At 46.5% G+C, this 71,822-nt stretch overlaps 4 protein-coding genes and 1 long non-coding RNA gene across 5 annotated transcripts in view; 3 read left to right on the top strand and 2 right to left on the bottom strand.

Annotated features, from left to right (window-relative positions):
- LOC140422096 (uncharacterized) overlaps positions 1 to 910 on the top strand; it is a gene marked incomplete at its 5' end in the record, with an annotated part of 8,436 nt that extends 7,526 nt beyond the window's left edge. The window contains one exon of the mRNA XM_072507112.1: positions 1 to 910. This exon is cut by the window's left edge and continues 7,526 nt beyond it.
- LOC140422076 (uncharacterized) overlaps positions 1 to 5,960 on the bottom strand; it is a 329,884-nt gene extending 323,924 nt beyond the window's left edge. The window contains exon 1 of the transcript XR_011947246.1: positions 5,923 to 5,960. The gene's annotated coding sequence lies outside the window, so the exon portion shown is untranslated. The remainder of the gene's footprint in view (positions 1 to 5,922) is intronic.
- A 36,211-nt stretch (positions 5,961 to 42,171) lies between these two features.
- On the top strand, positions 42,172 to 47,936 carry LOC140417974 (uncharacterized). The gene is made up of 3 exons (XM_072501405.1): positions 42,172 to 42,256; positions 44,985 to 46,086; positions 47,760 to 47,936. The coding sequence occupies exons 2-3, from the start codon at positions 45,340 to 45,342 to the stop codon at positions 47,934 to 47,936; spliced, it is 924 nt and encodes a 307-aa protein (XP_072357506.1). The 5' UTR covers positions 42,172 to 42,256; positions 44,985 to 45,339.
- A 2,619-nt stretch (positions 47,937 to 50,555) lies between these two features.
- On the bottom strand, positions 50,556 to 54,238 carry LOC140420095 (uncharacterized). Its single transcript, XR_011946184.1, has 2 exons — positions 53,986 to 54,238; positions 50,556 to 52,369 (listed from the first exon to the last, which is right to left on the bottom strand). It is a non-coding gene; the product is annotated as an uncharacterized lncRNA (long non-coding RNA).
- A 21-nt stretch (positions 54,239 to 54,259) lies between these two features.
- Positions 54,260 to 71,421, top strand: LOC140420094 (uncharacterized). The gene is made up of 2 exons (XM_072504114.1): positions 54,260 to 54,659; positions 69,069 to 71,421. The coding sequence occupies exon 2, from the start codon at positions 69,434 to 69,436 to the stop codon at positions 70,190 to 70,192; it is 759 nt and encodes a 252-aa protein (XP_072360215.1). The 5' UTR covers positions 54,260 to 54,659; positions 69,069 to 69,433; the 3' UTR covers positions 70,193 to 71,421.
- Positions 71,422 to 71,822: the final 401 nt, after the last annotated feature.

Raw genomic sequence — 71,822 nt, 5'->3', positions numbered from 1 at the left:
GTTCTTTTATAAATTAAGATTGTACAAACCTAAATGTTTCTAAACTGCAGAGCTAGCAGAAATTGTTTTATCATATTTTGATAAATAGCGGGCTATCATATTCTGCCCAAGTCTGGCTCAAGAATAAGCTTATTATTCAAACTGATCAAGATTAGTAAAAAAGAAAGCGACTGTCTTCCACAAACTGTCTTTTTAAACCAGTGTATCTTGTATTAATCAAATGTATGAATTAGATTACTGTATTAGTTAGCTATCAGCCAGTAGCAGTAATATCTCGGGAGCCTTAATCGAATTGCAACTAATGAATCCATCATGAATCAGTAGTTATAGTGAAAGACTAAGTTTTATTTGCTGTAATAATGTAAAAGCTTAATAGCTGTGTATGTAAAGAATGTGAAATGAAGATAAATGTTCTGGTGAGAGAGGCCTTTTAAATCAGATTAGCCTCAACATTTGAAACTGTATGAATAAGGGATTGTATAGAATCCGGCAAAGGGATAGTATGAAACAGTTCTATTATATTCCTGTCTAAGATAAGGAGAGAAGGTGGTGTCAATAATTGGGGATCCAATTAAGTTAATCTAGTAACCAAATTGACAAATGATCATGTTACAACAGTCCCAATTCTGACGTGAGTTAATGGTCACTTTGGGGATAAAAGTAGAGGTTCTGAAGGTCTTCCTTGCTGGCCAAATACTGAAGACTCCTGAGGCCGAGTTCCAAGGAAATTACTGTCAAAGAAGGAGCCAGACTCCCGAGGCTGAATTCCACAAGAATTACTGTCAAAGAAGGAGCCAGAGAGGGTTACGCTTCTACAGAATGATCACCCACATGAAGTTGTAAAAGTCAATGTCTTAAAGTTGTTCAGTAAATATTTTTCACTTAATAAACTTTTAAAATTTACTCTCCAGAGGATTGTGAATTTGCCTTAATTGGTTAAAGACTTGTCTGAACCAAAATGAATTTATTAAATGGTAAGTTGGGGGTGGCTGAAATCAATTAAATTCCAGATAACAAGATCAGATAACAGAAATCTTCTATTTGCATTTCTATTGCGCCTTTTCCACTGGTGATCCCAAAGTACTTTACAGCCAAAGAAGCACTTTTGAAGTGTAGTCACTGTTGTAATGTAGGAAACACAGCAGCCAATTTACACACAGCAAGATCTCACACACAGCAATGTGATAATGAGCAGATGATCTGTTTTTAGTGATGTTGATTGAGGGATAAATATTGACCGGGACACTGGGGTAACTCCCCTGCTCTTCTTCAAAATAGTGGCTGTGGGAACTTTTACACCCACCTGAGAGGTGCAGACAGGGCCTCAGTTTAACATCTTGTTTGAAAGGCAGTGCACCACTCCCTCAGTGCTGGGACGATGAATGTTGGAACTGGCTTTTGTCCACAGGACCCTAACTGGGTCTTGACCTTCTGATTCAGAGGTGATAGTGCTGCCCACTGAGCCAAGGCAGACACAAGTTAGAAAGAAAAAGTTATACTTTAAAACCCTCCACCCTTACTCACTCTTCCAACTTCTTCCATCGGGCAGGGGATACAAAAGTCTGAGAGCACACAAGAACAGATTCAAAAACAGCTGCTTCCCCGCTGTTACCAGACTCCTAAACTACCCACTTGTGGACTGATCTGATTAACACTGCACCCCTGTATGCTTCACCTGATGCCGGTGTTTATGTAGTTACATTGTGTACCTTGTTGCCCTATTATGTATTTTCTTTTATTTTATTTTCATGTACTTAATGATCTGTTGAGCTGCTCGCAGAAAAATGCTTTTCACTGTACCTCGGTACACGTGATAATAAACAAAATCCAATCCAATCCTTTACCTCCAGTGCCTAAATCTAATAATTAAAAACCCAGTATAAATAGCATGAATTTGACTGACGAATGTTGAGGTGTTGATTTAGAGTCACAAGTTTTGACTTTCCACTGGCTCCTCGGGCACATTTCTGTCCATAACTCGTGTCAATGACAGCCAGGCGATGGAGCTGAGGCTCAATTTAGCTGAGAATAATGGGGTCTGTGTCCCCAGTTGGGAAACTGTCATGGGTGTCGCAGTAATAGGGAGACAGGAAGGCGCTGGAGGGCTGACTGGGAAATGGGCTTCCAACCAATTGTTACATCGGTCACTATTCTGATCCCAGACCAGACCCCAACAGTGGCTAGGATACTGGACCAAAATCCCAATATTTCAGTTTATTTGTGTGACTGTGCAGAATGAATGATTCGCTCCAGGAGTGATTGCATGAATAAATAGGGCTTGGTTATTTTTAAAATAAAACTTTATAATGGCTACAATATTAAACTTTTTAACTTCACACCCAAAAACAACAGCTTACAATTACCCATTTAAACATTACTACTCAATCTCCCATTAAACAACAGGGAAAGAAAGATACAGCTCTCAATCCATCTTCCTGTGGGAGAATTGTGGGCCCAAAATTCAATTCTTAGCTCCAAAATCTTTCTCCAAAGACTGCTCTCTAAAGATTTTTAAAATGCATTTCTGCCTTCCTCGGTTCCACCCATCAATGACCTCATCTCCCCAAGCTGGAAAACAAATGATCTCTGCCAGCTGCAAAGTACATTCATTCCACAAGTACTTTCCCAGCTAAACCACAGTCCATTAGCCCAGACTGAAAAACACATTCCTTTGTCAATTTCACATTCTGGCTACTAAAAACACCCAGGCCCTGCAAAACAGGATCCTTCTTTAAAATAAATACAGGACCACTGCAGTGAATCACACTCTAACCCCACGCTTTTAACCCTTAAATTGCCCAATACATTTATATTCAAATTTTCCTAAAATCTCCCAATTGTCACACCTCCCCTTAAAAGAAATGAACCTGCAATATACGTAGGTGACTTTATACTTTTTAACTTTAAACATTTCTTATGATTACATGCAACTTATACTCTGATATAATTTTACATTTTTCAACAGGCAAACATACACGACTACATTCCATTTTAGTCTTCTCACATGTCACAGTCATGAGCATAAATGTATCCACTCCTTAGAGCGAGAGAGATTTCCAAAGACCCAAGCGGCCTCCAAGATTACACAAGAAAAGCTTCATCAACAATTCAGTTATATGTAGTTGCCTGGCAGAATTCTTCTCTTGATGGTCAGACAGGTTGCTATCGATGCTGCAGCGTTCATCATCAGTTCTTCACATTTATCAGCTGCTTTGTATTCTGTGTCTGTTGAGGATAGCCAAAAATAATTGGTAACAGCTGGTGTATTTGGACAGTGTAAGACAACAGTCATTGTATGCAAAGGTTTGCTGAATATTCTGGCTACATTTGTACAAGCTCTTCAGTCTCCAGATCCAGTATTCCACCACAGACGATACTCTCTGTAAACTGTGAGACAGCCCCATTCTTGCATCTGTCCCTCCTGACCAGATACTAGTATAATCACCTCTTGTGTCACTACCAGGCCGGCACAGTAGCACTGTTGCATCACAGTGCTATGGACCTGAGTTTGATTCCCGGTTTGGGTCACTGTGTGGATTCTGCACATTCTCCCCGTGTCTACGTGGGTTTCCTCCGGGTGCTCCGATTTCCTCCCGAAAGTTCCGAAAGATGTGCTTGTTAGGTGAATTGTGCATTCTGAATTCTCCCTCAGTGTACCCGAACAGGTGCCGGGATATGGCGACTAGAGGCTTTTCACAGTAACTTCACTGCAGTGTTAATCTAAGCCTACTTGTGACAATAATGAAGAGTATTATTACCATGTTATGAATTTTAATTCCCTCTCTTGTTGAAGTTGTTGTCACTCCTCGTCTAGACCATGCTGGTGTGCTGGGGTTCCTGTTCGATTTGAAGCTGGATCTCAGTTTTCTTCCAAATCTGCCTATCCAAGCTCGTTTTCTCTTCTGTGTAGCCATTACTGGTACCTTCTGCTTGATGAGGCTCCAAGGCTAGCTGCTCCCTAGCCTTCAGCTCTTCGTTAACTCTGTAAAATGAGTGCTGTTTGGTATTTACATAAAGCAGCAATCTCCCTTTGTACCTCAGCTAACTTCAGTGGATTAAGCCTGAGTGGATGATATTTAATGGGAATAGCATTTCCTATATCTACATCTTGCATAATTACTTTCGTACTTCCCGATTTCTTCCCACATGCAGCTCCACGTGACTGTTTTCACTCTTTTAGGTCATTTTGATTTCCCTCTGTAAGGAACTCAATAATCTATTCCTATCTTTTAATACTTCCACATTATTCAATATTAATTTGAGGAATGTCAAATTCAGAATCATCTGGATTTATCTTTTTGTCTGCGTTACAACAACTCACACTTCCTCCTTTTTTCCTTTCTATCAAAATACCTTTTGAGCATATTAATATGACACTGTTCCTTCTGTCTGGCATTCTTATCAAATAATTCACCTCACTCAATTACCTTTCAATTTGATAAGGCCCACTAAATCTTGCTTTTAATGGTTCACCTGCCAATGGTAACAATACAAGTAATTCTCGCCACTAACAAAACTAACATTTTTGATTTCTTATCTGCCTCTATTTTCATCACATGTTGTGATAATTTCCAAATATTTCCGAGCCAACTCACCAGTCCTAGTTAATTGCTTCCTAATGTTTGACACATAGTCCAACAATGTAGTCTCCAAACGCTGACTCACCAATTTCTCTTTGATCAATTTAAGTGGTCCTCTCACCTCCTAACCAAAAATCAATTCGAATGGTCTGAATTTAGTTGATTAATTTGGTGCATCCTGAATTGAAGATAGTACAAATGGAATTCCTTTATCCCAATCCTCTGGATAACCCTGACTACATGCCTAAATATCATCTTTAGAATTTGATGCCATCTTTCCAAGTAAAGGTAAAGTTGCAGTTGTCCCAGATGACAATAGGCTGCTTTCCCCTTTGAGGGGATGAGCTGATTGGTGGTGATTTAACCTGAGGATGACCACACTTCAGGCGAGGGGCAAGGTTGAGTAGGTGAGGCCTTCTTGAATAACCTCAGCCAGTATGAGAATTGAACTCGCGCTGCTGGCTTTGCTTTGCAGCATGAACCAGCCATCTAGCCAAGTGAGCTAAATCGGCTATGTTTCTAATGCCCCTTGTGATTCAATATGCTACGCTGTTGTGTTAAATTGCTTTATTCCTAAGCTACCCAGAACTTCCTTGAATAACTTAGACATAAATTTGGATATCTGATCTGATTACATTTCTTTTGGTAGTCCATATCGAGTAAAAAATGGTTAACTCCTCTACAACCCTCTTAGATGTAATGTTTCCTAATGGAATTGCCTCTGGAAATCTAGTAGGCACATCCATGATAGTCAACAAGTACAGATTCACACTTTTGGTTTTAGGCAAGTGTTCCACACAACCAATTAGCACATAGTAAAATAGTCCTCAAATTCTGGAATAGTTATTAAAGATTCTAGTTTGATTACCTCCTGAGGTAAATCAAATGACATGTACGGCAAAATTCAACTGCATCCTTCTGCAGTCCAGGCCAATAAAAATATTTATGTATTTTTACTTGAGTTTTCCTTGCTCCTAAATGGCCCCCTACTGGAACTCATATGCTATCTGCAAAGCCTCCTTTCTGTAACCCATTGGTAATACTACTTGATGAACTTCTGCCCAGTTCTCATCTGCTTGCATATGTAACAGTTTCAATTTTCTCATTAATGCATTATTTCTAATGTAATAACACTCTGGTATACATTCAGATTCTGTTTCCATGTATGCTTTCTGATCTGTAAAGATTTAATCACCTGGTAATGCTCGTATTCCAAGCATTGTCTGGCATCTTTGAAGCTGTCTATATATAAATGTTTCTGGAACAGACCTCTTCATTCACCTGAGGAAGGAGCTGCGCTCCGAAAGCTAGTGACATCGAAACAAACCTGTTGGACTTTAACCTGGTGTTGTAAGACTTCTTACTGTGCTCACCCCAGTCCAACGCCGGCATCTCCACATCATGCTTTCTGATACAACTGCATTATCTCTGAATCTTTCTGCTGTAATTCAACCTACTGCTTGAACTAAAAATACCTGCTAATCCACCACTTGCTCTTGTTTTTACCAACCATCTGATCAAACATGGTTTCTGACAACTGAACCTCAGCCTTCCTATTGGCACTCCTCAAGTTCTCTTCCTCCTGTCTTAACCCGTGGCTTTGTGATTTGGTTACCACACAATCAGGAAACAATCCCGGATATATTTCTTGCAACATCTCAGTTGTTTTACTTTCCACTGGCTTTTCAACCGTAATAGGCAGCACTCCCACCTGTGATCCAGCTATATTGTCTAGGATAAATCTTACCCCTAAAAAGGTAATTTTTCTTTTGCTCCTACTACCAGTTCACCACATTTCACCAGACTCTCTAACCTTACCTTACATAGTGACACACTACTATTCTCACTACGAATTCCACATATTACCACCTTTTCTGGCAAAACTCCTTCCAAACTATTTCTCACCATTAAAGTTTGACTTGTGGTGAGTGGGATGCTGGAGGGGGTGCAGGTGGTACTCGTGAACGCATATGCTCTGAATTGGGACGATATGGAATTTATGAAGAGGGTGTTAGGTAAGATCCCAGACTTAGAGTCACATAACTTGATCATGTGGGGAGATTTTAACACAAGTCATTGATCCGGAATTGGACTGGTCAAAATCCAGGCCAGGGAGGGTGCCAGCCGTGGCAAAGGAATTGAAGGAGTTTATGGAACAGATGAGGGGAGTAGACCCATGGAGGTTTGCACAACCAAGGGCGAAGGAGTTTTATTTTTTCTCACCTGTCCATAAGGTGTACACTTGGATCGACTTTTTTGTTCTGAGCAGGGCTCTAATACTGGGGGTGGTGGATACGGAGTACTCTGCAATCACGGTGTCGGATCATGCCCCACATTGGGTGGATTTACGGGTTAGCTTGGAGAGAGGACAATGCCCGCTATGGAGGCTGGACATAGGGTTGATAGCAGACGAAACGGTCTGTGGGCAGGTGAACAAGTCTATCCAGAAATACCTGGAAACAAATGATACGGGGTAGGTCTCTGCAGCAAGGTCTGGGAAGCTTTGAAGGCAGTGGTCAGAGGGGAATTAATCTCGATACGAGCCCACAGAGAAAAGGTGGAATGGGCTGAGAGGGATAGGTTAGTTGAGATATTCCAAGTGGACAGGAGATACTCGGAGGCCCTGGACGCGGGGCTACTGAGGGAGCGGCGGAGGCTACAGGCGGAGTTCGGGCTGTTGACTACAGGGAAGGGCTGTGGAACAGCTGAGGAAGGCAAGAGGGGCGATCTATGAGTATGGGGAAAAGGCTAGTAGAATGCTAGCACACCAGCTCAGAAAAAGGGAGGTGGCCAGGGAGATAGGGAGGGTAAAGAGTAGAGATGGGGTCGCGGTCCTGGATCCAGTGGGAGTGAATGAGGTGTTTAAGGACTTTTACAGCAAATTATGAGTCGGAACCACGGGCTAGAGTGGAGGGGATGAGGCAGTTTTTGGGTCAGTTGAGGTTCCCGAGGGCGGATGAGGATCTGGTGGAAGGGCTGGGAGCCCCAATTGAAATTGAGAAAATAATGGAGGGGCTGGATGGCATGCAGTCGGCAAGGCCCTGGGGCCAGATGGCTACCCGGTGGAATTCTACAAGAAGTTTTCAGAGATCCACAGTGCTTCTTAAAGGGAGCAAATGGCAAAGGAGACGAAATAATCAGTCATCAGTACCTTTCAAAACTAAGAGGAAGATGGATGGAGACCTATGTCGTGATTCTGCAACCACATCTGTTAACAAAAAACAGAAAGTACATGGGTCCAACAATGGGTTATCCTCTGATTCTGAAAGTCTGTATTGCTAAATGGAGATGAGTTGTGATTATGAAAACTCCAAAGAGGAGGTAGAAGCTGTAAAGCAAAGAATGGTTCTTATTGCTGAAAGTAACCATTTGCAAGAAAAGAGGGGATGTAAGGCTGGAGGGGTTGAAGAGTGTACATTGATTTAAAATGAACTAAATATTTCCCTCAGCATTGACAATAGTGCTTGTTGTTTGACTGTGGGAAATCTTTGAAATTTGGATAAACATTAATTGGACAATCAGAAAAGACTGACTACAAAACGCGAGCTTTCAGAGCACAGCTCCTTCATCAGGTGATGAAGGAGCTGTGCTCCAAAAGCTAGTGATTCAAAAGAAACCTGTTGGACTTTAACCTGGTGTTGTAAGACTTCTTACTGTGCCCACTTCAGTCCAATGTCGGCATCTCCACATCATTACATTACACAAGACACAGAAAGGGGCATATGTCATAAAGATGTTGAAAGGGTACGAATAGAGTTATAGGGAAACACCGGGGGGCACTCGGTTAACAAATCATGAAGTAAACATCAGAAACTCTGAACTAATAAAGCCACATCCTCCTCAGTTAGAAACTGAAATAAAATACGTGTTGGATCTGTAGCGGAAACAACCAAAAATGCAGTGATCCACAGAACGGCAAGTAGAGTTTGACAGATTGATGACCACGTTGGTGGGCGAACCAATACTGACCACCCCAGACATTTTCAGACCATTTAAAATGGCCACAAATGCCAGTGACCTGGAAGTAGGGGCAGTGCTACTACAGGACAACAATGCAAAGATAAACAGGCTTGGGAGGTATTTTTAGAAAAAAATTCAGTCTGTGCCAAAGAAATTATTCCAACATTGAAGATGAAGCCTTAGCCTTGCTACTAGCCCTTCAGCACTTTGTCGTATATGTCCAACATGACAATCAGCCAAGCATAGTTTACATAGGCCATAATCTACTTGCATTTATAGAGAAATGTAAAACTTGGAACACAAGATTATTCCATTGGAGTTTATTATTACAACAGTTAAATGTTACAATTGTACATATTCCTGGAAAGGATAATGTGACTGCAAATGCTTTGTCGTGGGTTTCAGGGCTGACTGGTTACCAATGTAAAGACTGGGAAGAGAACTTGTATAATGGGAATGGATTGGATGTTTGTGATTTATGACTTACATATCTCATAATGAAACATCCGTTTCATTGATTTGGCTGGTTGCCAATGAATTCGCCCCAAAGGCTGTGATCTGCCCAGTAACAGGTGGAGATTGGAGATTATTCCACTGGAATGCTTTTCCGAGTCCCAAATATCAGTTTGGTTTCAGTTTTGATTCTGGCAGCACGCTGATCCAGCTAACTCGCTCCAAAACGGTCCAGCTAACTCTCCCCAGGCCAGCTGGGTGCTGTATTCCTGATACCGCAGAGGCCTGAAGACAAACCACAAACTGAAAGCAAAGTCTGATGTGAACTAAGGCGCCTCTCCAGGAAAGTTTTGACTACTGTATGTTTAAAGTAGAGAGTACCTGAATGAATGAATCTCCAAAGAAGCTCATTACTGGCTATAAACCAAAGACTTTAATCTGTAAGCTTGCTGTGAAGAAAAGTGTGGTAAAACCATAATTTGGAATAAAGACTCTTTCTTCCCTCCACTTTTGATTTTTTACCCCTTTCCACCCCTCTGTATTTGTCTGTCTTGTGCGTGTGTGCGTGTGATGTGTGTATAGCGGGTGGGGAAGGTTGAAGTGGGTATTAGGTATTAACTTGTCATTAAACAGTTGTATTTACTGCATATTTTTTGATAGTTCTTGTTATAAATAAACAGTAATCATGTTTACATTTTCTAAGTATCCTACTGTACCCTCCTTATTAATGGATTCTCTCACTTTCCCTGTCACACATTAGGCTAACTAGCCTATTATTTCCTGCTTTCTGCCTCACTCCTTTCTGGAATAGAGGTGTTACATTCTCTATTTTCCAATGCACTGGGACCTTTCCGGAATCTAAGGAATTTTGTGGGATTATAACCAATGCATCTACTCTCTTTGCCACCACTTCTTTTACTACCCAAGGCTGCAGGTCACCCGGTCCTGGGGACCTGTCAGCCTTTAGGTCCAATAGTTTTCCTGGCATCTTTTCTCTGGTGATTGTTCTGTGTTCCTCCGTCCCTATTACTCTCGATTTTCAATTATCTTTGTGAATTTTTCCAAGTCTGCAACCATGACGATAGACACAAAATATCTGTTTAAAGCCTCTATCATTTCTTTGTTTCCCATGGTCAATTCCCCAGGCTCACTCTCCAGAGGACCAAGGATTTAGTCATTCTTTCCCTCTTCAAATACTTGCAGAAATCTTTACTATCTACTTTTATAGTCTGAGATTTCTGCCTCTTTATTATATTTTTGGTCATTCTTTGCTGATTCTTAAAATCTGGCCAACCTTTAAACAAACACTAACCTTTGCAGATTTGGACAGTGTTTCTTTCAATTTAATACAATCCTGGACTTCTTTATTTAACCATGGATGATGCATTCTTCTCAAAGAGCCTTTCTTTCTCTCTGAGATAAATCTTTGCTGAGGGTTATTCAAAGTCATCCACTTCCATACTGATGTCCCAACTTTCAACCTAGTCTCCCAAGTTCACTTGAGCTATCTCTCCCTTCCTACCCTTCAGAGTTATCTTTATTTAGTTTTTAAAACACTGGTCTCAGGCCAGTGTTTAGGGTACGCCATTCTTTTTTTCCAATTAAAGGGCAAATTAGCATGGACAATCTACGTAGACTGGAAAACCTTTGGGTTGTGGGTGTGAGACACACAGACATGGGGAGAATGTGTAAACTCCACACAGACAGTGACCCGGGGCCAGGATCGAACCCAGGACCTCAGGGCCATGAGGCAGCAGTGCTAACCACTGCTCCACTGTGCCACCCTTAGACTAGCACGTCTCACCTTCAAACTGAACGTGGAATTCTATTATATTATGATCACTGTGACTTAGAGGCTCCATCACTATGAGGTTATTGAATAATCCTGTCTTGTTGCACATTACCAGGGCGAGGATAGTCTGCTCCCTGGTTGGCTCTAGAATGTACGGCTCTAAGAAATTGTTCCAAAAAGTCTCTGAACCCATTTTTTAGGCTATTTTTGTGAATCTGATTCTCCCAATCGACATTAAAATTGAAGATTGTTCCTCCGTTGGTGTGTGTCCTTGTCTCTTCAGGTTCAATGCTCAGTTGCTAGATTCAATGGTTAATGATATTCAGGTCCTGATAAATTAAGTGAATCTGTCAGATTGCAAAGTGGTGCTTGCCTTGCAATTTCTGTCTTCAAATCCACCCATCTGATAAATGAGTTTACAAACATCATCACTGTCAGTACAGGATAGAAATTTAGAACAGACAATTCTGTCTTCTATCCTCCACCAGGATTTCTCGTCCTGCTTATCTCCAATTCTCCTCCCCTGAAGGTGACTCTCGGGTTCAGTTTCACACTCAACTATTTCCCTCCCCAATATGTTAATCATGTGTCTTAATCTTTACACCTGAAGTTAACAAACTGTTTGCTAAGGGGAGGGGGGCCCCACAATCAAATCTAGTGACTACCCAAATGTACTTTGTATCAGGGTGGGGTCACTGCCCTCCCATCCCTATTTTTCATCCTTGTCTCAGGAGTTGGGAGACAAGGCTCCGGAGTACTAATGGCGGCCGTATCGCCCACAATCCCCAGCGCTGGGAAACAGCTCTATTCAACGTGCGGGCAAGGGCTGGAATTGCTCTTGTCCACGGGAGAGAGGAAGCTGCTCATGTGCAAAATAGAGCCCATCCCTGAACTTCCTGCTACGATATTGACCAATATGAAAAGTTGGAGGACGGAAGGACTCTGGTCCTCCAGTTAATCAGAGCGCGGCTTTATGTGAATGAAGATTGAGCTTCACACAGACTGAAACGTGGGGCAGCACGGTAGCATTGTGGATAGCACAATTGCTTCACAGCTCCAGGGTCCCAGGTTCGATTCCGGCTTGGGTCACTGTCTGTGCGGAGTCTGCACGTCCTCCCCGTGTCTGCGTGGGTTTCCTCCGGGTGCTCCGGTTTCCTCCCACAGTCCAAAGATGTGCAGGGTAGGTGGATTGGCCATGATAAATTGCCCTTAGTGTCCAAAATTGCCCTTGGTGTTGGGTGGCGGGGTTGGGTTTGGGTGGGGTGCTCTTTCCAAGAGCCGGTGCAGACTCAGGGGGCCGAATGGCCTCCTTCTGCACTGTAAATTCAATGATAATCTATGATTAATCTAGGACAAAGGTTCGGCACAACATCGTGGGCCGAAGGGCCTGTTCTGTGCTGTATTTTCTATGTTCTATGTTCTATGTTCTATGAAACGTCTTCCTGTCTCCAACATCTGTGAGTAAAACAATTATTTTTCGCCCCCTTTCCATTTCTATTCTCATTCTTTTTAAACTTGTTTTTATTCAAAATTTTTACAACATTTTTACAAAACCACTACTAAAAGAAGGCAACAAAAAAAAAGAATGAACAATTTAACAAAACAAGGTGGGATAACTACCATTTACAAGAGAAATCGATCCACAACTCATACAGTTCCCCGCCTCCCCCCCCCCCCCCCCCCCCCCACCCCACCCCCATCCCAGTTTGCTGCTGCTGCTGACCTCCTCACTCAACGTTCCGCGAGAAAGTCAAGGAACAGTTTCCACCACCTGGAGAACCCCAGCAAGGACCCTCTCAAGGCGAGCTTTATCCTCTCCAAACCTAGAAACCCAGCCATGTCACTGACCCAAGTCTCCACACTTGGGGGTTTCGCGTCCCTCCACATTAACAAGAGCCGTCTCCGGGCTACCAAGGAGGCAAAGGCCAGAACTCCGGCCTCTTTCGGCTCCTGCACTCCCGGATCTTCTGACACCCCAAATATCACTATCCCCCAACTCGGCTTTACCCGAGTGTCCAAGATCTTGGACATAGCCTTTGCAAAGCCTCTCCAGAATTCTTTAAGTGTCGGGCGTGCTCAAAACATATGGACATGGTTTGCTGGGCTCCCTGAACACCTCACACACCTGTCCTTCACCCAAAGAACTTGTTCATTCTTGCCGCTGTCATGTGCGCCCGGTGTACCATCTTAAACTGAATCAGGCTAAACCTGGCACAAGTTGAGGAGGAATTGACCCTGCCCAGGGCGTCCGCCCACAGGCCCTCATCCAGCTCCTCATCCCACTTGCCTTTCAGCTCCTCCGCCGAGGCCTCCTCTGCCTCCTTCAGCTCCTGGTATATGCCTGATACCTTTCCGTCTCCTACCCACATGCCCGAGACCACCCTGTCCTGTATCCTGCGGGCAGGTAGCAGCAGAAATTCCACCACCTGCTTCTTCGAGAAAGCGCAGACTTGCAGGTATCTAAAGGTATTCCCTGGGAGCAACCTGAATTTCTCCCCCAGTGCCCTCAGGCTAGCAAAAGTCCCATCTATAAACAAGTCCCCCACATCCTTTTGATACCCGCTCTGTGCCAGCTTAGAAACCCTCCGTCTATTCTACCTGGGACGAACCTGTGGTTGTTTCGTACCGGGGTCCAGACTGAGGTCCCTACCTCCCCCCTGTGCATTCTCCACTGACCCCAGATCCTCAGTACCACCTTCACCACCGGGCTCGTAGTGTACTGTGCCGGCGGGAGTGGCAGTCGTGCCGTTATCAGTGCCCCCAAGCTCGTATCCCTGCAAGACGGCGCCTCCAGCCGTTTCCACGCCGACCCCCCCCCCCCCACTTCCGAATCATGGATATGTTCGCTGCCCAATAATAGCTGCAGACGTTTAGCAGTGCCAGCATCCCCCCCCCCTCCCCCGACTGCGCTCTAAGAACAGCCTTTAAACTCGCGGGGTCTTTTTTGCCCACACAAATCCCGTGATAATCCTGTTCACTCGCTTGAAGAGGGATTTGGGGATGAGGATGGGAAGGCACTGGAAGACGAACAAGAATCTGGGGAGGACCGTCATCTTCACGGGCTGCACCCTGCCCGCCAGGGAAAGCGGTAACATGACTCACCTCTTAAAGTCCTCCTCCATCTGATCCACAAGCCCCGTTAGGTTGAGCTTGTGCAGGGCATCCCAACTCTTAGCCACCCGTATGCCCAAGTAGCGAAAGCTCCTCTCCACCATCTTGAGCGGAAGCTCTCCCAGTCTCTTTTCCTGGCCCCTCGCATTGAACACAAAAAGCTTGCTTTTCCCGACATTCAACTTATACCCCGAGAAATCCCCGAAATCTTTTAGGATCTACATGACTTCCCCCATCCCCTCCACCGGATCTGAAATATACAGGAGCAGGTCATCCGCATACAATGAAACCCGATGCTCCTCCTCCCCCCGAACCAGCCCCCTCCAGTTTCTGGACCTCCTCAGCGCCATGGCCAACGGCTCGATTGCCAGGGCAAACAGCAGGGGGGACAGGGGTTCCTCGATGCAGCCTAAAGTACTCCGACCGCAGCCGGTTCGTGGACACACTCGCTACGGGGGCCTGATACAGTAATTAGACCCACGCTATGAATTCCTCGCCAAATCCAAATCTGCCTAACACTTCCCACAGTTACTCCCATTCCACCCGATCAAAGGCTTTTTCCGCATCCATTGCAGCCACGACTTCTGCATCCCCTCCTTCCTAGGGCATCATGATCACGTTCAGGAGCCTCCGCACATTAGTGTTCAGCTGCCTGCCCTTAACAAACCCCGTCTGGTCCTCATTAATCACCCCTGGGACACAGTCCTCAATTCTAGTGGCCAGGATCTTGTCCAACAGTTTGGCGTCTACATTAAGGAGCAATATCGGCCTGTAGGAGCCACATTGCAATGGGTCCCTATCTCGCTGAAGGATGAGCGAGATCAAGGCCCGCGACATCGTCGGGGGAAGGGTTCCCCTTTCCTTAGCTTCGCTGAAGGTTCTCAGCAATAGCGGGCTCAACAGCTCTGAGAATTTCCTATAGAATTCTACAGGATATCCGTCTGGTCCCGGGGCCTTGTCTGACTGCATACCCTCCAAACCTTTAACCAATTCCTCCAACTCAATCGGGGGCCCTAATCCCTCTTCTAGATCCTCCTCCACCTTCGGAAACTTCAGTTGGTCCAAGAATTGCTTCATCCCTTCCCTCCCCTCCGGGGGTTCTGACTCATCCAATTTACCATAAAAATCCTTGAAGACCTCACTGATCCTTTCCGAACTCAGGACCGTGTTACCCCCCCCTGTCCCTAACACCCCAATTTCCCTGGCCGCCTCTCTCTTCCATAGTTGGTGCGCCAGCATCCTACTTGCCTTCTCCCCATGCTCGTACACCGCTCCTTGTAACTTCCTCAACTGAGCCTCTGCTTTCCCTGTGGTAAGCAAGTCAAACTCCGCCTGCTGTCTCCGGCACTCCTTTAGCAGCCCCTCCTCGGGGGACTCCACATACCTCCTGTCCACCCTGAGTATCTCCCCCACCAACCTCTCCCTCTCCATCCTATCCTTCTTCTCTCTGTGGGCCCTGATTGAAATTAGCTCCCCCCCGATAACTGCCTTCAGCGCCTCCCAGACCACACTCACTGAAACCTCCCCAGTATCGTTGGTCGCCACATAGTTTTGGATGCTCCTCCTAATCCGCCCACAGACCTCCTCATCCGCCAATAGTCCTATGCCCAGTCTCCATAGAGGGCGTTGGCCTCTCTCTGCCCCCAGCCTCAACTCCACCCAGTGCGGAGCATGGTCCGAGATCGCAATGGCTGAGTACTCTACCCCCTCCACTCTCGGATTAGCGCCTTGCTCACCATGAAAAAGTTGATCCGCGAGTACACTTTGTGAACATGGGAGAAGAAACCTCCTTTGCCCTTGACCGAGCGAATCTCCACGGGTCCACTCCCCCCATCTGGTCCATGAACCCCCTCAGGACCTTGGCCGCTGCTGGCCTCTTCCCCGATCTAGACCTAGACTGGTCCAGTGCCGGGTCCAGGACCGTATTAAAGGCCCCCCCCCATTACCAGACTGCATGACTCCAGATCCAGAATTTTACTCAACATGCGCTTCATAAAACTCGCATCATCCCAGTTCGGGGCATTCGCGTTCATAGCACCACCCGGGCCCTCTGCAGCCTGCCACTCACTATAATATATCTACTCCGTTTATCCGCCACAATACCCCCCGCCTCAAATGCCACCCGTTTGCTCACTAAGATTGCGACCCCCCTGGTCTTCGCATCCAGCTCCGAGTGAAAGACCTGCCCCACCCATCCCTTCCTCAGCCTGGTTTGATCCGTGACCTTCAGATGCGTTTCTTGTCGCATGGCTACGTCTGCCTTTAACCCCTTTAAGTGCGAGAACACACAGACCCTCTTGACCGGCCCATTCAGGACCCTCACGTGCCACGTGATCAGCCTGGTCGGAGGGTTAATTACCCCCCCCCCCACCCCTGCTGACTAGCCATCTCCTTTTTTAGGCCAGCCACGTGTCTGCGCCTTCCGCACACTCCAGCCCCCCAGCCTGAGGCTCCCCGTCCCGACTCCCCCTTTGACTCCGAAAGTTGCTTCCCCTACAGCCAGCAAAGCAGCAACCCAGCCCCCCCCCCCCGATCCCCCTCTCCCAAGTCAAGCATCCGCTTAACCCCAATTCTCCCCCCCCATTGCTCTTCCGTAAGTCAGCTGACTCATGCTGACCCTGGCCGCTCCCGCCTCTACCTTCAATCCCACTGTTGGCTCCCTCTACGGGTCTCCAACATCCACCCCCCCCCCCACACCCACCAAGTGAGGGAGAGAGGGCGCCCCCTCCCTTATTCCCGTGTGTCAAGAGAAAAAAAGCTCAAACAAACAAACTTCGGGTGCTATCCCCAACGTTGAGCGACTCCCCCCCCCCCCCCCCCCCCCCCCCAGCAAACTGCTCTCGCTGTCCGGCCCGTCCCCACTGCCTGTGACGCAGCTCTACACAATCAGCAAACAGACCCAGAATCTCGAGGGCCCAGAACAAAGGGGCTAATAAAGAAAACACGGGAAAAAACCAACATAACACCGCCCCCCCCGGGTGCCCCAACAACATACAGCAGTCCATTAATTCAAGTCCAGCTTCTCGTTCTCAATAAAAGTCCACGCCTCATCCGGCGTATCGAAATATGGTGCCGGTCTTCGTACGTGACCCACAGCCTCACCGGTTGCAGCAACCCAAACTTCACCCCTTTGCTGTGAAAGATCGCCTTGGCCCAGTTGAATCCCGCACAGCTCTTGGCCAGCTCTGCACCCCAGTCCTGGTAGATGCGGATCTCGCAGTTCTCCCACTCACTGCTTCGCTCCTTCTTTGCCCATCGCAGGACACAGTCCTTGTCGGTGAAGCAGTGGAACCTTACCACCATAGCTCTAGGCAGCTCGTTCGCCTTAGGCTTCCTTACCAGGACTTCTTGCGCCCCGTCGAGCTCCAGGGGCCGCGGGAAGGCCCCCGTGCCCATCAGTGTTCCCAGCATATGTGGTCACATATGCACCCGCATCCGACCCCTCCGCGCCTTCAGGGAGACCCAGAATTTGCAGGTTCTGCTTCCTTGACCTATTCTCCAGGTCTTCCAGCTTCTCCTGCCTTCTTTTGTGCAGCACCTCGTGCGCCTCCACTCTAACCGCCAGGCCCAAAATCTCATCCTCGTTTTCAGAGGCCTTTTTCTGCAGCTCCTTAATCGCCACCCGCTGCGCCTTCTGGGTCTCCACCAACCTTTCAATGGAAGCTTTCATAGAGGCCAGCATCTCCATTTTTAACTCAGTGAGGCAGCTTCTAAGAAACTCCTGCTGCTCCCGTGACCACTGGGCCCATGCTGCCTGATCCGCGCCGGCCGCCATCTTGCCTTTTCGCGCCCGTTCTCCTCTCTTCTCCAAAGCCGCTTTTTTGATCGCCCCACTCCTGGTCCACTCCATACAGCGCTGGGGGATCCTCACTGTTTCCTTCCCACACCGGGAATCATCGTTCAAGTGCCGCTGGAGCTCTGTACAAGGGCCCAAAGTCCATTGTTGGCGGGAGCTGCCGACCATGCGACCTACCCGGGCATAGCGCAACCGGAAGTCCCTTAATGTGATTATGCAAACCATCCAGTATTCAGTGAAACGAATCAATGTTAATATTAAGTTTTACATTTATCCAAAGATCTGTAGTCTGTAAAAACAATTAACATATCAATACGACATCGGACAGTATAACTGGTCATTGCAATGTACAATGGGGCAGAGACACAGACTCATAGGGATCTGCAGCATTCAGGCCCGAGCCTCTGTATGTCCCACATGCATGTGAAACAAAGACTTTTCCTGAAAGTTCAACACAGTCTCCAGGACTCAACTTTAATTCCCTCCAACACCAACTGTCAGAATGAACAAAATGCCGTCCTGGATGTAACTGAAGCAGAAACAGTAACAGCAGAATCCAATCCCTGGAATCACTCGTGAAGTTGTTCGTGTCTGAGTAAGCGCGAGGAAACACAGAATTCCTTCCCACACACAGAGCAGGTGAATGGCCTCTTCCAAGAGTGAACTTGCTGGTGTCTCTGCAGGTTGGATGAGTAACTGAAACCTTTCCCACACTGAGAGCAGGTGAATGGCCTCTCCCCAGTGTGAGCCCGCTGGTGTTTCTTCAGGTTGGATAATTGAATGAATCCCTTCCCACACTGAGAGCAGCTGAACGGACTCGTCCCAGTGTGAACTCGCTGGTGTCTCCGCTGTGTGATTGATTCAGTGAATCCCTTCCCACACTGAGAGCAGGTGAACGGATTCTTCCCAGTGTGAACTCGCTGGTGTGTCCGCAGGCCGGATGAATCACTGAATCCCTTCCCACAATAAGAGCAGGTGAACGGCCTCTCCCCAGTATGAATTCGCTGGTGTGTCTGCAGGGCGGATAACTGAGTGAATCTCTTCTCACAGTGAGAGCAGGTGAACGGCCTCTCCCCAGTGTGAACTTGCTGGTGTGTCTGCAGGTGGGCTAACTGAGTGAATCTCTTTTCACACTGAGAGCAGGTGAATGGCCTCTCCCCAGTGTGAACTCGCTGGTGTGTCTGCAGGGTGGATGAATTACTGAATCTCTTTCCACACTGAGAGCAGCTGAATTGCCACCTCCCAGTGTGAACTCGCTGGTGTTTGTTCAGGCTGGATAACCAAGTGTATCTCTTCTCACACTGAGAGCAGGTGAACGGCCTCTCCCCAGTGTGACTGCGCCGATGAGCTTCCAGTGCAGATGGGGCTTTGAATCCCTTCCCACAATCTTCACATTTCCACGGTTTCTTCATGTTTTGCGTCTCCTTGTGACTCTCCAAGTTGGACAATTGAAACCTTACCCACACACAGAACACGTGTACGGTCCCTCCCCGCTGTGAATGGTGTGATGTATTTTTCAGGCTGTGTAACTGGTTAAAGGTCTTTCCACAGGCTTCATTGAAAATCTGGAGGCAGTTTCGCTCACACTTCAGGTTGGGTTTAGGGTCAAGGGAAATGCCGATTCGGGGGAACCACAGATTTGAGCCAGGGAGGTGGGATGGAAGTTTTCAGAAATGGGAAGAGAAGGGGATTAAGACGCTAAAAGATTTGTTTCTTCGGGGTCGGTTTGCAGGATTGAGGGAGCTGGAAGCGAAGTATGGGCTAGAGCAGGGAGAAGGGTTTAGGTACATGCAGGTTCGGGATTTTGCCAGGAAGGAGATACAGAGCTTCCCAGAGGAACCGGCCTCCACATTGCTGGAGGAGCTGTTGACGACAAGAGGACTGGAGAAGGGGGCAGTGTCAGCGGTGTACGGAGCTATTCTGGAAGAGGATCAGGCTCCACTGGAAGGGATCAAAGCAAAGTGGGAGGAAGAGCTGGGAGAGGTTATAGAGGAGGGGGTCTGGTGTGAGGTGCTCCGGAGAGTGAATGCCTCCACCTCATGTGCGAGGTTGGGGCTGATACAGCTGAAGGTGGTATATAGAGCGCACCTCACGAGGACGAGGATGAGCTGATTTTTTGAAGGAGTAGAGGATGTGTGTGAGCGTTGCGGGGGCGGGGGGGGGGGCCCGCGAATCACGTTCATATGTTTTGGTCCTGTCCAAAGCTAGGGGAGTACTGGAAGGAGGTGTTTCAGGTAATTTCCAAGGTGATGTGTGTGAAACTGGACCCGGGTCCCCAGGAGGCCATATTCGGGGTGTCGGACCAGCCAGGGTTGGAAACGGGAGCGGAGGCAGATATCATAGCCTTCGCCTCGTTGATCGCCCGAAGGCAGATCCTGCTGGGATGGAGAGCAGCCTCTCCACCCAGTGCCCTGGCATGGCGGGGGGACCTGTTGGAATACTTGACCCTTGAGAAGGTTAGGTTCGAACTGAGGGGAAGCTCGGAGGGGTTCTACAAGTCATGGGCACTATTTATTATGCACTTTCAAGAACTGGATAACATCGACATTAGTTGGGGGGGGGGGGCTGGGTAGATTAAGGGTGACTATGGGTAATCCCTGATTCCTTTTTGTCATTTGTTTATGTAAACATGCGGGTTGAGGTTTGGGGGTTGGTGGGTAGATGGGATCGTTGTTATTATGGGGATTGACATATCTTGCTGATTATTGTTTATTGTTGATGGGTGTAAATGTGGGAGAAAATGTGAAAAAGGAGGAGAATAAAAAAATTTTTTTAAAAAGGTCTTTCCACAGTCAGTGCTCTGGAACACTCTCACTTGTGTGTGTCCCCCAAGGAATCAAGTGACTGTCAGATTGAGACGTAACATTTGAGATTTCTGTCTGTAATTCCTCCTCTTCTAATATCCTGAAAAACAATTTACAAAAGTCATCACTGTCAGTACAGGATTGAAATTCAGAACAGTCGGTCATGAGGAGGTTGTGTTATTAGGACATTCCTAGATCGTGACTTTGTTATCAGGTTTTACTAAGGTCAGGCACTATTTTCCCTCTTCTGGCCTTGTACGATACGATTATGTGGATTCTTAGCTTTGTCTAGTTTGTCAGGGTCTGGTCTTGGTAATAGCTGACACAGCTTTCTTATACATGGTTACATAAGTTGGCTATTTTTCCCATCATGCTATTGCTGAGTTTGTACACTTTCACAGAACTGTTCCAGACTCTATACAATCTTGGAAGATGACCACCAATGCATCCACTATTTCTTGAGTCACTTCCTTAAGTAGTCTGGTATGTAGATTATCAGGCCCCGGAGATTTATTGACCTTCAATCCCAACAATTTCCCCAACACCATTTCTGTACTCTGATTTCCTTCAGTTCCTCCCCTCTCTGAACCCTGCATTCCGCAACATTTCTGGGATGTTATTTGTGTCGTCCTTTGAGAAAACAGAACCAAAGTATGTATTGAGTTGCTCAGCCATTTGTCTTCACCAATCTCTTTCTCTTCACATATCGATAGAAACTTTTGCAGTCAGTTTTTTATGTTCCACGCCAGCTTACTCTCATACGCTATTTTCCCCTTCCTAATCAATCTCTTGGTCCTCCTTTGCTGAATTCTAACCTGCTCCCAATCCTCAGGTTTGTTGTTTCTCCTGGCCAATTTGTGGGCTTAGTCCTTGGATCTTGAAGTAATGTTTCAGAACTCACAAACTGTGGGAGGCTCCACCCTCTTTAAGAAGGTTGAAGCTTACCTGTGAAAGCTAATGTTCTTGCTTTATTTTTCTTCAGGTTTATTCCTGTGATTTGGAAAGTTGCCTCAAGGAGAATGGGGAAAACAGTCACAATTGGGCAAAGCTGAAACCCCCTTCCCAAAAGAATTGGAAAACAAAGTTTAAAATGGTGTTTGGTTCATCTTTGATCTGAAAAGAAAAGTCACCTAAAGTCAGCACAATTGGGCACAGTTAGAAATGTTTGCAACCAATCCCTTTGCAAACAAACAAAGAAGTTAACCCTTTCCACTGACAGCACGGTGACAATTTGTCATTTGTGAGAATCACCGGAGATACCCAAAATGGCGATTCTCCGGCACCTCCGCTATTCTGAGGCCCGGATGGGCCGAGCGGCCAGGCCAAAACAGCGGGTTCCCCCTGACGCCGTCCACACCTGGTCGCTGCAGTCATGGGCGGTGCTGTGGGGGCTGGGGGGGCGGCCTGTGGGGGGATCCTGCACCGGGCTTCACCTGGAATGTGGGGTGGCCCGCGATCGGTGCCCACCGATCATCGGGCCGTCCTCTCTGAAGGAGGACCTCCTTCCTTCCGCGGCCCCGCAAGATCCGTCCCCCATCTTCTTGCGGGGCAGATTTAGAGAGGACGGCAACCACGCATGCCGGACGCATCATCTCTGCGGCGCCGCATTTACGCGGGCGACAAGGCCTGGCACGTGTAGATGACGCGGCCCCGATCCTGGCCCATTGTCAGGGCCTGAATCGGTCGGGACCGGGGCCGTTCCGCGCTGTCGTGAACCTCAACGGCGATCGCGACAGCGCGGCCACTTCTGCGTGGGAGTGGAGAATCCCGTTATCTTTCAAAACAGGGTGAACGGGAGATATCATAGATTATCATAGAATTTACAATGCAGAAGAAGGCCATTCGGCCCATCGAGTCTGCACCGGCTCTTGGAAAGAGCACCCTACCCAAGGTCAACACCTCCACCCTATCCCCATAACCCAGTAACCCCACCCAACACTAAGGGCAATTTTGGACACTAAGGGCAATTTATCATGGCCAATCCATCTAACCTGCACATCTTTGGACTGTGGGAGGAAACCGGAGCACCCGGAGGAAACCCACACACACACACGGGGAGGATGTGCAGACTCCGCACAGACAGTGACCCAAGCCGGATTCAAACCTGGGACCCTGGAGCTGTGAAGCAATTGTGCTATCCACAATGCTACCGTGCTGCCCTAAGATATGGGAGTTATCTCCAAACTGATTTCAAATACTTGTGTCTCTGATATACAAAGACAATATTGTGTGAATGCAATACTATTGGACAGTAAAGTTTCTCCAGGACTCCTGAATGAAACTGAATAATAATTAATAGGATGGCCCACTCAGAATAAGATCGAGAAAATCACATTACCCAATGGAAATTGGAATAACTCACCCTGGGGCGAGCTCAATAGAATAGATCAATGTTATATCGATGTACATTCTAGTGAAAATCAGTATAGATCAGACAAATAAATTGATAACTTTCTCTTGGAAATAAATGTGTCCCTGCCTCTGAACTTTAAAAGATAAACTGAATTGATTGGCCATTGACTGAGGCATTGGAGCCATGCAGGGAGAGAGAAGTACAGATCCTCTGACAGAGATCCTCCCCCACGCGTCAGATTTTTTGGTAAAATCACCTGAAAGTCCAAGAAAGAAATGAAAATCGCTTATTGTCACAAGTAGGCTTCAAATGAAGTTACTATGAAAAGCCCCTAGTCGCCACATTCCGGCGCCTGTTCGGGGAGGCTGGTACGGGAATTGAACCATGCTGCTGGCCTGCCTTGGTCTGCTTTCAAAGCCAGCGATTTAGCCCTGTGCTAAACCAGCCCCACGAGAGTGACTTGTATGGCACATGGAGCCTGATACTGGGATACCAGTGTGGGTGTGCTGATGTGGAAATGCATGGTGAAGCTGCACTGAAGAACGGGTGCCAGACATACTCAGCTATTCGATAACAGAACAACATCGAGTGATTAATGGGTCAATGGAATGAGACATTATGATATTGACACATACTCCACTGAAAAACTGACTTCAAAACAATCAGAATATAATTATACACACTTGTATCTGTCAGAGGGAGTGAAATTAAAGTGAAAAGGGATCTAGAATCTGGATTTAGAAAATATCCACAAGGTGGAGGTAGGTGAACAGAGAGCTGGAGAATCTTTAAAGTCCGTGCATGAACTTCTGTTTGAAGCTGATGTATTTTCAACATGCCAATAATTTGGAATGGTGTGAGATGCGCTGCAGCTGGGAAACATGAATCTAAGTGAACAGTTATCACATTTTACTGGAAAGGTTTTTACTTCTATTCTTGGCGGCAGCTCAAGCATTTGTGTTGCTGATTCTGATAACTTTAGCAGTTTTAGTATGTTATCCAAATGTGTTATCGATGTAATCAAGAAATTATGAAAACAAACTTGTAGTGTAGAAATAGGTGGGTTGATCAGAAATCAGTTGAGAGAAGTCAATAAGAATATTCACTTCTCAAGACGAGAAGATTTGTAAGAAATAAATGATAAAACATGAAGGCATTTATTGAATATTATAGGAATAGCTCACTTCCTTTCTCGCCTGTGAAGAAATCTTCCACAGCAGCTTGCTGGGTGACAAACACAGGACAGACCTGTTCTTTCTGCCCAGGACTGGTCTCCAACACAGGCTCTTAAATTGACATTTCTAACCCTGATATGATTGGATGTCAGGATCCATCCGCAAACCATTTGTCTGTGGAAAGGTTAAAACAGGAAGAGATTTCTAAAAAGATCCATACTGGCTTCACCCAACACCCACACTGACTCACAGCAGTGAACCATCCAGAGGAGACTGCAGCCACTAGTAATGGAGACCAGTACTCATTCTACATCATCCGTCTGTCCTCTGGGACTGGGAAATCATTCTCAGGCTGTATGATTTTTTTTGTATCCATTATGCATCATTTTTAAATTTGTTTCTTAATAAACCAGCATAAAATCGCATATTAGCTTGGTCCCATTTTTCTTTGGATTATCTGTAACTCCTGGATCAAGGATCTCACCGATCACTGCATGCTGTTCTAGTCACCATATTATAAAATGATACCGAGGCACTGAAGAGGGTGCAAAGAAGATTTATAATGGTGAAACCAGAAATGTGTAGGTACATATAAAATATCAGGAAAGGATTGACAGGCTGGGTTTCCTCTCTCCTTAGAAATGAAGGCGGTGGGGATAACCTAATAGAAATCTTCAAAATAATGGAAGGTTTTGTGAGAGAGGATATGGAGAGAATGTGGGGAAGAGCATAACTAGAGAACATCAATACTTTATACACATGATATGGAGACACCAATCCCTATCTACATGTGTTCCAGATTTTAATGTAATTGTCCAATACAGAAAACACAGTATTTTGTGTCTGTGTGGGTCTCACCCCCAAACCCAAGGAAGTAATAAGGTATGAGAATTGAAATAATCTAGAGTTAGAAAGGAGAAAAGTCCCAAAAATGGAGCAATCTGTGACAGGATACAAATTAGTTGCCTCTTATTCTCGGGAAATTAAGGTCCCAACAAAGCGTGTGTCTGAAACATTAATTTATTTGACAAATATTAAACTCCAACTGGTTACAGGGATTATTATCAGCAGCAACAAACTCTAGCTATCAGAATGAACATGGTTCAGTCCTGGATGTGATTAACAGCAACAATAACAACAGAATCCAACCCCTGCAATCACTTGTGAAGTCTCTGGGGCGAGATTCTCCGACCCCCCACCGGGTCTTTGAATCGCCGGGGGCTGGCATGAATCCCGCCCCCGCCGGTTGCCGAATTCTCCGGCACCAGATACCAGATGCGCCGGTAGGCGTGACCCCCCCCCCCCCCCCCCCCGCGATTCTCCGGCCCATATGGGCCGAAGTCCCGTTGCTAGAATGCCTGTCCCGCCGGCGTAGATTAAACCACCTACCTTACCGGCGGGACAAGGCGGCGTGGGCGGGCTCTGGGGGGGGGGGGGGGGCGCGAGGCGATTTGGCCCCGCGGGGTGCCCCCACGGTGGCCTGGCCCACGATCGGGGCCCACTGTGCCATGGGGGCACTCTTTTCCTTCCGCCGTCGCCACGGTCTCCACCATGGCAGAGGGGGAAGAGACTCCCTCCACAGCGCATGCGCGGAGATGCCGTAAGCGCCCGCTAACGCTCCCGCGCATGCGCCGCCCGGAGATGTCATTTCCTCGCCAGCTGGCGGGGCACCAAAGGCCTTTTCCGCCGGCTGGCGGATTAGTCCGGAGCGGGCCTAGCCCCTTAAGGTTGGGGCTCGGGCCCCCAAGATGCGGAGGATTCCGCACCTTTGGGGCGGCGCGATGCCCGACTGATTTGCGCCATTTTGGGCGCCAGTCGGCGGACATCGCGCTGATACCCGAGAACTTCGCCCCTGGTGTCTCAGCATGTGGGATGACCAAGTGAATTTCTCCCCACACACACAGCAGATGAATGGCCTCTCCCCACTGTGAGTGCGTTGGTGTTTCAGCAGATCAGATGTAGTTTTATAGCTCTTCTCACAGTCAGAACATTTAAAAGGTTTCTGATCACTGTGAACAAGTTGATGTGCAGCAAGGTTCCATAAGTGAAGGAATCTCTTCCCACACTCGGAGCCGGTGAACGACCTCTCTCCAGTGTGACCTCGCTGGTGTCTCTGCAGGTTAGATAAATGATTAAATCTTTCCCCACACACAGAGCAAGGGAACAGCCTCTCCCCAGTGTGAACCTGCTGGTGTGTGAGCAGGTTGGTTGACTGAGTGAATCCCTTCGCACACTCGGAGCAGGTGAATGGCCTCTTTCCGGTGTGAACTCGCTGGTGTCTCAGCAGATCCATTTCACTTTTGAAGCTCTTCTCACAGTCAGAACATTTAAAAGATCTCGTATTACTGTGCACAAGTTGATGTTTCATAAGGTGTGCTGACTGAGTAAATCCCTTTCCACACAGGGAGCAGGTGAATGGTCTCTCCCCAGTGTGACTGCGTTGATGAGCTTCCGGCAGGGATGGAGATTTGAACCCCTTCCCACAACCTCCACATTTCCACCGTTTCTCCATGGTGCCGATGACCTTGTGTATCTCCAGATTGGAGCCTCATTCACACACAGAGCATCGTGTACACTTTCTCTCTGCTGTGAATGATGTGATGTTTTTCAGGCTGTGTATCTGGTTAAGGCTCTTTTCACAGTCAGCTCACTGGAACACATTCACTTGCGTATTTATGTGTCTCGGTGCTTTTTCCAGTCACACTGACCTTCCCACAGATAGAAGACAAACATTTCTCCTTCCACATTCAGGGGCCGATGATATTCATATCCTGACAAATCAAAAGGCTCTCAAACCTTGAGTTTTCTGTCTGTAAGTCTTTCCATTCCAATACCCTGTAAAAAGAATCAAAGTAGAATAAAATTCAATAGACAGCACAAAAACAGGTCATTGTACCCAGTGTCAGTGTATATATTCCCCATGAGCCTATCGCTTCTCTCTGTCTGTAGGTCTTTCTATTCCTTTCTCTCTTGTGTCTGCAACTTGCTAAGTGCATCCATGCTGTTTTCCTCAACCAGCCCCTGTGGCAGCAAGTTCCACACCCTCTGGATAAAGACATTGAATCTAACCAGTACTATCCTGTGTGGCCGCAGAGCGATGCTGCCTCTTTTCTCAATTTCCTGCAGAGGCCGAATCATTGTTGATGAAAAAGCGTTGAGCCCAGCAGCATTACTCCTGCCTGATCATCTCTGGAAAGCAGGCATACCAGCAAAGTCAGCTCAGCCTTCACAACACTCAGAATAAAGCCGATACCTTGTCACGGAACTGCAATGAACCACAGACAACTATTTGTAGGAACCACTGTCTGCCTATCCTCCGGTAAAACATCTTCAGATGTTAGTTCCGATATGTGAATAAGATGAGGCGTTTCTTCATTCAAGTTTGTCAATTGGAATTCGACACCCTTGAAGGCTGTGGATGCTCAGTCGCTGAGTATATTCAAGACTGAATTCAAGAGATTATTGGATACAGAGGGAAAGAAGGAAAATGGCGACATGGAGAAAAAGTGGATCAGGCTCTATGTCCGACAACTGCTCCTATTTATTCTGCTCTTAAGTGGCTCTTTTTAAAAAAAAAAAAAATTTTTTAATTCTCCTTTTTCACATTTTCTCCCACATTTACATCCATCAACAATAATCAGCACGATATGTCAGTCCCCAGAGTAACAACGATCCCATCTACCCACCAAACCTCAACCCGCATGTTTACATAAACAAGTGGCAAAAAGGAATCAGGGATTACCCGTAGTCACCCTTAATCTTACACAGCTCTCTTCCCCCCCCCCCCCCCCCCCATCCCCCCAACCCCTACCACCGCAGGTCTCCAGCTCCTCCTGTCCACTGCCTCTTGGAAAACTCCTCCTCCCAACCTCGGTTCCTTCCCCCCAACTTTCCACCCCGGCTAGACCACTCGGACCCTGTTCTGCCAGGCTCCGATGGCCGCAGCCCCTCCCCCCACCTCACCCCCGTTCACTGGCCGGCACAAACCGGCCAGCGTGGAGGCCCCCGCCTGGGTCCCTTTCCCACTTGCCCGGCCCTAGGAAAGCCCAAAGATCCCCTTTTAGCACACAAACCCCGCATATCCACCTACACCCCAAAGAACTCTCATTTCAAGTGAAAGTCCCATCCCTTCCCTTGTCCAAATATATTACACATTGGCTCCTTTAATCTCTACACCCGCGCGCAGTGATACAAAAAAGAAGAAAATACAGTCATGAGGTTACATCGGCACATGGCCATTCCTCAATTTCTCAGTTCTGCCAGAGTCCTTCTGCTTTCGCAAACTCCTCCACTGCTTCCGCCGTTTCAAAATAAAATTCCCTGAGCTTGTAAGTCACCCTCAGCTTCGCTGGATATACAATGCCGCACCGCACCTTGCTAATGTACAGTGCCCTCTTCACCCGGTTGAAGGCAGCCCGCCTCGTTGCCAGCTCCACCGTAAAGTCCTGGTATACACATACACCAGCTCCAGCCCACTGCACCACCCGCTTCTGCTTGGCCCAGCTCAGGACCTTCTCCTTCACCCTGTACCTACGGAAGCACAGAGTCACTGCCCTTGGCGGCTCACTCGGCCTCCACGACCGATGAGCCCGATCCAGTTCCTATCGGGAGGGATCATCGCCCTCCCCCAATAATTTGGCCAGCATCGCGGCAAAGTACTCAGTCGGCTTCGGTCCTTCAACTCCTTCGGGCAGCCCCACAATCCTCAAATTCTGTTGCCTGGATCTGTTTTCCAGGTCTTCCATTTTTCCTCGCAGATCCGTGTTAGTATCCATCACCTTCCGCATCTCTTTCCCCATCGAGGCAAGTTGATCACCGTGCTGCAATAACGTCTCCTCCATTTCCTTCAGCGCACCCCTTGCTCTCGCACCTCCGCCACTGCGCTCGCCACCTCCGTCCTCACCGGGGAAACCGCCTCCTCCACCAGCACACTCAAAACCTCCCTCATCTCCTTCCTCACCGTCTCCATGCATTTCGCAATCTGCGCCAACTGCTTTTCAAATTCCGCAGCCATCACCTTGGTTATTTCTTCAGCCGTAAACAGTGCGGCCTTCCCTGGTGCTCCAGCCTCCATTTTCCCTGGTGACCCCGCGGTGACCTTTCCACTCCCCGACGGACCTCCAGCTGTTTTTTTTCCGGCCGTTTTCTTGCTCACCCTCAACATTTTTCTTTGTTCCTTTTTTCCTCCTGTGTCTTCACTGTGCCTCCTCCGTGCCTTCTCCCTTCTTCTGCCGCCTCTGCGGACCCTGGGACCGGGCTTAAAGCCCCGAAAATGCCGTTGCCGACCGGGAGCCCTCCATTGTGCGGCCGCCTCCCGCCCGCCGTCACCGGAAGCCTCTCCTCTTAAGTGGCTCTTGATGGACAGTGTCGTCTTTACATTTAGTAAAATGACCAATAACGATTTCAGATTCTATTTTGGTTCCATTCAGGTTCAGAGAATCGTAGAGGTGCATTGCACAAGGTGGGGTGGTGGGGGTTGTTCAGCCCATCTTTCCTGTGCTGACTTTTAGAAAGAACGGACTTGTTCAGTCCCTCATTCCTGTTTCATATCAGAGGAGCTGGAGAAGTTTAGATTTCATGCCTCAGCACCGCCATCAATAGTGGAATAACTAAAATCAGGATGACAAAGAAGCCAGAATGAGGAGAATGCAGATTTCTCAGAGGTTTGTGCTACTGGAGATTATAGAGATAGGGAGGGACAAGACCATTGAGGAACTTTAAAACAAAGATCCAAATTTTAAAATCAAGACATTACTTGACCTGGAGCCAATGGAGGTCAGTGAATGGAACTTGGTGTCAGAAAGTACAAGGGCATCCAGTTTAGGATAATCTCACGTTTCCGTGTGGGAGTGGGGTCAATGGGGATGGCCAGGACTGTATTGGAATCTTGACAGGGATGCCCCCTCTCCCCACTGCTGTTTGCGCTGGCAATAGAGCCGCTGGCAATTGCTCTGAGGGCCTCAAGGGGCTGGAAGAGGGTGGTCTGGGGGGGTAGAGCACAGAGTCTCGCTGTATGCGAACAATCTACTGTTGTATGTCTCAGACCTAATGGAGGGGATGGAAGAAATTATGGGAATTTTTGGGGAATTCGGACGGTTTTCGGGGTATAAGCTCAATATGGGGAAGAGCGAGATGTTTGTGGTTCAGGCGAGAGGTCAGGAGAGGCGACTGGGGGAACGGCCGTTTAGAGTGGTAGGGGGCAGTTTCAGGTACCTGGGTATCCAAGTGGCGCGGGATTGGGACCGGCTACACAAATTGAACCTGGCCCGGTGGGTGGATCAGATGAAGGAGGATTTCCGGAGATGGGATGCGCTCCGGTTGTCTCTGGCGGGCAGAGTTCAATCGGTAAAAATGACGGTCCTCCCGAGATTACTATTCGTTTTCCAGTGCCTCCCATCTTCATCCCACGGTCCTTTTTTAAGCGGGTCAATAAGATTATCGTGGGCTTTGTGTGGAGGGGCAGCCCCCACAGGTGAAGAGGGCAATGCTCGAGGGGAGTCGGGGGGGGATAGTTGGCTGGCGCTGCCGAATTTCAGCAATTACTATTGGGCGGCTAACATAGCCATGGTTAGGAGGTGGCTGGTGGGGGCTGAGCTGGTGTGGGTGCTTGTAAGGGCACAAGTCTGAGGGCATTGGTAACAGCGCCTCTGTTGTTCCTGCCGGAGCGGTACTTCACCAGTCCAGTGGTGGTGGTGGCCCTGAGAGTCTGGGGGCAGTGGAGGGGACATGTGGGAGCAGAGGGGGGCATCGGTGTGGTCCCCAATCTGTGATAATCACCGGTTTGCCCCGGGGAGGATGGACGGGGGGGTGTTCCAAATATGGCGGAGAGCGGGGACCGAGAGGATGGGGGATTTGTTTATCGAAGGAAGCTTCCCGAGTTTGAGGGCACTGGAGGAGAAGTTTGCATTGGCAGGGGGAAATTAATTTTGATATCTGCAGGTGCGGGACTTTTTGCGGAAGCAGGTACCAACCTTACCACTCCTGCCGCTAAGGGGGATTCAGGGTAGGGTGGTTTCTAGAGGATGGATAGGAGAGGGAAGCGCCTCGGACATATATAGAGAGTTTATGGGAACGGAGGAGACGCAGACTGAGGAGCCGAAGCAAAAGTGGGAGGAGGAGCTGGGGGGAGAGATAGAGGAGGGCCTTTGGGCAGACAAGCTGAGTCGGGTCAACCCGACCGCAACATGTGCCAGGCTCAGCCGGATCCAATTTAAGGTCGTTCACCGGGCCCACAGGACAGTGGCTCGGATGAGCTGATTCTTTGGGGTGGAGGACAGGTGTGCGAAGTGCGCGGGGGGGCCAGTGAACCATGTCCATATCCACAGGATCCGGGAATCCAGGAGGAGAAAGAGGCGGATGTTCTGGCCTTTGCTTCCCTGGTAGCCCGGAGATGGATATTACTGGCATGGAGGGACTCAAAGCCCCCGAAATCGGAGACCTAGCTTTTGGACATGGCTGGCTTCCTCTGCCTGGAGAAAATTAAGTTCGCCATGACAGGGTCTCTGGTGGGGTTCACCCGGAGGTGGCAATCTCACAGAGAATTAATCATCAGCAGAAGAGGGGGGAGAGGTGGTTAGGTTAGCATAGATTAGGGGGGTAAACAATGGTAGGACCTGTGGGAGAGGGAGGCGGTATTTGCACTATGTTAATATTTTCCTTGTTATGTACATTGTTGATTTTGCTGTTGTTACAATGCCAAAGAAATACCTCAATAAAATGTTAATTAGAAAAAAAAGGAATGTATTGGAATCATCAGTCTAAAGGGAACCCAGACATGGATGAGGGTTTCAGCAGCAGATGAGCTTGGATGGAGTGGCGACAGGTGAGATTATGGAGATTGAAATATGTGGTATTCGTGTTGGTGTGGATATGTGGTCGGACACTCACCTTGGGGTCAAATCTGACACGGAGATTGTGCAGAGTGTGGTTCAGCCTCAGATCGTTCCCAGGGAGAGGGATGGACTCGGGAGTTAGGAACAGGATTTGTGGTGGTGACTGAAGGCAATGGCTCTGGTCTTCCCAATTTTTAATTGGAGGAAATTTAGGCTCATCCATACTGGAAGTGGGAGAAGCAGTTTGATAATTTAGTAACAGTGGAGGAATGGAGAAGGATGGTGGTGAGGTAGATGTGGGCGTTGTCAGTGTCCAGGTGAAAACTAACACGGTGCTTTTGGATGGTGTCACCTAGTGGCAGCATGCAGATGAGAAATAGGAGGGGCCGAGGATAGATCCTTAGGGAAATACAAGTACAAGGACCTCGGAGAGGCAAGGGAGGTCGGAGCTGGGACACAAGTTTGCAATTACAGTGGGGGTCAAAAGTTCTTTTTTAGGATGGTTGGTGACAGTGGATTTAATGGCGACATGAACTGAACCATATGAGAAAGAGAACTGTGAACAATATCAACTAATGTGGAGAAATTGGATGATCAGAGTTTAGCAAGAAGAGGGTCAAGAGAGCAGAAGGCAGGCCTCATGGACAACGTGAGCTCTGAGGGAGATAGAGGTTAGGAGAGAAACTGGAGAACGATGTGAGTTCAGGGCCCAGGCAAGGGGTGACTAGAGAGACAGTTTGACCCGGTGAGCTGGCAGAGGCAATTGATCAGATTGTTTCAATCTTAGTGACGAGAAAGCTCCAAGAGCTCATCACACGTGTTGTTGGAGGAGAGGATGGAGGAGACATTTCAAAAGGAACTAACTTGGATGTGAAATTGAGCTGAATGAATCTGGTTATTTGTGGGGCTGGAATTGGGAAAAAGTGGCCATGAAAACGGCTGGATTGTCATTAAAAACCCAACTGGTTCAGTAATGTCCTTCAGGGAAGGGAAGCTGACACCCAGTGTGGGCCGACACTGCACTCTGGGCACTTTGGGAGCAGAAGGGGACAAATAGAAGTGGAGAGGCAGGAGGCGAAGGAGACAGATTTTATACAACTACAACTTGAACAATAACTTTGACAGAATCTCAAACCCCCAACTTCCCAAAGTAAGAGGTGGAGATGAAAACCACCACCTCCAATTCACACATCGTCCTGACTTGTCTGACATCCAGAATTGGGTGAGCAGACATTTCCTCCAATTAAACATTGGAAATAGTGAAGTCATTGAGTTTGCACATTCTCCCAGTGTCTGCGTGGGTTTCATCCCCACAACCCAAAGATGTGCAGCGTAGGTGGATTGGCCACGCTAAATTGGAAAATAATAATTGGGAACTCGAAATTTATTTTAAAAAATAAATAGTGAAGCCATTGTCTTATGGCCCTGCTACAAACTCCATTCTTTAGTCACCATCCACCTCCCTGGCAACTGTGTTTATTTTATCCTTTCACAGGGAGTGGATATTGCTGGGAGAAATCATTGCCCACTCCTAATTGCCCTCGAGAAGATGGTGGTGAGTTGTCTTCTCAAACTGATGTAATACACGATGTGCAGGTTGAGCCACAGCATAGCCAGGGTGGGAGTTCCAGGATTTTCACCCAACAACAGTGAAGGAACAGTGACATAGAATAGAATAGAATAGAACATAACAGCGCAGTTCAGGCCCTTCGGCCCTCGATGTTGCGCCGACCTGTGAAACCAATCGAAAGCCCATCTACACTATTCTATTTTCATCCATATGTTTATCCAATGACCATTTAAATGCCCTTAGTATTGGCGAGTCCACTACTGTTGCAGGCAGGGCATTCCACGCCCTTACTACTCTCTGAGTAAAGAACCTACCTCTGACATCTGACCTATATCTACCTCCCCTCAATTTAAAGCTCTGTCCCCTCATGCTAGCCATCACCATCCGAGGAAAAAGGCTCTCACTGTCCACCCTATCTAATCCTCTGATCATCTTGTATGCCTCTATTAAGTCACCTCTTAACCTTCTTCTCTCTAACAAACCAGCCTAAAGTCTCTCAGCCTTTCTTCATAAGATCTTCCCTCCATACCAAGCAACATCCTGGTAAATCTCCTCTGCACCCTTTCCATTTCTTCCACATCCTTTCTATAATGCAGCAACCAGAACTGCACGCAATACTCCAAATGTGGCTGCACCAGAGTTTTGTACAGCTGCAACGTGACCTCATGGCTTCGAAACTCAATCCCTCTACCAATAAAAGCTAACACACCGTACACCTTCTTAACAACCCTATCAACCTGAGTGGCAACTTTCAGGGATCTATGTACATGGATACCGAGATCTCTCTGCTCATCCACACTACCAAGAATCTTACCATTAGCCCAGTACTCTGTATTCCTGTTTCTCCTTCCAAAATCAATCACCTCACACTTTTCTGCATTAAACTCCATTTGCCACCTCTCAGCCCAGCTCTGCAGCTTATCTATGTCTCTCTGTAACCTGCAACATCCTTCCGCACTGTCCACAACTCCACCGACTTTAGTGTCATCCGCAAATTTACTCATCCATCCTTCTACGCCCCCCTCCAGGATATTTATAAAAATAACAAACAGCAGTGGCCCCAAAACAGATCATTGTCGCACACCATTAGTAACTGAATTCCAGGCTGAACATTTCCCATCAACTGCCACCCTCCTCTGTCTTCTTACAGCTAACCAATTTCTGATCCAAACTGCTAAATCACCAAGTCAGGATGTTGTGTGGCTTGGAGGGGAACTTGCAGGTGATGGTATTCTCATGTTCTTGTCGTATGAGGCGGTCACAAGTTGAAAAGTACTGTCTAAAGCGCCTTGATGAGTTGTTGCAGTGCATCTTGTAGGTGGTACGTACACTGTGTTTGACTAATGCAGATTTCAATGTCATATTTGACCTGAAGATGAACTTTTGACTACATATTTGCACCATCACTAAGACTGTTTATATCCAGCTCAATAATATTGCCCACCCTAGCCCTCACCTCAGTGTGTCTGCTCTGAAACCAACATCCATGCAACTGTTATCTTTAAACTTGATGATTGCAACATACTCCTGAACAGCATCCCAACTTTTATCATCTGTAAACTTGAGATCATTTGCTGCCCATTTTCTCACTCTTACCAATTCCCTTTTCACTTGGCGCAGTCTTATCAACTGGTTGAACTGTTGATTACTAGAGGCAGCAGCAACACATCCAGCTCTACCTGGCCCTGCTCTCCTCTGCCTAAACTGAACACTATTTCTGGATTGTTCCTGGAAGCAAGGACAAACCAGATTCTGTTCTTCATGATCATCTTCTTAAATCTCTCTCCTGACTTCAAACAAGTGCAAGAAGCTCATTGATTTCTTTGTCACTGACACTGAGATCATCCGTTCAGCTGAATCTACTTCCAAAAGTTATTTGTGAACTCGCCTGTGTCTCATTCGGTTTTGTGACTGCGTGAATCTCTTCCCACACATGGAGCAGTTGAAAGGCCTCTCCCCTGTGAGAACTCGCTGGTGTGTTAGATGGTCAGATGAATTAGTAAATCTCTTCCCACACTTGAAGCAGATGAATGGACTTTCCCCACTGTAACCACTTTTATGTTTCAGCAGGTGTGATGAACTGCTGAATCCCTTCATACACACAGAGCAGATGAATGGCCGCTCTCCAGTGTGAATTCGCTGGTGTGTGCGAAGAATGAACAATCGATTAAATTGTTTCCCACACATGGAGCAGGTGAAAGGTCTCTCCCCTGAGTGACTACGCAGATGAGTTTCCAGTTGGGATGGAGATATGAATGCCTTCCCACAGGCCCCGCATTTCCATGGTTTGTCTATGGTGTGGATGTCCTTGTGTCTCTCCAGGTTGGACGATTTCACACCTGTAAATTTCAAATTTCCCATAAAAAGAGTTTATAAACATCATCATTGTCAATACCGAATAAAGATGAAGGAGAGACAATTTTTGTTTGTATGGAACAGATTTTCTGCACTTCCTTCTGCGAAACAGTAAATCCTCATCACATCCATTCTCTCTCCTCCCTATGCTGGAATCCAAACCCCAGGGTGACAAACCAGCCCACATTTTATGGGCCATATTTGAATCCACTGAGATTTGCTGCTTGGGTGTCTGACTCATCAACTGGACCTATGTAGAACTCAGTTCCAACCGTTCTGGCAGCCAACCACCCCCTCCCTGGCCTCTCATTTCTGTCAGCAGCCCACCCAACACCGCCCACCTCTTCACACAGACCCGTGCAGGTTTACCTTTAATTTTCACCATGAGAGTTTGTCAGTCTGCCAAACCTTTCAAACCACCTTCAAAATTCCTTTCATTGCAGTTTACCCGCTCCCTCCACTCTGGCTGGGTTCAGTTCTCAAGTCCCTCTGTGTAGAGTGAGAATAAATCGATAATTTTCTCTCCTGGTCACTGGAATCCTGATGCCCCGCCCACTCTGTTGTTTCACCAAGACGGCCGCAGCTGAAGCAAACAAGCCCCGGGAGCTCAAAATCAGGATCTGTGGGTTCTTCTTGGCGGTTTGGGGCCTCCAGCGGGTGTTTGTGAATCCTCCCCGCCCACCTCCCAGGGCTTCCTTCCTTTCCAGAGATCAGAGTCCTCATTGATTTGAGTGCAAAGTGTCAGCTCTTATTTATTGTTCCCCTCCCCCATCCTCTGATGTGAACCATCCTCCAGTCGCTGAAGCAGGATGGTGACCTTTAACCTGGGCCTGTTCCTAGGAGGGAGAAGCCCCGCAGCTGCAAATCAGGGAGCTGACAATGATTGTGAAGGGTTTGCGGATCCTCCCTCCCACCGCCTGATGCTAATTTTGCTTCCCCGGGACAAAGGACTCTCCTCCAGACGAACAACAGCATTACGCCTGCGCGCTACTGTCTCACCTCATCAACCGCACTGCGCATGCTCCAGATCACAATGCCCAGGGGAATGATTGATGGCGGCTCCCGACCACTAGTAATAGGGGGCGGGACTGGAGGACTGAATGGGAGCAGCTGGTCCTCCAACCAATCGGAGCGAATGAGGGGCAGTGAATGAAGCATGCGCAATGCGGGAAATGGTGAGGGGTGGATGCTTTTTTTCTCGGATCTATAATTTGTAAGCGGAAAATCGCAGTTCGGAGCATATGATGGAGCCGGCGTGTGGACGGGACGATTTCTGTACCGGTTCTGTCATCTACAAACTCCCTCAAAATCCCATCAATCCCATTTGTACTGAGCGGGGCCAAAGATCCCTAAAGTCGTCCCGGTTAATGATCACCATCTTTATTGGGGGCAATGTGCAGCACTGAGCATGTGCGGCCGCCATCACGTTGGGGGCAATATTTTCAGAGCTGGGTGGAGCTTGTCCCCCGTTGTTTTGAATAGAGACAACCTGTCCATCAAACTGGGTCACCCTTTGAGTCCCAATGTCTTAATGATGAGGCAGGGTGGAAGCAGGGAAGGAAAGAAAAGGATGTATCTCCTGCTCTCTGGATCCTACTACCTCAAGGGACTTCCTGCCTTATGTGCCCAAATATCTGTGGCAAACGTACCCTAAAATATATGGAATTATGTTCACTACTCCCAAAATGTTCCCCGACTGAAACCTCAACCACCTGTCCAGGCTCATCCCCCAATACCAGATCCAGTACTGCCCCTTCCCTCGTTGGACTATCTATATATTGCACCAAGAAGGGATTGCTGACAATGACAAGGGGTAAAGTTAAGTTCAGTCGGGCACACGAGTGGTCATCCTAAGTTAGAATTATATTCACACCCAAAGATGTGCTGGTTGGGTGGATTGGCCATGCTAAATTGCCCCTTAATTGGAAAAGAAATATAATTGGCTTCTCTAAAATATTTTTTAAAAGTTAGAATTATAGAATCCCTGTTTCTGGGAGGGCCGTTCACGAGCTTTGAGGGGCTGACTGAGATGTTTGGGTTGGCGTGGGGAGAATGTTTTTGGTATATGCGGGTGCTTGACTTTGCAAAGAAGGTCTTCCCTACCTTCCCAATAGTGCCTGTCTCCTCGCTGTTGGAAGTGGTGCTGTCAGCGGACGGGGTGAGGGGCGACAGGGGATCGTCTCGGTGATTTACAGGAGGGTTTTGGAGGAGGATGGGGTGTCCATGGAGGGGTTAATGCGAAGTGGGAGGAAAAGCTGGGTGTGGCGCTGGAGGAGGGGTGTGTGCTGCGGAGGCTAAACGCCTCGACTTTGTGTGCGAGGCTGGGGCTGATACCGCTGAAGGTGGTGTACAAGGTGCACCTTACAAAGTCTTGTGGTCTTGGCACCTTCAGGTGATGCCACCTAAGACAGAGTAAATAAAATTAGGAATACTCACGAAGTATCAATTCGAGGAGCATAGATCTCTCAGAGGTTACAAAGGAATAGATCAGAGTTTTAGCAACAGATGCTCTGAGCCTTGGGTGGAGTCAGGCGATGTTACTGAGGTGGAATCCAGTCTTCAAGATGATGTAAATATGTGGTTGGGAGCAAGTCACGGGGTCAAATATCACACCAACCATTTGGACAATCTCAATCTCAATCTCAAAACAATGACCAGGGTGAGGGATGGAGTCAGTGGCTAATAAATTGAGTTTGTGACGGGCTGAACGCAATGTCTTCCCAATGTTGAAGTGGAGAAAGTTTCTGCTCACCCATTACTTACTGTCAGAACTGTGTGTGCCTTGGAGGGGAACCTGGATGTGATGGTGTTCACAGACCCGATATCCTGGTCCTTCAAGGAGGCGGAGGTTGAGGGTTTGGGAGATTCTGACAATGTTCTGGTTAGATTTTGGAAATATAAATGCTGCTACCGTACCTGCTCCCACTACCTCCCCAGGCAGCACGTTCCATATATGTCCCACCCTGTGTAAAAAACCTGCTTCGCACATCTGTTCTGAACTTTTCCCCACGCACTTTAAACCTATGTCCCCTAGTACTTGACTCTCCTACCCTAGGAAAGAGCATCTAACTATCCACTCTGTCCATGCCGCTCATAATCTTGTAGACCTCTATCAGCTCACCTCTCAACCTCCGTCGTTCCAGTGAGAACTGACCGAGTTTATCTAACGTGCTGTTGGGTAATTTGGACATTCTGAATTCTCCCTCCGTGTACCCGAACAGATGGCAGAATGTGGTGACTCGGGGCTTTTCACTTCATTGCAATGTTAATGTGAGCTTACCTGTGACAATAGAGATTATTATTAAAGACAGACCTTTCAAATGTCTAAACTGTGGGAAATTCTATAAAACGTCTGGGGAACTGATGTCCCATCAGCTTGTTCACACTGATGAGAGACCGTTCAGGTGCTCTCACTGTGGGACGAGATTCATGCGATCGGAGCAACTCACTGTACACCGGCGAATTCACACTGGGGAGATCCAATATTTCCTCATAGTTAAAATTCTCCATCCCTGGTAGCATCATCATAAATCTCCTCTGCAACGGGCAGCATGAGGTCCCAGGTTCGATCCCGACTCTGGGTCACTGTCCGTGTGGAGTTTGCACATTCTCCCCGTGTTTGCGTGGGTTTCGCCCCCACAACACAAAGTCGTGCAGGGTAGGTGGATTGGCCATAATAAATTGCCCCTTAATTGGAAAAATTAATTGGGCACTCTAAATTTAAATAAATAAATAAATATATCTCCTCTACAGTCTCTCTCGTGTGATCACCTCCTTCCTGTAATATGGCTGTGGTCTAACTGGTGTTTGATGCAGTTCCAACACAATCTCCCTGTTCTTATAATCTCAGCCCTCGGCTACCAAAGGAAACTATCCCACCTGCCTTCCTAAGCACTGAAGAGAGTGATTGGCAACTGAGAGAGACAGAGGGAGAGAGAGGAAGCAGAGGGAGTGAGAGGCACCAGAGAGAGAGAGGAGCACCAGAGACTGAGAGAGGCAGGAGAGAGAGATAGGAGAGAAGAGAGAGACAGTCTAGTCAGTAACAAAAATAAGTAATGGAATGGAGTTCAGACATGGATCTGCATGAACTGACACCACTTTATTGACAGATTGACAAGATAGTCACTGTACTTGAATCAATGTTATTCACTTTTGGAATTGAATGAATAAAGGGTCAGATTAACTATTTCACAATCACCCAGTATCAAATAGGTCTGTTTAATAGAGAACAGGATTAAACCCAGTGTCCAACATTAGAGGTCTCTGTGGCTGTTAGATGCCTGGTTTCACTGTACAGCTGACGAGTCCACAGCTTCAGTGAACTCGTCTACCCAGGGTCTGTTTCTAAATCCTCATCACAACATATTACCTAGTTAGCTATTGTATATATCATCATGGTCAGACAGCTCACACAAAGCTCAACCAGAAACAACGGTTCTTCTTTCTACTGATCCCAGCTCCTACAAGGGGTCACAGCATCTCCAGCCCTCAGCTCTGTTACTGGGCTGTCATTGACATGAGCAACAGACAGACAGCAAGTTGCCTGAGGCTGAATGGGAAGTTGAAACTTGTGACTCAAGACCAACTGTGTAAGATCTCTGAAAAGATCAGGAATTTTATAAGATAAATCCTAAACCCAGTGAACAAATTAATGAGTCATAAGACAAAAACTTCAGGTTTTATGACTTTTACTGCAACAAACTAGAAGCAACAATGCCTTAACACTATTTTAATAGGGAACGTATCCCTTGAACTATAAATAGAATGTTGCCCTTTTACTTTTCAAGACAATCAAAAATCACACTCCATGGTTTCGTCGCTGAAGTTGTCACTCAATTCTCCTGGAACCAGCCCAATGTGATTCTTCATTCCTGTGTTTACTTCCATTCTGTTCCTTTACCTGACTGGCAACCCTTAACCCCAGAAGTGTATTTTGCAGTGATGGTTCTCCTGATGATATTCAGGTCCTGATAAACCAAGTGACTCTTCCAAATCCTGAAGTGGCATTCATTTTTTTTCTGCAAATCTTCATCTAATATCCTGTAAAAGGAATTTATAAATGGAAATTGAGAACAGGCAATTCTAGTTTCCATCCAACACACTCTCCCTCCATTCTCACTCTGTAATATTCATCCTCCTAATTATCTAAAGGTGCTGATTCAGGCTGACTGACAGATCCCTGCTTACTGCTTCCCGTCTTGGAGAGGTCTGAAAATCTCCATGCAGACTGCCAGACATAAATATGTCTATATTACTGAACTCAAAATGTGTGGAACATACAGACTAGATTCACTTCCTTTCTCTACAGTTGCTGCAAGTTACCAATGACCCATCAGGGTGAGAAAAGAAATGGAAAGATAAAGTAGATTTGGAGCGGCTGCTGCCTCTTGGGCATTCCAGAACAAGAGGTAATAGTCCTACGATAAGCGGTAGCAATTTCAAAACAGTTTTAATTTTAAAAAATAATAATTTAGAGTACCCAATTATTATTTTTCCAATTAAGGGGCAATTTAGTGTGACCAATCCACCTACTCTGCACATCTTTGGGTTGTGGAGGTGAAACCTACGCAGACACGGGGAGAAAGTGCAAATTCCACACAGACAGTGACCCGGGGCCGGGATCGAACCCAGGTCTTCAGCACCGTAGGCAGCAGTGCTAACCACTGGGCCACAGTGCTGCCCTATTCAAAACAGAGTTGAGGAAAAACTGTTCCTCCCATGGGCTGTGAATCTGTGGAATTCACTACCCCAGAGTGCGGTGGAGCTGGGACAGTGAGTACATTTAGGGAGAAGTTAGACAGATTTTAAATTGGGTTGAAGGGTTCTGAAGAACTCTCAGGACGGTGGAGATAAGGCCAGGATGAGATCAGCCATGACCGAATGGCGGAGCAGACTCGATGGGCCAAATGGCCTAATTCTGCTCCTGTATCTTATGAACTTATGAAAGGGGGAGACATTGATTTGCTCCCAGATGTTGCCCAGAGGAGGAAGTTTTAGTCTGAAACTCATTGTCCAACCTCCACATTGTGACATCACAAAGAGCTCACACTCTAAATCAGCCAATAGGAATCAATCCGCTCCGCAGTGACGTCACTGCATTAGTGCGCACACGCCGGCGCGTTGACACGCGAGCCCCGCCCCCACCCTTTGTTCCCTCTCCCCCAACACAGCCTCGAAACGGTTTCCAGGCAACCGGCTGACAGTTCCGGCCGTCGGTGATTTCCCCGCCCCTGACCTGGAGCTGCGCATGTCTCAGTGAGAGGGGAAGCTGCGCATGCGCAGTGGAGCTCATTTCCGCTGACATTTCCGCTCAGGTGTTGACTAATGGAAATACTTGGAGGACCGGAAAGACTCTGCCCCTCCGCCAATCAGAGCTTCCCCATTGTTGGACATGGAGGTTTCTGCCGAGCGAAGCTGTTGTTCCTTCAACCCGGAATGAGCTTGAGCTGCACACAGACTCCTATTTCCAACAACTGTGAGTAAAACACTTTCTTTTCTCCCCCTTTCCATTTCTTTTCTCATTCTGACCTTCAATTGGTCACTTGCAGCAACTGAAGGGAAAGGAAGTGAATCCAGGGGGGGTGCAGACTCTGGAAAGGTTTGTCCAGGTCTCTCTCTCTCTTAAAGACATCGTTTGCTCCCTCAGCTTGACACATTTATTTGTCTGGCTAAAAGGATGTTCACAATTAAAGGGCTGGTTTCTCCAGGAGATGGCTGGCATTTAAGGGGTCAGTAAACAGGCCAAGTCCAACACAGCCAATTACTTCCCTGTCGGAATACTCTCCATCATCAGCAAACTGATGGAATGAGTCATTAAAGGTCCTATTAAGTGGCACTTATTCTGCGATAACCTGCTCCAGGAAGCTCAGTTTGGGTTCCGCCAGGGTCACTCAGCTCCTGACCTCATTACAGCCTTGGTTCAAACTTGGACGAAAGAGCTGAATGCCAGAAGTGAGGTGAGAGTGACTCCTCTTGACATCAAGGCAGCATTTGACTGAGTATTGCATCAAGGAGCCCCAGCTAAACTGGAGTCAATGGGAATCAGGGGATAATTCTTCACGGGTTGGAGTCATACCTGGCACAAAGGAAGATGGTTGTGGTGATTGGAGGTCAGTCATCTCAGCTCCAGGACATCACTGCAGGAGTTCCTCAGGGCAGTATCCTAGGCCCAACCACCTTCAGCTGCTTCATCAATGATCTCCCTTCCATCATAAGGTGAGAAGTGGTGATGTTTGCGGATGACTGCACAATGTTCAGCACAATTCTCAACTCCTCAGATAATGAAGCAGTCCATGCCCAAATTCAGTAAGACCTGGACAATATCCAGACTTGGGCTGATAAGTGGCAAGTTACATTCGCGCTACACACGTGCCAGGCAATGACCATCTTCGAAAAGAGAGGATCTAATCACCACCCCTTGACATTCAGTGGCATTCCCATCGCTGAAACCCGCACAACCAACATCCTGGGGGTTACCATTGATCAGAAACATAGCCATATTAATAATGTAGCTACCAGGGCAGATCAAGGGCTGGGAATCCTACGACAAGTAACACGCTTCCTGATACCCCAAAGCCTGTCCACCAGACATCTACAAGCACAAGCCAGCAGTGTAATGGAATGCGCTCCACTTTGCTGGATGAGTGCAGCTCCAACAACAAAGAAGCTTGACTCTATCCAGGACAAAGCAGCCTGATTGACTGCACCCCCTTCCACAAACATTCAAACCTTCCACCACCGACAAACAGTAGCAGCTGTGTATACCATCTACAAGATACACTGCAGTAACTCATAAAGGTTCCTCAGACAGCACCTTCCAAACCCACAACCACTACCATCTAGAAGGACAAGAGCAGCAGATACGTGGGAACCTCACCACCTGGAGGTTCTCCTCCAAGTTACTCACCACCTTGACTTGGAAATATATTGCCGTTCCTTCACTGTCCCTGGGGCAACATCCTGGAATTCTCTCCCTAACAGCACAGGGGATGTAGGGCAGCATGGTGGAGCAGTGGTTAGCGCTGCTGCCTTACGGCTCCGAGGTCCCAGGCTCAATGCCGGCTCTGGGTCACTCTCTGCGTGGAGTTTGCACACACTCCCCGTGTTTGCGTGCGTTTCACCCCCACAACCCAAAGATGTGCAGGGTAGCTGGATTGGCCACGCTAAATTATTCCTTAATTGTAAAAAATGAATTGGGTACTCTAAATTTATAAAAAACAAATGAAAAAAAAATGCACAGTGGATGTACCTACACCTCCAGGACTGCAGCAGTTCAAGAAGGCAGCTCACCACTACTTCGGAAGGGCAACTGGGGAAGGGCAATAAATGCCGGCCTGACCAGCATTGTCCACATCCTGTAAATTAATTTTTAAAAATTTAATATCGGACAGAGATATGTCTAGTGTTGTTATATGGTATGTATTGTAGATATTATTGATGGTTCTGTAATAAAATACATCCATTATTATTTCTAGTTTTGTAAATAGTACTGTACCTACATTATATATTTCCAGTCATACAGTCATTGCAGCACTGACAGAATCCATTTGGTAACTCAAGTTAATGCTGACTCTCTGTACAGCAATCCAGTCAGTCCCATTCCCCCTCGATATCCCTGTTCCCCTGCAAGTTTATTTTCTTCAAGTGACCATCCTATTTTATTTTAAATTATTGATCATCTCGACTTCCACAAACCTTGTGGGCAGTGAGTTCCCTGTCATGACCACTCCATGACTAAATAAAATTCTTCCTCAGATTTCCCCATCTCTAATCAGTAAATGTACTTACATGGAGATTCTCTACTCTTGTACAGGTTTTAGTGAGTTTAGATTTGTTGATCAGCACCTTGAGGAAAATTGTGAGGGAAAGTAAGTGAATACAGTCTGTATATTACACACATTTTTCATTGAGTATTATAGACATATATGTCTGGCAGCCTGCATGAAGATTTTCAGGTCTCTGTGTCCAGGACAGAAAGCAGTGAGCTTGGATCTGTCAATCAGCCTGAATCAGCACCTTCAGGAGAATTGGGAGAGTGAATATTAGATGCAGCAGAGTGATAATGGAGGGAGAGTGTGTGGGATTGAGATTTAGAGCATTTCAGGGAAAGAGAGAGGAAAGAATGTTCGATAGACACTAGAATTGTCTGTTCTGAATTTCTATCCTGTACTGACAATGATTACTATTGTAAAATCTGTTTTCAGGAAGTTCGAACGAGAGGCGTTTGAGGCCGATATCTCAAACTAAATATCACGTCAAGAACTGACTGAGTCACTTAATTCTTGGGATCATCGGCCTTTGAATCTAGAAGGAGAAATGTTTGTCTATTCTGTCTGCTTCAAGAGATTTTAAACAACAGTGTGACTGGAAAAGCATCGAGACACACACACCCATGTGAGACTGTTACAGAGCACTGACTGTGGAAAGAGCTTTAAGCAGTGACACAGCCTGAAAACATACGACACCATTCACAGCAGGGAGAGACTGTATAGGTGTTCTGTGTGTGGATGACGCTTCAACTGATCGTCCAACGCGGTGAAACGCAAGATCACCCGGACCATGGAGAAACCATGGAAATGTGAGGATTGTGGGAAGGGATTCACAGCCCCACACGTGCTGGCAAGGCATCAACGCAATCACACTGGAGAGAGGCCGTTCACCTGCTCTCAGTGTTTAAAGGGATTCACTGACATTGGCAGCCTGCGGAGACACAAACTAGTTCACACTGGGGAGAGACCGTTCACCTGCTCTGACTGTGGGAAGGGATTCACTCGGGTATCCCACCTGCAGACACACCACCGAGTTCACACTGGAGAGAGGCCTTTCACTTGCTCTGTGTGTGGGAAGGGATTCATTGACATTGGCAATCTGCGGAAACACAAACGAGTTCACACTGGAGAGAGGCCTTTTACCTGCTCTCAGTGTGAAAAGGGATTCACTGACATTGGCAGCCTGCGGAGACACAAACGAGTTCACACTGGGGAGAGGCCTTTCACCTGCTCTCAGTGTGAAAAGGGATTCACTGACATTGGCAGCCTGCGGAGACACGAACGAATTCACACTGGGGAGAGGCCATTCATCTGCACTGTGTGTGATAAGGGATTCACTCAGTTACACCACCTGCAGAACCACCAGCGAGTTCACACGGGGGAGAGGCCATTCATCTGCACTGTGTGTGATAAGGGATTCACTCGGTTATCCCACCTGCAGACACACCAGCGAGTTCACACTGGAGAGAGGCCTTTCACCTGCTCTCAGTGTGAAAAGGGATTCACTGACATTGGCAACCTGCGGAAACACGAACGAGTTCACACTGGAGAGAGGCCTTTCACCTGCTCTCAGTGTGAAAAGGGATTCACTGACATTGGCAGCCTGCGGAGACATGAACGAGTTCACACTGGAGAGAGGCCTTTCACCTGCTCTCAGTGTGAAAAGGGATTCACTAACATTGGCAGCCTGCGGAGACACGAACGAGTTCACACCGGGGAGAGGCCATTCATCTGCACTCTGTGTGATAAGGGATTCACTCGGTTACCCCACCTGCAGACACACCAGCGAGTTCACACCGGGGAGAAGCCGTTCTTCTGCACTGTGTGTGATAAACGATTCACTCGGTTATCCCACCTGCAAGCACACCATCGACTTCACACGGGGGAGAAGCCGTTCATCTGCACTGTGTGTGATAAGGGATTTGCTCAATTATCCAGCCTGCTGAAACACAATGTCACTCACACCAAGAGCAGGCCCTTTAAATGCTCTGACTGCAGGAGGAGTTTCAAAAACTCACAGCTACTGATGTCCCACCAGCGCGTTCACTCTGTGGAGCGACCGTTCAGCTGCTCTCATTGCACAAAGAGCTTTAGAACCTCATCCAACCTGATGAAACACGAGCGAGGTCACACCGGGAAGAGCCCGTTCACCTCTCCGACAGGGAAAATATTCACTTGGTCATCACTTGCTGAACCACAATGTCACTCACAGCAATGAGAGACCCTTTAAATGCTCCGATTGTGGGAATGGGTTTAAAAGCTCTCGGGTACTGATGTCCCACCAGCGCATTCACACTGAGGAGAGACCGTTCAGCTGCTCTCACTGCACAAAGAGATTTCAAACATCATCCACATTGCGGCGACACCAGCGAGTTCACACTGGAAGGAAGCCATTCACCTGCTCTCACTGTGGGGAGGGATTCACTCAGTCGTCCAACCTGCTGAGACACCAAAGGGTTCACAAGTGATCTTGGGTTCGATTCTGCTGTTAATCACATCCAGGACTGAACCTGGAGTGGGTGGAGGGGTTTGTCTCCTCGTCAACTGGTGCTCGGATGTGGCGACCCTGGCAAACTACTGCTGCCCGTCCTGGAATACCCAACTGTGAAGTGCCATCCATACTACTTTCCACGGAGTTCACTTCTGCCATCATCACGGCGGTCTACATCCCACCCCAGGCGGAAGTGAAGAAGGCGCTTGATGAATTGTAACTACTATAAATAACAGTGAAGCAGAATACCCGGAGGCCTTGTTCATCGTGGCCGGGGACTTTAACCAGGCCAACCTCAAGAGTGTACTGCCAAAATTCCACCAAAACATCTCCTGTCCCAACAGGGGCCCCAACATCCTTGACCACTGCTGCACAAACATCAAGGGTGCCTGATGATCCATCTCCTGATTGCACTTCAGAAAATCGCACCACAAGACGGTGCTCCTTCTCCCGGCATACAAGCAGAAATTGAAGCGGAGAATCCGATTAAGAAGGTTGTGCAATGCTGTTCCAAGGCAACAGAAGGGCTCCCACGTGACTGCTTGGAGTCAGTGAACTGGTCCATATTCAAGAACTGAGCAGCCAACCTAAACGAGTATGCCAGCACCATCACAGACTTCATCAGCAAGTGTGTAGAAGATTGTGTGTCAAAGAAGGTAGTATGTACGTTACCCAACCAGAAACCGTGGTTTAATCGGGAGATTCACTCCCTGTGGAAGGCATTGTCAGAGGAATTCAAGACTGGCGACCCTGACCTAATCAAGAGATCTAGGTATGACCTCCGCAAAGCCATCATGGACTCCAAGAGACCACACCAGGACTCCAAGGGACAGTACCAGACTAAGCTCGAATCACAGATTACCGACATGGACTCTCGTGGTTGTGGCAAGGCTTAAACAACATAATGGGTGCAAAGTAAAGCCGAGTACAGTCTTCAGCAACAGCGCAGCACTCCCCGACAAACTCAATGCATTCTGTGCTTATTTCGAGCAGGAAACCAACAAACTGCCCCAGGAGCCTTGGACATACCCATACCCACCGTCACAGCCTCCAAAGTCAGATTGGCCTTCTTGAAAGTGAACCCTCGGAAAGCGACAGGTCCTGACGGAGTCCCTGCGATGCACCCAGATCCAGCGTGGACCAACAGGCAGGTGTGTTCGCGGACATCCTCAACCTCTCCCTACTCCGTTCTGAGTTTCCCACTTGCTTCAATAAGACCACCATCATACCGGGGCCAAAGAAGAATCAGGCAAATCTCCTACGAAAGGAGATTGGGGAAACTAGGCCTCTTTTGTCTGGTGTTTCGAGGAATGAGAGGGGATTTCATTGAAACTTACAAAATCCATAAAGGAATAGACAGGGTGGGTGCAGGTGAGAGGTTTCCCCTGGTTGGAGAGTCTGGAACCAGGGGACACAATTTCAAAATAAAGGGGAAGCCACTTAGGACCGGTCTCGGAGGAGACATTTCTTTACTCCTCGGGTTGTGAATCTTTGGAATTCTCTACCCCAGAGGGCTGTGGGAGCTCAGTCACTGAGTGTGTTTAAAGCAGAGACTGACAGATTTCTGTTTTTTGTTTAATAAATTTAATCGTACCTAATTATTTCTTTCCAATTAAGGGGCAGTGTAGCGAGGCCAATTCACCTCCGCTGCACGTCGTTTTGGGTTGTGGGTCTGAGACCCAAAAGACACGAGGAGAATGTGCAAACTCCACACGGACAGTGACCCAGGGCCAGGATCGAACCCAGGTTCTTTGTGCGTGAGGCAGCAGTGCTAACCACTGGGCCACCGTGCTGCCCAACTGACAGATTTCTAAATATCAATAACACAAAGGGATATGGGGATAGCGTGGGGAAAAAGACATTGAAGTCATGATCGTATTGAATGATGGAGCAGGTTCGATGGGCTGAATGACTAACTCCGGCTCTGGTGATATAAAGATAGGAAGGAAAGTAAATTGTGAAGAGGACATAAGGAGGGTACAAAGTGATATAGATAGGTTACGTGAGTGGGAAAATATCTGCCAAAAGGAGAATAATGTGTGGAATATGTGAAATTATCCACGTTGGCCAGAAGAATAAAAAAGCTTCTTATCGAAATGGTGAGAGATTGCAGAGCTCCGAGATTCAGAGGGATCTGGGTGTCCAAGAGCATGAATCACAAAAGGCGAGTATACAGGTACAGCAAGTAATTAGGAAAGCTAATAGAATGTTATTGTTTGTTGTGAGGGAAACTGAATACAAAAGTAGGGAGGTTATGCTTCAGTTATACAGGACATTGGTGAGACCACATCTGGAGCACTGTGTACAGTATTGCTCTCATTTAAGGAATGGTGTCAATGTGTTGGAAACAGTTCAGAGAAGGTTTACTGGACTCATACCTGGAATTGGAGGCTTGTCTTATGAGGAATGATTGGACAGGCTTGGCTTGTGTCCGATGGAGTTTAGGTGACTTGATTGAACCGTATAAGATCCTGAGGAGCCTCGACAGGGTGGATGTGGAAAGGATGTCTCTTGTGGGAGAATCTAGAAATTGGAGTCACTTTAAAAGTAATAACTTGCCCATTTACGGCAGAGGAGAACTTTTTTCTCTTCAGAGGGTCGCGAGTCTTTGGAACTCTCTTCCTCAAAGGGTAGTGAAAGCAGAGTCTTTGAATATTTTGAAGGCAGAGCTGGATAGAATCTTGATAGGCAAGGGGGTGAAAGGTTATCGGGGGGTTATCAGGAATGTGGAGTTGAGGTTACAATCAGATCAGCCGTGAACATATTGAAAGGTGGAGGAGGCTCGAGGGGCCGAGTGGCCCACTTCTGCTCCTAATTCGTATGTTATGACATTCTTTATAATAGATTGTAGCATTTTTCCTCCTACTGATGTCAGACTAATTGGGCCTGTGGTTCCCCGTTTTCTCTCTCTCCTTCCTTAAATAGTGGGGTTACATTTACCACCTTCCAATCTGCAGGAACCATTCCAGAATCTATAGAATTTTGAAAAATGACCACCAATGTATCCACTATCTCTACAGCCACCTCTTTCAGCACTCTGGGATGTAAAGCATCAGCTTTTGGGGATTTATTAACTTTGAACCACATTAATTTCTCAAGTACTACTTTTTCACGAATACTAATCTCCTTCAGTTCCTCGTGCTCACTAGTCCCTTGGTTCTCTCGTGTTTTTGGGCCGATTTCATGTCCTCCATGAAGACAGACACACATTGTTTAGATTCTCTGCCATTTCATTGTTCCCCATTATAAACTCTCCTCTCTCTGCACGGAATGGACCCACATTGGGCTTTGCTAATCTTTTCCTTTTCACATTTTAAAGGAGCTATTCCAATCGTTTTTTATGTTTCTCGCCAGTTTGCTCTCATATTCAGTTTTCTCTTTTTGAGTTTCTTGATCCTCCTTTGCTGAATTCTAAGACAAGTTTCCAATCCTCAGGGTTACACTTAATTTTGGCAAGTATACGAGTGATAAGATCGCTTATTTTATCTTCAAATAACAGCCCAAGATCGGGTTGATTGGAGGTGTCCAAAAATGCAACTTTATTGCTAATTATCCACCTTGATTCTCTTACATAAAAATGAATCAAAACGTAGATCAAATAAAACATCAAAATATAATAGAGAGTTAAAAATATCAGAAAATATTAGGAAATCAATACTTGGTTCAGAATTTCTTAAAGCATGAATACAGAGCAAACTTTAGTCATGAAACTTTATTCTTAAAGAAATTCTTATCAATGGTCTAACCCCTTATTGGTTTCAAATTCTCAGCTGAGGCTTCCTGATTTTATTCAAAAAATTCTGTCACTTGGAGCATGATTTGTTATCCAGGCATTGGTCATTACTTAAGATTCATTAATGTCTATCAAATTAATTAAATGTCGACATGTTCCTGCCACGTGTACCAATCCTCTGAAGATAAGATGTTCTGCATTAACCTTACTTGTTGCTAAGGCTTTGCTATATTTGGAAATGTTTCTGTTGCTGAGGCTGCAATACTTTTTCATTACTAGATGTATTTGTAGAACAATGGTTTATTCATTATAAGGTCTTTTATTCAACTTTTCGTGAAGCAGTGTTAGATTCTGACACATATTAAGTTGCTTGCACAGCAATTCTCATTTTATCTGAAACAATGTCTTTGCCTTGTGGATATTCCATTTTCCACCTATATATTGAATTTAAGAATTATACTGCATCAATTCTTAAAGATTACCAATAAATCAGTGAAGCAATCAATCTGTAATCTATCAATGAGTCTCTTCCTTTGACCTAATGGAATCTTTAATTTTTCTTGTTACAAGAGTCCACTGGAGGCAAAGTCGTGAGACCGGCCAGTCCAGCAGAAAGAAACCCTCCCACCCTCCCACTTCACCAATGTCAGAATGAACAAAATGCAGTCCTGGGTGTAATTGAGAGCAGAAACAATAACAACAGAATCCAACCCCTGTAATCAATTGTGAACTTGTTGCTGTCTCAGCAGGTACGAGGAAACACAGACTCCCTTCCCACACTCGAGAGCAGGTGAACGGCCTCTCCCCAGTGTGAACTCGCCCGTGGGACGTCAAGCTAGATAATTGATTGAATTCCTTCCCACACTCGGAGCAGCTGAATGGCTTCTCCCCAGTGTGAACTCGCTGGTGTCTCCGCAGTGTGGATGATTCACAGAATCCCTTCCCACACTGAGAGCAGATGAACGGCCTCTCCCCAGTGTGAAGTGGGTTCCCTTATCTGATTGACAGATTCATGTGCAGGCTGAATCATTGAGTGAATCCCTTCCCACATTTAGAGCAGATGAATGGCCTCCCCAGTGTGAACCCTCTGGTGTGTTTGCAGGGTGAATGACTGACTGAATCCTTTCCCACAGAGAGAGCAGCTGAATGGTCTCTCCCCAGTGTGAATGCGCCAATGAGCTTTCAGTGCAGATGGGGCTTTGAATCCCTCACCACAGTTAGGCATTTCCACTGTTTCTCCATATTTTGGGTCTCCTTGTGTCTCCCTAGGTCAGACAATTGAAGCCTTACCCACACACAGAACACGTGTACGGTCTCTTCCCGCTGTGAATAGTGCGATGTTTTTTTCAGGCTGTGTAACTGTTAAAGCTCTTTCCACAAGTCAGTGCTCTGGAACACTCTCACTCGGGTGTGTGTGTCTCGGTGCTTTTCCAGTCACACTGATCTTTAAAATCTTTTGAAGCTGACAGATAAGACCAGCATTGCTCCTTCAAGATTCGAAGGCCAATGATATTCAGGTACCAAAGAATTGAGTGACTGTCAGATCCAGACAACATGTATTAGATTTCTGTCTGTAATTCGTCCTCTTCGAATCTCCTGTTAAAACAATTTACAAAATACATCACTGTCAGTACAGGATAGAAATTCAGAACAGACAATTCTAGTTCTTCTGGAACATTCTTTCCACTCATTCCCCAAATGCTCTAAATCTCCATCCCACACACTCTCCCTCCATTCTCACTCTGCTTTATCTAATATTCACCCTCCCAATTCTGCTGAAGGTGCTGATTCAGGCTGATTGACAGATTCATGCTCACGGTTTCCTGTCCTGGACACAGCGACCATAACAAATAGGAGCTGCGGTCAGCCATTTGGCCCTTTGAACTTGCTCAATCCTGTAATGAGCCCAATGGCCGATCTAGCTCAGCACCATTTCCCCACACTATCCCCCATATTTGGTGACTTCAACATCTTGAAACTTATCAATCTCGATCTGGAAAATACTTGATGACTGAGGCTCCACAGTCCTCTGGAGTAGAGAATTCCAAAGCTTCATCATATCCTCAAGTGAAGAATTCACTCCTCATCTTAATTTTTCAGTCCATTTTCCTACCTGTTCCCCGTGACCCTCAACTCCCTCACCAATCATAAATCTGTCTAGTTTCACGGCGCCGAGGTCCCAGGTTCGATCCGTGTGGAGTTTACACAAAATCCCCATGTCAGCGTGGGTCTCATCTCAACAACCCAAAGATGTGCAGAGTAAGTGGATTGGCCATACTAAATTGTCCCTTAATTGGAAAAAACACGAATTGGGTACTTTAAATTTAAAAAAAGATGTTTTGGTGAGGGGGGGGGGGGGGGGGGTCACAATCAAATCCAATTACTAGCAGCATGTACTTTGTGTCATGTTGAGGTCAATGTCCACCCCCTCACTTTTCCTCCCAGTTGCAGGAGGTTGGAGACTGGGCTCCTGGAGAATTAATGGTGGCCGCAGCTCCCACAATTCCTCCCGTGCTGAAGAAACTGCTCTATCCACCGCACGGGAGAGCGGGTGACCGGAACTGCACACGTCCAAGGGAGAGAGGCCCTCAATTGAAAAAAAAGATTAGGCACATTAAATTCAAAAAAATAATTCAGTCCAATTCATCCTTGAATATATTCAATGACTCCCAGACTCCACTGGTCCCTGGGAGAAAATAATTCTGGAGATTAACACCCTCTGAGAGAAGAGATGACTGGAAATATATAACGTGGCTACAGTACAATATTACAAGACTAGAAATAATAATAAATGTACTTTACATAACCATAAATAATATATCTAATCTGTACCATAGAACAACACTGGATATTTCTCTGTATGATATTAATTTCCTGTCCCCTTAAATGTCAGCCATCTCCGGGGGAAAGCAGCCCTTTAATTGTGAACATTAGGAAAGAGACCATCCTTTTAGCCAGACAAATAAATGTGTCGAGCTGAGGGAGCAAAGGATGTCAATGACTTTAAGAGAGAGAGACCTGGGCCAAGCTTTGCAGAGTCTGCACCCTCCCTGGATTCACTTCCTTTCCCTTCAGTTGCTGCAAGTCACCAATTGAAGGTCAGAATGAGAAAAGAAATGGAAAGGGGGAGAAAAGAACGTGTTTTACTCTCAGATGTTGGAGACAGGAGGACGTTTCAGTAGTTGTGAAGCTCAATAGTCATTCATACAAACCCGCGCTCTGATTGGTTGGAGGACCAAAGTCTTTCCATTCCTCCCAGTTTCTCATTGGCGAACACCTGAGCAGGCAGGTCAGAGGGTGGGCTCTCCTCTGTACTGCGCAGTTCCCTGTCTCCCTTGGTCATGCGCAGTCCCGGGCTGGGTGGAGATAGCGATCACCGAGCGGCTTCTCGCTCTGGCCCGAAGCGTCAGCCGGTTGCCTGGAAACCTTGTCTGCTGATGTGCATGGGGTGGGTGGGCGGGGGCGGGCCGCCGTGTGCGCCCGCCGGGCCTGCGCACTGGAGCCCGGAGATGTCACCGCGGAGCAGTGATTCAGGCAGGGCTCCATTGGGACGTCACAATGACTCAGAGGGGCGTTCCCAGCACACAGTCCCCATTGGGAGCAACATCCCTGGTCACAGAAACAAAATACTCCTAATTGGACAACAGCTCAGCGTCGGGAGGTCAAATACGCGCCCACCCCGACGAGGGTCGAGGTCTGCCCCTTCATTGTCTCCATGAGGGAGATTGGCCAATAGGAACCTGTGGAGGACCGGACAGGCGCTGATCCTCCAGCCAATCAGAGTTTGGGGCCTGTGTCACTGGCTGCACGGAGTTTCCTTTACTGTCTGCCCAGCAAAGCTGCTGCTCCTCTCGCTTCACACAGACTGAAACTGCCTCTAACCCTTGTAAGTAAAACGCTTTCTTTTCTCCCCATTAAATTCATGTTCTCATTCTCACCTTCACATGGTGACTTGTTTAAATCCTCAGGCCCAAATGAAATGTTTCCCAGGCTGCTGTGGGCCGCAAGAGAGGAGATTGCAGAGGCTCTGAGAATAATTTTCAAATCTCTGGTCACAGGAGCGGTGCCAGAGGAAGGAGGACAGATAATGTGGTTCCATTATTCAAGAAGAGAAGTAGGGTAAATCCAGGAGATTACAGACCAGTGAGTTTAACGTGAGTGGTCAGGAAATAAATATCCTGAGGGACAGAATTAATCTCTGTTGCGGAGGCAAGAATTAATCAAGGATAGTCAGCATGGCTTTGTCAAATAATTTTATAATTTGGAGTTTTAAAATAATTTTTATTAAAGAAAAGGAAAGATTATGTCTTATAAAGACCAACCCAAACAAAGGCTGGAATAGGTTTCTGAGCAGCAATAGCAGTGCCTCTGGTTCTGCTCCAGAACAAGGAGATGGAGCAGAGGTTGTGGACAGGGCACGTTCTGCACAATGTCCTCTGCCAATTTGGAGACTTGGAGTCAGACCTCTACATGCTGCTTGACAGTGAAGGGGACTGACTGTCTGACAAGCCAGCCAATCCACTCAGCATCTCAATGTACACCCTCACCAGTGCCTATTAAAATCCTCATCTGATCCACCCATAGCAGCACCCATCTGTGACCTCACCCTCCAATGAACTGGCAAGCAAACTATATTTCACCCTGACCTGGATCCAGTTCCAGTGTTTCACCACAGCTGATCCCAACTCTATCGTGGCCGCTAAGTTTGTGCAGTGTCGTATCTGAGCTGGTGGCAGAGAGGGACAGATCAAATGGCTATGTGTCTTCATGAAGTGCTGAACTGTTGCACTCTCTTTTCATCTTTGACCTGCTGTGGCTGAACAGGCAGCATTTTCACGATGGGCCGAAGGGCAGCTTTCTGTGCTGTAAAACTCTATGACTCTAAGTTTTGGGGTCTCTGAAAGCAAGAAATCAGAAAGGGAAAGTTGGTTTGAAGGAAGAGGGTGGGGGGTTGGAAAGGAAGAGATCTAAGGTGTACACTTTGTGGAGTTTGCTCGTTCTCCCCCTGTCTGCGTGTTGTTATGGGTCAGAGTTTAGAGAACCCCAAAGTGTAGCATGGAGTTCAACTGACCCACAACTTTTAATAGATTGTGGTGTGGGGAGCACACGGCTCACTCTACAGCTGTGATACAGCATAAATGGACAAGTATTTTTTTAAACAAAACTATGTTTATTCTAACAACTCAAGTTAACCTTTTTAAAACAACCATTGAATATCTGAACACCCATTAATTCAAAGATAAGCCCCAAAGACTAGGTAATAGTTTCAGCTGTCCTTTTAACATCCAAATGACTTAACCAGCCTTCAATCAGGAGCACATTAGGTTACATTCAATATATATAGTGAGAAAGAGTTCAACCGTACTGCTGCTTTTGGTTACTTCAGCTACAGCCCCTTTGTTTTCTTCATGCAGCTCCCTGAAAACAAACACACCCAAGCTGCTCTCTCAAACTGAAACTCAAAAAGCAGAAGTAGAGCTCCGCTCCCCCCACACTCTGACATCACTTCAGGAACATGAGCAGGTCCATTTCTTAAATGTACATTTCTTAAACACCCATTTCTTAAAGGTACTCTCACATGACAGTGGGTTTCCTCCAGGTGCTCCAGTTTCCTCCCACAGTCCAAAGATGTGCAGGATAGGTGGATTGGCCATGAACAACTGCCCCTTAGTGTCCAAAAGGTAGGTGGGTCTAAGGGAATAGAGATGGGGAGTGGACCTGGGTAGCATGCTCTATCGGAGGGTCGGTGCAGAAGGATTCTGTGGATTCAATTTCATTTGAATTTTCCGAGTGTGTAGTTGAGGGTAGTGCAGGTGATAATAATCTTTATTGTCACAAATAGGCTTACATTAACACTGCAATGAAGTTACTGTGAAAATCCCCAAGTCGCCACATTCTGGCGCCTGTTCAGGTACACTCAGGAGAATTCAAAATGTCGAATTCACCTAACAAGCACGTCTTTCGGGACTTGTGGGAGGAACCCACGCAGACACGGGGAAAACGTGCAGACTCCACACTTAGTGACCTAAGCCGGGAATCGAACTTGGGTCCTTGGCGCTGTGTAGCAACAGTGCTAACCATTATGTTACCATGTCGTGTTCAGCTAACTGGTCTGTAATTCCGTTTCTCACCCTTCTTAAAAAAGTGAATCCCTTCCCACACTAAGAGCAGGTGAATGGCCTCTCCCCAGCGTGAACTGGCCGGTGTATCCAATCCTCACCATTGAGGTGATAGTATTTCCAATCAGTAAGGCTACTCCACCCCCTCTGCCATATTCTCTGTCCCTCCTGTAAACTTTATAACCGGTATATTTGGTACCCAGTCCAGACCGTCCTGCTACTTGTTTTTGAAACTGTGTTGCGTTCCCCTGAGGCCTTCCCCTCCCCCTCCATTTGTTAGTTTAAAGTCTTTGTGACCTCCCTATTTATCCTTTCCACACTGGTCCCAGATCGGTTCAGGTGGAGACCGTCCCAAAGGTACAGATCTCTCCTGTCCCAATACTGATGCCAGTGCCCCATGAAATGGAACCCCTCTTTCCCGTACCACTCCTTTAACCACGTGTTTACTTCCCTAATTTTCTCATCCCTGTGCCAATTTGCACATGGCTCGGTGAATAATCCAGAGATTATAACCCTTGGGACCTGTTCTTTAATTTTGTTCCTAGTTCCTTATATTCCCAAACAGGTCCTCTTTCCGAGTCTTGCTGATGTTGTTTGTCCCAACGTGGACCCCAACAACTGGATCCTCCCCCTCCCTCTCCAATATCCTTTGAAGCTGGTTAGAGATGCCCCTCACCCTGTCACCGGACAGGCAACATACCATGTGGGACTCTCGGCCCTGCTTCCAAAGGATGTTATCAGTTCCCCTAATTATAGAAACCCCGACAACTACCACTTCCTCCCCCCCGCTTGAATGACCTCCTGTACCAGGGTGCAGTGGTCAGATAGCTCATCCTTCCTACAGTCACTGCTCCGATACCCTGCCCCTCCGAGTCCGCTCCCTTGAGACTCGGCTGTGAATCCCCGAGATAAGGTTTTTGTACTCACAGCTCCGAAACTCCGTCCCTCCGAGTCCACTCCCTGGAGACTAGGTATGGGGAATTGGTCTATACGGCTCTGGTCAGACCCTATTTGGAGTATTATGAGCAATTTTGGGTCCTCTAATCTCAGGAATGACGTATGAGGAACTCTGACGGTTGAGGACTCTGGGTGTGTTAACGTTGGAGTTTAGAAGGATAAGGGGGGGATCTTATTGAAATTTACAGGATACTGCGAGGCCTGGATAGAGTCGACGTGGAGAGGATGTTTCCACTTGAAAGAAAAACTAGAACCAGAGGACACAATCTCAGTCTAAATGGACGATCATTTAAAACAGAGATGAGGAGGAATTTCTTCAGCCAGTGGGTGGTGAATCTGTGGAACTCTTTGCCGCAAAGGGCTGTGGAGGCCAAATCATTGAGTGTCTTTAAGACAGAGATAGATAGGTTCTTGATTAGTAAGGGGATCACGGGTTATGGAGAGAAGGCAGGAGAATGGGGATGAGAAATGTATCAGCCATCATTGAATGGCGGAGTAGACTCGATTGGCCAAGTGCCCTAATTCTGCTTCTATGTCTTATGGTTCTTGTTGTATTGGAGCTGAGGTATTGGGGAATGAGAGAGGAAAGAATGGTCCAAAGAAATTAGAATTATCTGTTCTGAATTTCTATCCTGGACTGAGTGTTGGCTTTTGTCAACTCCTTTTACAGATATTACAAGAGGAGGAATTACAGACAGAAATCTCAATTATCACGTCTCGGTCTTACAGAGTCACTCGATACCTTGGGATCTGAGTATCATCGGCCGTTGAATCTAGAAGGAGAATTGTTTACCCAATCTGTCGGCATCAAAACATTTTAAACATCAGTGTGACTGGAAAAGCACCGAGACACACACACCCGAGTGAGAGTGTTCCAGAGCACTGACTGTGGAAAGAGCTTTAACCAGTTACACAGCCTGAAAACACATCGCACCATTCACAGCGGGGAGAGACCATACACGTGTTCTGTGTGTGGACGAGACTTCATGTCCAACATGGAGAGACACGAGGAGATGCAAAACATGAGGAAACCGTGGAAATGTGGGGACTGTGGGAAGGAATACAGAATCCCATCTCAGCTGGAGATTCATCGACGCAGTCATACTGGGGAGAGGCCGTTCACCTGCTGTGTGTGTGAGAAGGGATTCACTCAGTTCTCTAGCCTGAAGAAACACCAACGGGTTCACACTGGGGAGAGGCCATTCACGTGCTCTCAGCGTGGGAAGGGATTTACTCAGTTATCCCACCTGCAGAGTCACCAGCGAGTTCACACTGGGGAAAGGCCGTTCAACTGCTCACAGTGTGGGAAGGGATTCAGTGATTCATCCTCCCTGCGGACACATAAGCAAATTCACACTGGGGAGAGGCCGTTCACCTGCCCTCAGTGTGGGAAGGGATTCCCTTGGTTACCGGAGCTGAAGAAACACCAGCAAGTTCAAACTGGGGAGAAACCATTCACTTGGTCTCAGTGTGGGAAGGGATTCACTCAGTTATCCCACCTGAAGAATCACCAGCGAATTCACACGGGGGAGAGGCCGTTCATCTGCTCCCAGTGTGGGAAGGGATTCAGTGATCCATCCAACCTGCAGAGTCACCAGCGCGTTCATGCTGGGTAGAGTCCGTTCACCTCGCAATGTGGGAAGGGAATACATGATTCATGGCACCTGCTGAGACACCAAGTTCCCAGTTGATTACAGGGGTTGGATTCTGCTGTTATTGTTTCTGCTTCAATTACATCAAGGACAGCATTTTGTTCATTCTAACTGTTGGTAATATGGGGATGGCCGTAGGTTTTCTTTCTGCTGGACTTGGCAGTCTCACCACTTTGCCTCCAGTGGGCTGACGCTCTTCGAGCCTTGTTGCAACTACTTGGTTTAAAATTTCACAAGGATCAGAGTGAAAGGGTGTTTGAAAGTTAGAAGATATTTAGTTTGAATTTCCGTTTGGATGCCCCCAGATCCTGCCACATTGCCATGAAGATGGTGGTTACAAGTTTTTTTTGTTTAATTTATCTGGGTGTTTCTCACAAAAGAAAACTATCAGGGTATGAGGGGCAAGTTGTCTGTGGTGGACTGGGAAACCACATTAAATGATATGATGGGAGACAGGCAATAGCTAATATTTAAGGAATTATTATATATCTACTGGGAGCTCAGTTAGCTCAGTTGGCTGGATGGCTAATCATGATGTGGAGTGACTCCAATAGCAGGGGTGCAAGTGTCGTACTGGCTGAGGTTATCCATGAAGGGTCCACCTTCTCTACATTGCTCCTCGCCTGAGCTGTGGTGACCCTCAGGTTAAATCACCAGTTATCTCTATCTCTCTCTCTCTCTCTCAAAAGGGAGAGCAGCCTATGGTCCTCTGGGACTTTGGCAACTTTCATTTCACATATATAAACCAAATATAGATTACTTTAGGGAACAAAAATCCAACCGGAAAAGTAATGCCACCGTGGCTAACAAGAAAAGTTAAAGATTCCATTAGATCAAAGGAAGAGGCTCATAAAGTGGCCGCAATAGTAGAAAACCTGAGGATTGGGAACTTGTTTTAGAATTTAGCAAAGGAGGACCAAGAAACTGATGAGGAGAAAATAGAATATGAGAGCAAACTGACAATAAACATAAAAAACGACTGGAAAAGCTCCAATAGGAATGTGAACAGGAAAAGATTGGCAAAGACCAATGTGGGTACATTCCAGACAGAGACAGGAGAGTTTATAATGGGGGATAAGGAAATGGCAGAGAAACTAAACAATGTGTGTTTGTCTTCATGGAGGAAGATACAGAAATTGTCCTAAAAACACGGGAGAACCAAGGGACCAGTGAGCACGAGGAACTGAGATTAGTATTAGTGAAAAAGTAGCACTGGAGAAATTAATGGGGTTGAAAGTTAATAAATCCCCAAAAGTTGATGCTCTACATCCCAGAGTGTTGAAAGAGGTGGCTGTAGAGATAGTGGATACATTGGTGATCACCTTTCAAAATTCTATAGATTCTGGAATGGTTCCTGCAGATTGGAAGGTGGTAAATGTAACCCCCATATTTAAGGAGAGAGAAAACGGGGAACCACAGACCCATTAGCCTGACATCAGTAGGAGGGAAAATGCTAAAATCTATTAGAAAGCATGTGATAACATACGAATTAGGAGCAGGAGTAGGCCACTCGGCCCCTCAAGCCTGCTCCACCATTCAATACGTTCACGGCTGATCTGATTGTAACCTCAACTCCACATTCCCGCTGTCGCCCAGATAACCTTTCACCCCCTTGCTTGGCAAGAATCCATTCAGCTCTGCCTTCAAAATATTCAAAGACTCTGCTTCCACTGCCCTTTGAGGAAGAGAGTTCCAAAGAATCACAACCCTTGGAGAGAAAAAGTTCTCAACTGCTGTAAATGGGCAACTTATTACTTTTAAAGTGACTCCAATTTCTAGATTCTCCCACAAGAGGAAACATCCTTTCCACATCCACCCTGTCAAGGCCCCTCAGGATCTTATACGGTTCAATCAAGTCACCTAAACTCCATCGGACACAAGCCAAGCCTGTCCAATCATTCCTCATAAGACCAGCCTCCAATTCCAGGTATGAGTCCAGTAAGTCTTCTCTGAACTGCTTCCAACACATTTACATCATTGCTTAAATCAGAGCAATACTGTACACAGTGCTCCAGATGTGGTCTCACCAATGTCCTGTATAACTGAAGCATAATCTGTATTATTTTTGTATTCAATTCCCCTCACAATAAACAATAACATTCTATTAGCTCTCCTAATTACTTGCTGTACCTGTATACTCGCCTTTTGTGACTCATGCTCTTGGACATCCAGATCCCTCTGAATCTCAGAGCTCTGCAATCTCTCACCATTGAGTTACATTTTTATATTCTTACTGCCAAAATGGACAATTTCACATTTTCCCACATTATACTCTGTTCGCCAGATCTTTTCCCACTCACATAACCTATCTACATCACTTTGTAGTCTACCTTCTGTCCCCTTCACAATTTAGTTTCCTACATATCTTTGATCATTGGAATATAGGAGCAGTAATTGGCCATTCAGCCCATCGAGCCTGCTCCACCTTTCAGTACGATCATGGCTGATCATCCACTTCAATGCCTTTTCCCCCACACTATCCCCATATCCCTTTGTGTTATTGGGATTTAGAAATCTGTCAGTCTCTGCTTTAAACACACTCAATGACTGAGCTCCCACAGCCCTCTGGGGTAGAGAATTCCAAAGATTCACAACCCTCTGAATAAAGAAATGTCTCCTCCGAGACCATTCCTAAATGGCTTCCCCCTTATTTTAAAATTGTGTCCCCTGGTTCTAGACTCTCCAGCAGGGGAAAAATCTCACCTGCACCCACCCTGTCTATTCCTTTAAGTATTTTGTAGATTTCAATGCGATCCCCTCTCATTCTTTAAAACTCTAGAGAATACAGGCCCAGTTTCCCCAATCTCTCTTCATGGGACAGTCCTGCCAACCCTGGAACAAGTCTGGTGAACCTTCATTGCCCTCCCTCTGTGGTAATAATACCTTTCCTAAGGTAAGGGGAGTAAAACTGCACACAGTACTCCAGCTGTGGTCTAACCAAGGTTCTATACTATTGAAGCAAGTCTTCACTACTCCTGGACTCAAATCCTCTTGTGATAAAGGCCAACATCCCATCAGCCTTCCTAATAACTTGCTGCACCTGTATGTTAGCCTTCGGTGACTTATTGATGAGGACACCCAGGTCCCTTTGTACATCTGCACTTTCTAATCTCTGACCATTTCAGAAATACTCTGCTCATCGGTTCCTCCTACCAAAGTGATCATCTTACATTTTTCCACATTATCTGTCATGTCCTTGCCCACTCACTAAGTCTGTCCAAATCCTCCTGTAGCCGTTTTACATCTTCCTCACAACACACATTCCCACCCAGCTCTGTGTCATCTGTGAACTTGGAAATATTACATTTAGCCCCCACATCCAAATCATTGTATAAACTGTGAACAGCTGGGGCCCAAGTACTGAACCTTGTGATACCCCACTAGTCACAACCTGCTACGGTGAGAATGACCCATTTATTCCTCCTCTCTGTTTTCTGCCTGTTAGCCAATCCTCAATCCATGCCAGTATATTACCTCCTATCCCATGTGGTTTCATTTTGCTAACTGACCTCTGACTGCACAATGGTTAGCACAGCGCCTCACAACGCCAGACACCGGGGTTCGATTCCAACCTCGGGCAACTGTGTGTGTGGAGTTTGCACGATCTCCCCGTGTGTGAGGATTTCCTCCGGGTGCTCCGGTTTCCTCCCACAGGCCCAAGAAGTGCAGGTTAGGTGGATTGGCCATTCTAAATTGTCCCGAGGTGGGGTTACGGGGATAGGCTGGGGAATTGTGATTAGGTACGGTGCTCTTTCACAGGGTCGGTGCAGACTCGATGGGCCAAATGGCCTCCTGCACTGTAGGGATTGTTGATTCTATGAACTCCTGTGGGGTGTTTATCAAAAGCTTTCTGAAAATCCAAGTGAACTACATCCACAGACGCCCCTTTATCAATTCTGATAGTAACATCCTCAAAAACCCCAAATGGTTCATCAAACATTATTTCCTATTCCAAAATCCATGTTTTGTTTTTTTTAATCCACCGACCCTGCGCATCTTTGGGTTGTGGGGACGAAACCCATGCAAACACAGAGAGACTGTGCAAACTCCACACAGACAGTGACCCAGAGCCAGGATCGAACCTGGGACCTCGGCACAGTGAGGCTGCAGGGCTAACCCACTGTGCCACCATGCTGCCCTCTAAATCCATGTTTATTCTTATCCAGGTGTCCATTTATCACATCCTTTATAATAGATTCTGGTATTTTCCCAATACTGATGTCAGGCTAACAGGTCTGCAGTTCACCATTTTCTCTCTCCCTCTCTTCCTGAACAATGGGGTGACATTTGCTACCTTCAATCTGCAGGAACCATTCCAGAATCTATAGAATTGTGAAAGATGATCACAATGTATCCACTATCTTTATATCATCACTTTTGACTGGTTCTGAGACACTTCCGTTTGGATTTCTGGTACAGAGTAAGTATAACCGTGGAATGGAATTTTAGATTGTGTAAAAGGACAAGTTCTATTTTATACATAAAGGAGGTTTCTGGCAAAAAATAGTGTTTCGTTAATGTTGCTTCTGAGGCATCACGGCGACACAGTGGTTAGCACTGCTGCCTCACGGCACCGAGGAGCCGGGTTCAATCCCGGCCCTGGGTCACTGTCTGTGTGGAGTTTGCACATTCTCCCTGTGTCTGCATGGGTCTCACCCCCACAAACCAAAGATGTGCAAGATAGGTGGATTGGCCACACTAAATTGCTCCTTAATTGGAAAAATTAAAAACAAAATGTTGCTTCTAGTTTGTTTGCTGCAGTAAAACCCATTAAACTGTAAGTCCTGTTGTGTGATCCTTTCAACTGTTGAGTTGGAATTGATTTTTTTTAAAGTTACTGATCTGTACAGAGATCCTAATCCACAAGTTATGACTTCCCATTTGAGCCTCAGGCAGTTTTCTGGCTCACCTCTCGTGTCAGTGACAACCAGGAGATGGAGCTGAGGGCTGAATTTAGTTGAGAACAATGGGGCCTGCACCCCAGTTGGGACACTGCCATGGGCATCGTACGAATAGAGAGATGGGAATATGCTGGAGGACTGACTGGGAAATGGACCTCCAACCAATTAGGACACAGGACGGGGTGACCAGGGCTGGTAGTGACGTCACCCCCGGTATTCAGTGCCCGTGTCCAAAGTGGGGAGTCACGGGAACAGAGTAAAGAGAAACCATTTGGGTTCTGAACATTGTGAACATCCTTTTACTCTGCTTGCTATTTATCCTCAAGTAATTTCCTGTTAGTTTTTTTAACCATGTTGTTTCATTAATAAACAATTAATAGTAACAATATTTGATTTAGCTGGATTTTATATGATTAGATTGATGTAGTTCAGGGAAGGTGAGTGAGAGGAGTTGACAGGATCTTTCACAGAAAATGAGTCCTTCTAAGGTGATTGGCAAAGGAATGAGAAGGGTGGAGGAGATTTGATTTTTCTTTTTAAAAATAAATAAATTTAGAGTACCCAATTATTTAGTTTCCCAATTAAGGGGTAATTTAGCATGACCAATCCATGTAACCTGCACATCTTTGGGTTGTGGCGGTGAAACCCACGCAGGCATGGGGAGAAAGTGGAAACTCCTCACGGACAGTGACCCAAGGCTGGGATTCGAACCCGGGTCCTCAGCGCCGCAGTCCCAGTGCTAACCACTGCGCCACATGCTGCCCCTATGATTTTTCTTTTGACACACAAAATGGGGTTCAGGAAGTCAATTTTGATTGACTCATTTATTGAGGCTCCTTGAGGGAGTAACAAGGGATGTCAATAAAGGGGAACCTGCAGATGTGGTTTATTTACATTTCCAGAAAGTATTTCCCAAGGTGCCTGATAGAAATCAGATTTTCTGGTCATCTATAGATAAGACAGATAAAAGGTTTAATGAAGAAATCCTGGTTGGAAAAATCCTTCAGAGTAATTAACTAAATCCTGCCTGTGAGGGGGTTCGAAATGAAGACAGAGGATTTAAATCGGAAATTGGATTGACATTTGAGAGAAATGAACTTGCAGGGCTACAGGGATAGAATGGGACAATGAGACTGACTGGCTGGCTCCAGAGCCAACAGGGAATCAATGGACTGAATGGCCTCCTTCTCTATCCTCATGACTCAAATCTAAAATATATTAACCATGAGCGTGAGAAAAAGCTGAATACTTGGGAATTAATCAGATAAGACTCAATGTTCACATTTTGCAAGTTGTTTGAAAACTGCGAGCGAGTGCAAGGCCAAATAGCAGAAAAGACCCTTTGTGTTATGAAAAACTGGGCTGACATCCCAGTTCCGTTTCGATGGTAACGGCTAGTCAGACAATAGTGATAATTTCTGGTGGGAATGTGTTTTGTTCAGACCATCATGGAAAATTACAGCAAATTGTTTATCTCTTAAATTTGACAGACAGACACATTGGTCGAATTAAGTGAATTATAAATTAGTTAAAACCACTCACAGCTGTAAAAAGGGCAAAACTTTAAAGATAGTAATCTCCTTAAAAAGATCAATTGTCAGGATGAGACCTCATTCCGGAATCATTCTTACCTAATCTCTGAAACCTATTCTCTTGCTTGCTTCTGCTAAATCACCATTTTTCTTTTGTTTAAATCACTCATTTAATAGTGCGTATTATGATTTGAAGAATAACCGAGTTGTATTTTAGAACTCAACCTCTGTATTTGCCAAAGACAATTGATCTGACTAGCTTGTTGCAGGGCTAGTTGGAACTTCTCAAATTTTGTATGGAAAATTGACTTTACCAGTAGACACTAAAGTTGACGAATAAAGTTTCAAATAACTTTACCAATATTGCAGTCTGGAATCTCTGTTTTTTGGGAACTAAGAAGGGATAATGCACATCCAGGGTTCCGAACAGACATAGAGATCCATCAATTGGCGTAGTCCCATCAAAGATCACTGCCTCGTTTCAAATTTCACAAGGATCACAGAGTGAAAGGGGTGTTTGGAAGTGAGAAGGTATTCAGTTTGCATTTCTGTTTGATCCTCCAAAATCATGTCACATTGCCATGAAGATGGTGGTTACTTCGGGCGGGATTCTCCCATTGCCGACACCGAAAACGGGTTCGCTGATCAGCCGGAGAATCCATTTTTGCCAGTGCCGTTTTTCCGATGCTCTGCCCCTCACAAATGGCGGACTCCAGTGCTGCCAGTTGGGGGGCGGGGGGGGGGGGGGCTTTGGCGGGGGCTGGTCTGCCGGTTGTGTTTTTTAACCATGTTGTTTCATTAATAAACAATTAACAGTAAAAATATTTGATTTTGCTGGGTTTTTCATGATTAGATTGATATAATTCAGGAAAAGTGGGTGAGAGGAGTTGGCAGGCTCTTTAACAGAAAGTGTGTCCCTCTAAGGTGATTGGCAAAGGAACCAGAGGGGTAGAGGAGATTTGATTTTTCTTTTGACACACAAAATGGGGTTCAGGAAGTCTATTTTGATTGACTCATTTATTAAGGCTCCTTGAGGGAGTAACATGGGATGTCAATAAAGGGGAACCTGCAGATGTGGTTTATTTACATTTCTAGAAAGTATTTCCCAAGGTGCCACATCAAAGGTCACTGCACAACATAAGAGCTCATGGTGTAGAGGGCAACATATCAGCAGGGGTAGAGGATTGGTTAGCTCACAGGAAGCAGAGTGGGTATAAATGGGTCATATTTGGGTTGGTAAGATGTGACAAGTGAAGTATCACAAGGATCAGTGCTGGGCCCTTAACTATTCACAATCTATATTAATGAGTTGGATGCGGTTAAATTTGATGATGACACAAAGAGGGATTGGAAATTAATTTGGCAAGTGGACTTCAGGTGAATGCAAAGGGCATCAAATAGGTTAAGTGAGTGGGAACAAATTAACAGCTGAAGCATAACTTGGGAAAATATTAACGTGTCCACTTTGGCTGGAAGGATTATAAAAAGCAATATTAGTTAAATGGAGAGAGATTACAGAACTCTGAGGTACAGAGGGATCTGGGTGTCCTGGTACAGGAATCACAAGTTAGTTTGTCGTGTTACGACACCCTGGGCTAGTGCGCAGTCAATTCCAGCCCCACGTGCCCCGGAGTCACAGCACAAGTGATTTAACCAATAATTATTATAAAAATACCCGATGTCTTTGGCCCTTGGCTGCCCAATAATCAGGTGGTTGCAAATGTAAATATGATTACTATTTATTTATAAAAAGAACTAAAATAAAATATGCAGCAAACACAACTGGTTAACTATAAGCCAATTCCTAATTCCCACTTTAACCTGCCCCCAGCCTCTACACACACACATAGACAGACAAACACAGAGGGGTGGAAAGGGATAAAATCATAAGTGAAAAAAATTATTTTTTCAGATGGTGGTTTTCAGCACACTTTTCTTCACAGCAAGCTTGCAGATTAAAGTAATTAGTTTACAGCCTGTACTGGTCTTCTCTGTAGATTAATTTGTTCAGGTTCTCTGTAGTTTAGAAATGCAGTACTCACACTTTTATGGAGAGGCACCTCACCTCTGTTCAAACGTTTCTTTCAGTTTGTGGTTTATATTCAGGTCTCCATGGTTTCAGGAATACAGCACCCACAGGCTATCTGGGAAGAGAGATAGCACTCACAGCTGCTTTCTGGAGAGAGAGTTAGTCAGTTCTGCCTCGTGTGCTGCTGGAATCAAACTGAAAGCTTGGGTCTCTGAAAAACATCCCAGTGGGATAGGATCCAATCACCGCCTGTTAGGTGGATTGGCCACGCCAAATTGCCTTTTAATTGGAAAAAAAAGAATTGGGTATTCTAAATTTACTTTTAAAAAGAAAAAAATTAAAATCAGGCAGAGATATGTCTAATGTTTTTATATGGTACATTTAATATAATATTTATGGTTCTGTAATTAAGTACATTTATTATTGTTTCTAGTTGTGTAATAATGTATGCAGTTACGTTATATATTTCCAGTCTTCTCTTCCCTCAGAGGGTTATTAGTCTCTGGATTTCTCTTCCACAGGGACCAGTGGGGTCTGAGGGTCATTGAATATATTCAAGGATGAGTTAGCTAGATTTTTAATTGACAAGGGAGTCAAGGGTTATGGGCAACAAGTCGGAAAATGGAGAGAAAGCTGAGATGAGGAGGAATTTCTTCACTCGAGGATGTGGCGAAGATCTGGAATTCTCTACCCCAGAGGACTGTGGAACCTCAGTCATCAAGTATTTTCAGACTGAGATTGACAGGTTTCTCGATATTGAACATATCGATGGGGGATAGTGTGGGAAAATGGTGCTGAGGTAGATTGGCCAATTAGCTCATTTAATGGTTGAGCAGGTTCTATGGACTGAATGGCTGAATACAGCTTCTATTTGTTATGATCTGTGTTCTGACAGGAAGTGATGATCATGGATCTGTCAATCAGCCTGAATCAGCACCTTCAGGAGATTTGGGAGGGTTAATATCAGATACAGCAGAGTGAGAATGGAGGGAGGGTGTGTGGGATGGAGATTTACAGCATTTGGGGAAAGAAAGAACGTTCCAGAGAAACTAGAATTGTCTGTTCTGAATTTCTATCCTGTACTGACAGTGATATTTTTTGTAAGTTGTTTTTACAGGATATTAGAAGAGGAGGAGTCACAGACAAAAATTGCAAGCGTCAAGTCTCGATCTGACAGTCACTCGATTCCTTTGGACCTGAATACCATCGGTCTTTGAATCTAGAAGGAGAAATGTTTGCCCGTTCTGTAGGCTTCAAAATATTTTAAACATCAGTGTGACTGGAAAAGCACCGAGAGACACGCACCTGAGTGAGAGTGTTCCAGAGCACTGACTGTGGAAAGAGCTTTAACCAGTTACACAGTCTGAAAGAATATCACGCCATTCACAGCGGGGAGAGACCATATATGTCGGGTCTGTGTTGTCAAGGCTTCAGCTGATTGTCCAACCCGGAGAGACACAGATTCAAAATATGGACAGACCGTGGAAATGTGGAGATTGTGGGAAGGGATACGGAGCCCCATCTGCACTAGAGGCTCATCGGCGCATTCACACTGGGGAGAGGCCATTCTCGTGCTCCCAGTGTGGGAAATCATTCACTCAGTTATCCCACCTGCGGACACACCAGCGATTTCACACTGGGGAGAGGCCATTCTCGTGCTCCCAGTGTGGGAAGGGATTCAGTGATTCCTCCACCATGCACAGACATCAGGCAGTTCACACTGGGGAGAAGCCGTTCACCTGCTCTCAGTGTGGGAAGGGATTCACTCAGCTATTCCCACTGAAGACACACCAGCGAGTTCACACTGGGGAGAAGCCATTCTCCTGCTCTCAGTGTGGGAAGGGATTCAGTTGTTCATCCAACCTGCAGGCACACCAGAGAGTTCACACTGGGGAGAGGCCATTCAACTGCTCTCAGTGTGGGAAGGGATTTACTCAGTTGTCCAACCTGGAGACACACCTGAGAGTTCATACTGGGGAGAAGCCATTCACCTGCTCTCGGTGTGGGAAGGGATTCAGTGTTTTATCCAGCCTTCAGAGACATCAGCGGGTTCACACTGGGGAGAAGCCGTTCATCTGCTCTCAGTGTGGGAAGGGATTTATTCAATTATCCAACCTGCAGACACACCAGCAAGTTCACACTGGGGAGAGGCTGTTCACCTGTTCTCAATGTGGGAAGGGATTTTGTGTTTCATCACATCTGCTGAGACACCAACAAGTTCACAATTGATTGCTGGGGTTGGATTCTGCTGTTCTTGTTTCTGCTTCAATTGCCTCGAGGACGGCATTTTGTTCATTCTGACAGTTGGTCAGTGTGGATTGTTGGAGGGTTTCTTTCTTCTGGACACTTCAGTTTCACAACTTTGCCTCCAGTGGGTTGATGATATTCAAGACTTGTGAATACCTGGGTTTAAATTGCACAATAAAAGAATCACAGAGTGAAAGGGCTTTTGGAAGTTAAAAGATATATAGTTCCCATTTCTGTTTGTTATCCCCTAAATCATGCCATGTTGCCATGAAGATGGGCTGTGGTGGTTATGTGGCTCTTTTGTTTAATGTATCTAGGTGCTTCTCACAGAAGAAAACTTGCAGGGTATGAGGGGCAAGTTGTCTGAGGTGGACGGGGAAACTGATGGGCGACAGGGAATAGATAATAGTTAAGGAATTATTACATATTCAAGGGCCAGTTAGCTCAGTTGGCTGGATGGCTGGTTTGTGATGCGGAGCGACTCCAACAACATGGATTCAACTCCCATATCGACGGAGGTTATGGAACATAGAACATAGAAAATACAGCACAGAACAGGCCCTTCGGCCCACGATGTTGTGCCGAACCTTTGTCCTAGATTAATCATAGATTATCATTGAATTTACAGTGCAGAAGGAGGCCATTCGGCCCTTTGAGTCTGCACCGGCTCCTGGAAAGAGCACCCTACCCAAACTCAACACCTCCACCCAACACCAAGGGCAATTTTGGACATTAAGGGCAATTTATCATTGGCCAATTCACCTAACCTGCACATCTTTGGACCGTGGGAGGAAACCGGAGCACCCGGAGGAAACCCACGCAGACACGGGGAGGACGTGCAGACTCCGCACAGACAGCGACCCAAGCCGGAATCGAACCTGGGACCCTGGAGCTGTGAAGCATTGTGCTATCCACAATGCTACCGTGCTGCCCTTAAGAACAAATAAATCTACACTATATCATTTTACCGTAATCCATGTACCTATCCAATAGCTGCTTGAAGGTCCCTAATGTTTCCGACTCAACTACTTCCACAAGCAGTGCATTCCATGCCCCCACTACTCTCTGGGTAAAGAACCTACCTCTGATATCCCTCCTATATCTTCCACCTTTCACCTTCAATTTATGTCCCCTTGTAATGGTTTGTTCCACCCGGGGAAAAAGTCTCTGACTGTCTACTCTATCTATTCCCCTGATCATCTTATAAACCTCTATCAAGTCGCCCCTCATCCTTCTCCGTTCTAATGAGAAAAGGCCTAGCACCCTCAACCTTTCCTCGTAAGACCTACTCTCCATTCCAGGCAACATCCTGGTAAATCTTCTTTGCACCTTTTCCAAAGCTTCCACATCCTTCCTAAAATGAGGCGACCAGAACTGTACACAGTACTCCAAATGTGGCCTTACCAAAGTTTTGTACAGCTGCATCATCACCTCACGGCTCTTAAATTCAATCCCTCTGTTAATGAACGCGAGCACACCATAGGCCTTCTTCACAGCTCTATCCACTTGAGTGGCAACTTTCAAAGATGTATGAACATAGACCCCAAGATCTCTCTGCTCCCCCACATTGCCAAGAACTCTACCGTTAACCCTGTATTCCGCATTCATATTT

The sequence above is a fragment of the Scyliorhinus torazame genome, chromosome 5 (assembly GCF_047496885.1).
Source record: "Scyliorhinus torazame isolate Kashiwa2021f chromosome 5, sScyTor2.1, whole genome shotgun sequence".
NCBI classification, from domain to species: domain Eukaryota; kingdom Metazoa; phylum Chordata; class Chondrichthyes; order Carcharhiniformes; family Scyliorhinidae; genus Scyliorhinus; species Scyliorhinus torazame.
The sequence above is the reverse complement of the archived record's forward strand: the minus strand, read 5'-3'. Positions and strand labels throughout refer to the sequence as shown.

What these genes read in the sequence shown, in the direction of transcription:
- LOC140417974 (XM_072501405.1), top strand. Translation starts at nt 45,340, where the DNA reads ATGGAGAAACCATGGAAATGTGAGGATTGTGGGAAGGGATTCACAGCC. An exon ending in ACCTGCGGAAACACGAACGA is followed by an intron (nt 46,087 to 47,759) that starts GTTCACACTGGA and finishes TCCCTGTGGAAG; the next exon opens with GCATTGTCAGAGGAATTCAA.
- LOC140420094 (XM_072504114.1), top strand. Translation starts at nt 69,434, where the DNA reads ATGGACAGACCGTGGAAATGTGGAGATTGTGGGAAGGGATACGGAGCC.